General features: G+C 35.9%; 1 protein-coding gene across 1 annotated transcript; it reads left to right on the top strand.

Moving 5' to 3' along the window:
• The first annotated feature begins 28,712 nt into the window (after positions 1-28,712).
• LOC128128165 (uncharacterized) lies at positions 28,713-33,782 on the top strand. Its single transcript, XM_052767040.1, has 5 exons — positions 28,713-29,529; positions 30,480-33,034; positions 33,098-33,132; positions 33,454-33,646; positions 33,741-33,782. The coding sequence occupies exons 1-5, from the start codon at positions 28,713-28,715 to the stop codon at positions 33,780-33,782; spliced, it is 3,642 nt and encodes a 1,213-aa protein (XP_052623000.1).
• The last annotated feature ends 38,307 nt before the right edge of the window (positions 33,783-72,089 follow it).

The following is a 72,089-nucleotide window of genomic DNA, read 5'->3' as shown; positions in this document are numbered from 1 at the left end:
TAAACAAGGCTCATCAAACTTATACTAAATTACGAAGGCTACTTCTATTGTGCAACTCGAGAATTAAACAATGCTCATCAAAACATTCTTAAATTCCATAGACTTCTATTGTGGAACAAAAGAATGAAGCAATGCTCATCAAAGCTTTGATTAAATTGCACAGAATTTTATTATGGAACACAAGAATTAAACAACGGTCATCAAAGCTTTGCTAAATTGCGAAGACTACTTCTATTGTGGAACCCAAGAATTAAACTATGCTCATCAAAGCTTTGCTAAATTGCATAGACTTATAATGTGGAACTCAAGAATGAAACAATCCTCATCAAAGCTTTGTTTAAAGTGTATACATTTCTATTGTTGAGCTCAACAATTAAACAATGCTCATCAATGCTTTGTTAAATTGCATAGACCTCTAATGTGGAACCCAAGAATGAAACAATGCTCGTCAAAGCTTTGCTAAATTGCAAAGACTTCTATTGTGGAACTCAAGAATCAAACACTGTTCATCAAAGACTTGCTTAAATTGCATAGACTTCTATTGTGGAACTCAAGAATTAAACGATGCTTATCAAAGCTTTGGTAAATTGCATAGACTTCTATTATGGAACTCAAGTATTAAACAATGATCATCAAAGCTTTGCTAAGTTACATATACTTCTATTGTGGAACTCAAGATTGAAACAATCCTCATCAATGATTTGCTTAAATTGCATAGAATTCTATTGTGGAACACAAGATCTAAACAATGCTCATCAAAGCGTTGCTAAATTGCGTAGACTTCTATTGTGGAACTCGAAAATTAAACAATGCACACAAAGCTTTGCTTAAATTGCATAGACTTCTATTGTGGAACTCAAGAGATAAACAATACTCATCAAAGCTTTGCTATATTGCATAGACTTCTATTGTAGCAAGAATGAAACAACGCTCATCAAAGCTTTGCTTAAAGTGCATACACTTCTATTGTGGAACTAAAGAATTAAACAATGCTCATCAAATCTTTACTAAATTGCAAAGGTTACTTCTATTGTGGAATTCATTAAACAATGCTCATCAATGCTTTGCTAAATTGCATAGACTTCCAATGTGGAACTCAAGAATGAAATAATGCTCATCAAAGCTTTGCTAAATTGCATAGACTTCGTGGAACTAATAAATCAAACAATGCTCATCAAAGCTTTTCTTATATTGCGTAGACTTCTAATGTGGAACTCAAGAATTAAACGATGCTCATTATAGCTTTGCTACATTGGATACACTTCTATTGTGGAACTCAAGTATTAAGCAATGCGCATCAAAGCATTGCAAGTTACATAGACTTCTATTATGGAACTCATGAATTAAACAATCCTCGTCAAAGTTTTGCTTAAATTGCATCGAATTCAATTGTGGAACTCAAGAATTAAACAATGCTCATCAAAGCTTTGCTTAAATTGCATAGAACTCTATTGTGGAACTCAATAATGAAACAATGCTCATCAAAGCCTTGTTTAAATTGCATAGACTTCTATTGTGGAACTCAAGAACAAAACAATGCTCATCAAAACTATGCTAAATTACGAAGGCTACTTCTATTGTGAAACTCTAGAATTAAACAGTGCTCATCAAAGCATTGCTAGATTGCATAGACTTCTAATGTGGAACTCAAGAATGAAACAATGCTCATCAAAACTATGGTAAATTAAGAAGCCTTGTTTAAATTGCATAGACTTCTATTGTGGAACTCAAGAATATGGCAATGCTCATCAAAACTATGCTAAATTACAAAGGCTACTTCTATTGTGCAACTCTTGAATTAACCAATGCTCATCAAAACTATGCTAAATTACGAAGGCTACTTCTATTGTGCAACTCTAGAATTAAACAATGCTCATCAAAGCATTTCTAAATTGCATAGACTTATAATGTGGAACTCAAGAATGAAACAATGCTCATCAAAGCTTTTCTATAATTGCACTGACTTTTATTATGGAACTCAAGAATTAAACAAGGCTCATCAAACTTATACTAAATTACGAAGGCTAATTCTATTGTGCAACTCTAGAATTAAACAATGCTCATCAAAACATTCTTAAATTCCATAGACTTCTATTGTGGAACAAAAGAATGAAGCAATGCTCATCAAAGCTTTGATTAAATTGCACAGACTTTTATTATGGAACACAAGAATTAAACAACGGTCATCAAAGCTTTGCTAAATTGCGAAGACTACTTCTATTGTGGAACCCAAGAATTAAACTATGCTCATCAAAGCTTTGCTAAATTGCATAGACTTATAATGTGGAACTCAAGAATGAAACAATCCTCATCAAAGCTTTGTTTAAAGTGTATACATTTCTATTGTTGAGCTCAACAATTAAACAATGCTCATCAATGCTTTGTTAAATTGCATAGACCTCTAATGTGGAACCCAAGAATGAAACAATGCTCGTCAAAGCTTTGCTAAATTGCAAAGACTTCTATTGTGGAACTCAAGAATCAAACACTGTTCATCAAAGACTTGCTTAAATTGCATAGACTTCTATTGTGGAACTCAAGAATTAAACGATGCTTATCAAAGCTTTGGTAAATTGCATAGACTTCTATTATGGAACTCAAGTATTAAACAATGATCATCAAAGCTTTGCTAAGTTACATATACTTCTATTGTGGAACTCAAGATTGAAACAATCCTCATCAATGATTTGCTTAAATTGCATAGAATTCTATTGTGGAACACAAGATCTAAACAATGCTCATCAAAGCGTTGCTAAATTGCGTAGACTTCTATTGTGGAACTCGAAAATTAAACAATGCACACAAAGCTTTGCTTAAATTGCATAGACTTCTATTGTGGAACTCAAGAGATAAACAATACTCATCAAAGCTTTGCTATATTGCATAGACTTCTATTGTAGCAAGAATGAAACAACGCTCATCAAAGCTTTGCTTAAAGTGCATACACTTCTATTGTGGAACTAAAGAATTAAACAATGCTCATCAAATCTTTACTAAATTGCAAAGGTTACTTCTATTGTGGAATTCATTAAACAATGCTCATCAATGCTTTGCTAAATTGCATAGACTTCCAATGTGGAACTCAAGAATGAAATAATGCTCATCAAAGCTTTGCTAAATTGCATAGACTTCGTGGAACTAATAAATCAAACAATGCTCATCAAAGCTTTTCTTATATTGCGTAGACTTCTAATGTGGAACTCAAGAATTAAACGATGCTCATTATAGCTTTGCTACATTGGATACACTTCTATTGTGGAACTCAAGTATTAAGCAATGCGCATCAAAGCATTGCAAGTTACATAGACTTCTATTATGGAACTCATGAATTAAACAATCCTCGTCAAAGTTTTGCTTAAATTGCATCGAATTCAATTGTGGAACTCAAGAATTAAACAATGCTCATCAAAGCTTTGCTTAAATTGCATAGAACTCTATTGTGGAACTCAAGAATGAAACAATGCTCATCAAAGCCTTGTTTAAATTGCATAGACTTCTATTGTGGAACTCAAGAACAAAACAATGCTCATCAAAACTATGCTAAATTACGAAGGCTACTTCTATTGTGAAACTCTAGAATTAAACAGTGCTCATCAAAGCATTGCTAGATTGCATAGACTTCTAATGTGGAACTCAAGAATGAAACAATGCTCATCAAAACTATGGTAAATTAAGAAGCCTTGTTTAAATTGCATAGACTTGTATTGTGGAACTCAAGAATATGGCAATGCTCATCAAAACTATGCTAAATTACAAAGGCTACTTCTATTGTGCAACTCTTGAATTAACCAATGCTCATCAAAACTATGCTAAATTACGAAGGCTACTTCTATTGTGCAACTCTAGAATTAAACAATGCTCATCAAAGCATTTCTAAATTGCATAGACTTATAATGTGGAACTCAAGAATGAAACAATGCTCATCAAAGCTTTTCTATAATTGCACTGACTTTTATTATGGAACTCAAGAATTAAACAAGGCTCATCAAACTTATACTAAATTACGAAGGCTAATTCTATTGTGCAACTCTAGAATTAAACAATGCTCATCAAAACATTCTTAAATTCCATAGACTTCTATTGTGGAACAAAAGAATGAAGCAATGCTCATCAAAGCTTTGATTAAATTGCACAGACTTTTATTATGGAGCACAAGAATTAAACAACGGTCATCAAAGCTTTGCTAAATTGCGAAGACTACTTCTATTGTGGAACCCAAGAGTTAAACTATGCTCATCAAAGCTTTGCTAAATTGCATAGACTTATAATGTAGAACTCAAGAATGAAACAATCCTCATCAAAGCTTTGTTTAAAGTGTATACATTTCTATTGTTGAGCTCAACAATTAAACAATGCTCATCAATGCTTTGTTAAATTGCATAGACCTCTAATGTGGAACCCAAGAATGAAACAATGCTCGTCAAAGCTTTGCTAAATTGCAAAGACTTCTATTGTGGAACTCAAGAATCAAACACTGTTCATCAAAGACTTGCTTAAATTGCATAGACTTCTATTGTGGAACTCAAGAATTAAACGATGCTTATCAAAGCTTTGGTAAATTGCATAGACTTCTATTATGGAACTCAAGTATTAAACAATGATCATCAAAGCTTTGCTAAGTTACATATACTTCTATTGTGGAACTCAAGATTGAAACAATCCTCATCAATGATTTGCTTAAATTGCATAGAATTCTATTGTGGAACACAAGATCTAAACAATGCTCATCAAAGCGTTGCTAAATTGCGTAGACTTCTATTGTGGAACTCGAAAATTAAACAATGCACACAAAGCTTTGCTTAAATTGCATAGACTTCTATTGTGGAACTCAAGAGATAAACAATACTCATCAAAGCTTTGCTATATTGCATAGACTTCTATTGTAGCAAGAATGAAACAACGCTCATCAAAGCTTTGCTTAAAGTGCATACACTTCTATTGTGGAACTAAAGAATTAAACAATGCTCATCAAATCTTTACTAAATTGCAAAGGTTACTTCTATTGTGGAATTCATTAAACAATGCTCATCAATGCTTTGCTAAATTGCATAGACTTCCAATGTGGAACTCAAGAATGAAATAATGCTCATCAAAGCTTTGCTAAATTGCATAGACTTCGTGGAACTAATAAATCAAACAATGCTCATCAAAGCTTTTCTTATATTGCGTATACTTCTAATGTGGAACTCAAGAATTAAACGATGCTCATTATAGCTTTGCTACATTGGATACACTTCTATTGTGGAACTCAAGTATTAAGCAATGCGCATCAAAGCATTGCAAGTTACATAGACTTCTATTATGGAACTCATGAATTAAACAATCCTCGTCAAAGTTTTGCTTAAATTGCATCGAATTCAATTGTAGAACTCAAGAATTAAACAATGCTCATCAAAGCTTTGCTTAAATTGCATAGAACTCTATTGTGGAACTCAAGAATGAAACAATCTCATCAAAGCCTTGTTTAAATTGCTTAGACTTCTATTGTGGAACTCAAGAACAAGACAATGCTAATCAAAACTATGCTATATTACGAAGGCTACTTCTATTGTGCAACTCTAGAATTAAACAATGCTCATCAAAGCATTGCTAGATTGCATAGACTTCTAATGTGGAACTCAAGAATGAAACAATGCTCATCAAAACTATGGTAAATTAAGAAGCCTTGTTTAAATTGCATAGACTTCTATTGTGGAACTCAAGAATATAGCAATGCTCATCAAAACTATGCTAAATTACAAAGGCTACTTCTATTGTGCAACTCTTGAATTAACCAAAGCTCATCAAAACTATGCTAAATTACGAAGGCTACTTCTATTGTGCAACTCTAGAATTAAACAATGCTCATCAAAGCATTTCTAAATTGCATAGACTTATAATGTGGAACTCAAGAATGAAACAATGCTCATCAAAGCTTTTCTATAATTGCACTGACTTTTATTATGGAACTCAAGAATTAAACAAGGCTCATCAAACTTATACTAAATTACGAAGGCTACTTCTATTGTGCAACTCTAGAATTAAACAATGCTCATCAAAACATTCTTAAATTCTGTGACAATAGTCAAAATCGGGTCAAGTCTAAGCCGGTCAAGGTCAACGAGTCAAACCGGTCAACTCAATTAAAACCTTGTATGATAGGGTGTGTATTATGTAAATACTGTATAACTCACTATTTTAATGAGAAAACACCACTTGGAAAGCTCATGTGTTTAAATTTCCTTAGCATTGGTGCTAAACAATGAACAAAAACAATAATACAATGTTGCATACTCATAGGGAGTGCGTAAGATCCTAAATCATGGCACAACGGGGTCTAAAAACCTTGCATTGCGAAGCCGAACACTCTCATTCATCACACACGAAAACACTCTCAATCGTTTTCACTCTATCTCCAAGTATGTCAAATCTCTCCTAAATCTCTCCAAGTATGTCAAATCTCTCCCAAATCTCTCCAAGTATGTGAAATCTCTCTCACATATCCCTTTATATGCGAAATCTCTCCAAGTATGTCAAATCTCTCCCAAATCTCTCTAAGTATGTGAAATCTCTCTCACATATCCCTTTATATGCGAAATCTCTCCAAGTATGTCAAATCTCTCCCAAATCTCTCTAAGTATGTGAAATCTCTCTCACATATCCCTTTATATGCGAAATCTCTCCAAGTATGTCAAATCTCTCCCAAATCTCTCTAAGTATGTGAAATCTCTCTCACATATCCCTTTATATGCGAAATCTCTCCAAGTATGTCAAATCTCTCCCAAATCTCTCTAAGTATGTGAAATCTCTCTCACATATCCCTTTGTATGCGAAATCTCTCCAAGTATGTCAAATCTCTCCCAAATCTCTCTAAGTATGTGAAATCTCTCTCACATATCCCTTTATATGCGAAATCTCTCCAAGTATGTCAAATCTCTCCCAAATCTCTCTAAGTATGTGAAATCTCTCTCACATATCTCTTTGTATGCGAAATCTCTCCAAGTATGTCAAATCTCTCCCAAATCTCTCCAAGTATGTCAAATCTCTCCCAAATCTCTAAGTATGTGAAATCTCTCCCAAATCTCTCTAAGTATGTGAAATCTCTCCCAAATCTCTCCAAGTATGTCAAATCTCTCCCAAATCTCTCCAAGTATGTCAAATCTCTCCCAAATCTCTCTAAGTATGTGAAATCTCTCTCAAATCTCCCTCGAAATCTCTCCCAACTTTCTATAATCACTCGGGGCATCCCGACCCTCGAATTTGGCGAAAATAGCCCAAGAACGGAAGTCTACGCGAAAAAACGGACTTAAGGAAACGAACCCTCTGAACCGAAAGTACTATTCATGAACCGAACCGAAAGCACTATTCATGAGGGTCCGAACCGAAAGTACTGTTCATGAGCTGAACCGAAAGTACTGTTCATCCGAACCGAACCCGGCCATGAAGGAGATCCGAACCGAACCATGCTAAGAAGAAAGGTCCGAACCGAACCTCGTGTAGAAGGAAAATCCGAACCGAAAGTACTGTTCATTACTGTTCACAACAGTACCTTCGGTTCTAGCCTGACCTCGGACCGAACCCTTGCCTTCGCGTCGGACTGCTTCACATCGGACCGAGCTTCGCTTCGCGCCTTCGCTTCCGGATTCAGCCTCCGCGTCCGAACCGAGCCCAGCTGACCGAGCCTCGGCCGGGATCCGAAGAAACTCGCTGGAAATTGCATTTTTCGCCCCGGTTTTGCATATTTTTGCGTTTTAAACCCATTTTTAATTATTTTGACATGGGATTTTCACCCAAAACTTTATTTTTAATTATAGGACCCCTAAATTAATGATTTAATCACATTTTAAGGGTAAAATTTTATTTAAAAAGGAGTTGGTAAAGTACAAAAAGAAGAAGTGTTGACCTTACCCTAGTTATGACGCAAGCAACCCCCATGTCCACTCCATGACAACCCACACTCCTCCCCACCATACCTTGTACTTTTTACCTCCCTCACAAGCCACCTCCCATGCTTTGAGAGCTGCATATTCACCCTCTCTCCCCATTTTTCTCTCATTTGCTCTCACTTTCACAAGAAGATCAAACTCCTTCTCTCTCACTCTCTCTCTAGAAATCCAAGATTCAAGGGCTGATCTTGAGAGTTTCCTCCACCTTTGGTAAGCATAATCCATTTCCTTTCTGATTATCTTAGTTATTTCCACTCAAATCATAGATATCTTACACAAACTCCATTATATTTGTGTTAGAGCTTCGAATCTTCAAGCGATCCTTCTAGTGTTCTTGGATTGAACACTTCTTTTCTTCAACACTTATCTACTGAAATCACACAAGGTGAGTTCATACCCCTACATTTTCATGTTTTCTTAAGTTTTTAGGGGGGGAATACAAGTTAAAACACCAAGAACATAACTAAAACTTTCTAACAGCTTTCATCAGAAAAGTTGGACTCCATTCACGGACTGTTTTGGACACCTTAAACATTTTAGTTTTCAAGACTGTTTTAGGTGCATGTAGTTCCACTTCTTAGCTTTAAAATGACTACTTGCACATCTCCATACGATTTTTCTACAATTTATGGTGATTTTTACAAAACTGCCTATCATTTCAAACACCAATCCGGACCAGTCTGTGATTTTGGACTTTTTCACCTAAGTTGCAGGTCATTGAAAATCATGGTAAAAATTATGAGTAAACTAGACACATTTTGGGAACTCCCAGAATTTACGGATTTAGTTTTCGACTTCGTATGATTTTTCTATAAAGTTTCAAAAACAGTGTAGAAAGGCTGAAAATTTGTTAACAGCTTGTAATTTTTACTACACTTTGTATTGTGTTGAGCAAGGTGTATATTGTCAAGTTCTAAGTATTGAATGTGATATGTTGTAAATTTTATCATCTTAAATTGAAAATAAGTCACTCATGATAAGATTATTCATTCATATAGAACACGTATACATACATATAAACTATAATACGCATAGTTTATTGGATTTTATAATCCTAACACCTTTTCATAAAAGAATTCTTATATATTACAAACGTTTTGGATAAAACTATAATAAGTATAGTTTTCAATACATCACCTAACACACACGTACGAGAAGGGTACATTCATACAGAAAGGTTTTACACTCCCGCATACAACTAGTAAACTTGTTAACCTAAATTGTGAGACACTCTCTTTCCGTACGTCCGAGTGCGGAATATAAAATCCTGTATGTTATAATCAGAGTCTCCCGGAGGGAGAACGTGATAGTTATATATAGATCTATATTGGGTTTGACACCCCACACCTTGCTGCTAGCTACAGTTGGACCTGCAGGTCTACGGGTGATAATTGTCATTTCAGTTAATCGACGCCTGAGAAACGTCGTGGCAGGTTCATTAGTCTTAAGTATGATTATAGCGGCTCACATAAGGATATAACAATACATAAAGTTTACGGGATTTTTATAAAACTTAAACGAGTTTTATGACGATTTTGAAGTCACTTTTATCTCAATAAGTACGGGCATTACTGCACGTTTTCGGTTTCGGTATTTACGACTACACATCACGTGATACCACGTTTGTAATTTTAAGTATGGACAATACTTGTTACTTTCTTGGTCCTAAGATTTAGGACTACACGCACAGAAAATATTAACAAATTTAAGAAATTTCGAGAGTTTCACTAATATCATATGCGTTTAAATTGAAATAAACATGCATTATTTTCTGTAAATAAGGAAGATTACTCATACATTACAGTTTTCGGATACAAAACTACATTATTCACTTTAAGAAAAATATCGGATTTTTCTGGAACAACTAGGCCATTATTTGATGAGCTTTTTCATAAAGATATCCAAATACTTATGAACTCACCAACCATTGTGTTGACACTTTTCAAACTGCTTGTATTCTCAGGAAATCGCTAAACAGGTAACAAAATACTTTTGAGGATGGGACGTTAAGGCGTCAAACTTATCTTATTTTGTCAACATATTGTAATTGAATTTGAAACATGTAACACATACAATGATGTAACTTTTTCAATTATATATATGTTGGTTGTGTTTACTTTCATCACTATTACCATTGTTATTATGATACTACACATGAAGTCCTCCATCCCTGGACGTTTCCGCCATCCTTGGTTCAGGGGTGTGACAGATTGGTATCAGAGCACGGTTTATAGTGAATTAAGTATATCAAACAACATAGGATATACAAACTATAAACACATTTGGGACTAAGAGTCTCTGATTTTAAAACATTCTAACCGGTTATACTTTTCGAAAACGAATAAGTTCTGTTTAAAAGTATACCTACATGCATTGCATACGCGCGTAGTGTGATAACTAGAAGAACTTAAACTAAAAGAAGAGGAGTTGAACGCTACGAGTATGCCTTGGTATAAGTAATCAGTTTTGGGAAGGATATAGCCTGATCAACTATATTAGTCCGGAAAGTGACTTACTCATACCGGGGGATAGCCGTAGGAGGGCAACAAGTCTTATAACCTAACTTCACCCTACAAAGAGTGCTATAAGAACCAAATCTAAACATTTAAAATACTATAGGAGTAATTGTATGTTGCTATATCGCAATATTATTAATATCTACTACTATCCGCTTCTTACCCCTCTATTCTCGCGCAGACGTCATGGCAGGATTTCACCTACCAGGAGACCCATACTTTCCCAACCAGGGAAATGCTGGATGGATTGAGGAAGAGCCCGAAGAGCTGATTGAAGAGGATCCCGAAGAAGAGCCCGAGGAAGAAGAAGAGGAAGTAGATGAAGAAGAAGAAGAAGAGGAAGACGACGAGGTGGACATGGATGAGGAGGAAAGTGAAGAAGAGCCAGAGGAGGAAGTCTTCAACCCTCCTTACATTGCTAGGGTGCCTGCAAACCGCTGGGGGCACAATGGGCCTGAGCCCCGTTGGGCAACCATGATCGAGAGGTGGAGTCGGCAACAGCACCAGAGGTCACCCTATGGCGACCAACGAGGTTATTATGACCTCAGCCACGGGGGACCGGCTGACAGAGCTCTCCCCGTTATGACCCAGCACATCACGAACTTGGGAAACCAGAGTAGGGAAACGGCAGACCAGATTCGAAATCTCAGCGCTATTACGACAGCCACCGATGCACGCACCCGGGATTTGGAGAGGGACTTCTATCCATTGGACCGACTCATTGAGGACCTTACCGCCGCTCGAGCGGAGGTAAGGGAGTACCAGGTGAGACACGCAGCTCTCGAGGAGAGGGTAATCGCGGCTGAGCGCCGGATTGCGGAGCTTCAGGGAGCCTCGACCTCATCCCAGGGCCACCAGGGATCAGATGCTTCACGCCACGAGTAGTTTTCGCGCTACTTATATTTTGTTATAAATCTAGAATTTCGAGTATGCGTTGGTGCTACTCTTTGTTGCGAATAGGTTGACCTTGCGACTAAGTGATCCCACTAGTCAAAGGGACTTTTGTACTGCCAAAACTTTATCTTTTACTATGATGTAATGTAGACCCTTATGAGGTCAAATTCCTAAGAATATTATGTACTAGCAAATTATCAATGAATGTGGTTTGTATTTTATTTCTTTTGATGCTGACACAAACCAAGCACTTGACTCTGCTGGAGTCAACGCTAATTAATTCATAAGATTAATTGCATAAACTTGACAAATAATTGCCTTCTAAATTAATAAACTCGGACAAAATGCAATTGAAATGAAACAAGTAACGCTCGACTCGTTTCACCATTGAAGTCTTACCGTCAAGCCTTTATTTTTATTTTCTTATGTCAGAACCATGCCACCAAGGAAAAGACCAAGACCTTCCGGAAACTCAGCACCACCCACTCCGCCGCCACCCCCGGAGTTTGATCCGGTGATGTTTCAGGCTGCAGTAACAGCAGCCGTGGCGGCAGCAATGTCGCAAATGGGTACAAATGGTTCCGGCGGTTCCGGATCCGGGAATACTAACTCAAATCAGGGGGACAGCACAGGGCGCATCAAGGAGTGTTCATACAAAGACTTCACTAATGGCAAACCCGATCCTTTCGACGGGAGCGGGGGCGTCATAGCGCTGATGCAATGGTTCGAAAGGACCGAAGCAGTCTTCGAAATCTGTGCTTGCCCCGAGGCAAGCAAAGTCAAGTATGCGGCATTCACTTTCACAAGAAAAGCTCTTACTTGGTGGAATGGCCGAGTTAAGTCACTTACGCCTGCAGTGGCTAACTCCATCGGCTGGGAGAACTTAAAAGCGTTGATGCTAAAAGAGTATTGCCCGAGGGGAGAAATACAAAAGCTCGAGGAGGAACTATGGAATCTCAAGATGTCGGGGATGGATCTCGAAGCTTATACAGCCCGATTCAACGACTTAGCACTCCTTTGCCCTGCAATGGTTACTCCGGAGGAGAAGGTAGAGCGATACCTTTGGGGGCTGTCATCCCAGATTCATGACAGTGTTCTGGCCTCGAAACCTACTACCTTTGAAAGTGCCAAGGAACTAGCACAACAACTTATCGATCATAGGGCCAGCCGTGGCACCATGGTCGCCGCCACCAATCAAACAAAAGGAGGAAACAACAAGAGGAAGTTCTGGAACCTTAGAAAGAAACAACCGATGCGGGACCCCGCAAAGAAGCAACGGACAGTTGCTGTCCGTGCAGCCACTATTGCTCCTGCCCCAGCGCCGCCAAAACCATATGCTGGAATCCTCCCCAAGTGCAACAAGTGCAACTACCATCACAAGGGCGCTTGTCGGGAATTGCACTGCAAAAACTGCGACAAGAAAGGGCATACCGCTCGTTTCTGTAGAGCGCCAGCACGACCAAACAACCAAGTTGCCAATGCGGGGGCAAGCCAAACCTGCTATGAATGTGGTGAAGCAGGACACTTCAGGAGAAACTGCCCCAAGGCACAAACCCCTAATGGTGATGGTGTAGGGAGAGTCCTGACAATGGGACACGGAGAAGCGGTCAAGGATCCCTCGGTGGTTTCTGGTACGTTTCTCCTCAATAACACGTATGCATGCGTACTATTTGATAGTGGAGCAGAGAGGAGTTTTGTGAGCCATGAATTCAAAAAATTACTAAAACAAACCCCTCTTTCATTAAAAGATACATACGTAGTAGAAATGGCTAATGGGAAAGAAGAGCACACTAATGATATATACTCAGGGTGTACCCTCACTCTAGACAACCATTCGTTTAAAGTAGACCTGATGCCGGTCACAATAAAATGCTTTGACATAATCATCGGTATGGATTGGTTAAGTTCACATCGTGCCGACATTCTATGTTACGAAAGGGCCGTTCGCCTTAATCTGCCGAATGGCGAAACCCTCTTTATCTATGGCGACAAACCCAGTTCAAATTTGCAAGTCATCTCTTGCGTCAAAGCCCAAAAGTACCTCCGAAAGGAGTACCACGCATTTCTAGCCCACATAGTAGATACGAAACGAGAGGTGAAGGATATCAACGACATTCCCGAAGTGTGCAACTATCCCGATGTATTCCCCGAAGATCTTCCAGGTGTACCCTCCGCACGACAAGTCGAATTCCGGATCGACTTAATCCCGGGAGCTACCCCCGTCGCTAAGGCTCCATACCGTTTAGCACCGGCAGAAATGCAAGAACTTTCCAGCCAGTTAAATGAACTGTTAAGCAAAGGATTCATCAGGCCAAGCTTCTCACCCTGGGGAGCACCGGTCTTGTTTGTAAAGAAGAAGGACGGATCTTTTCGCATGTGCATAGACTACCGGGAACTAAACAAACTCACTATCAAGAACCGATATCCCTTACCCCGAATCGATGATCTCTTTGACCAACTCCAAGGAGCAAGCTACTTTTCAAAAATCGACTTGAGGTCGGGTTACCATCAACTGCGAGTACAAGAAGAGGATATCCCCAAGACTGCGTTCAGAACTCGTTACGGGCACTATGAGTTTGTGGTAATGCCCTTCGGATTAACGAACGCACCGGCAGTATTTATGGACCTGATGAATCGAGTGTGTCGACCCTACTTAGACAAATTCGTGATTGTGTTCATCGATGATATTTTAATCTACTCCAGAAGCGAGAAAGAGCACCGTCAACACCTCCGGCTGATCTTGGAAACACTGAGGGCCGAGAAGCTTTACGCCAAATTCTCTAAATGCGAATTCTGGATTAGAGAAGTGAATTTTCTTGGCCATGTGGTTAGCGGGAAGGGGATACATGTGGATCCCGCAAAAATCCAAGCTATTAAAAACTGGTCAGCACCTACAACGCCGACGGAGATTCGACAATTTTTAGGTCTCGCCGGCTACTACCGAAGATTCATACAAAACTTCTCGAAGATCGCCAAACCACTCACCACCCTGACTCAAAAAGGTGTGGTATTTAAGTGGGGAGATAAACAAGAAACCGCCTTTCAGACGTTAAAACAAGCCCTGTGCAGCGCACCAGTTTTGTCTCTTCCCGAAGGAACTGATGATTTCGTGGTATACTGCGATGCTTCAAACCAAGGCCTCGGATGCGTGCTCATGCAGAGAGGAAAAGTCATCGCCTACGCATCGAGACAGCTTAAAACACACGAAGTTAATTACACCACCCATGACCTTGAATTGGGAGCAGTAGTATTCGCTCTAAAGATTTGGAGGCACTATCTCTACGGCACGAAATGTACCATCTTCACCGACCACAAAAGTCTTCAGCATATCCTCAATCAGAAAGAGCTCAACATGCGACAACGGAGATGGGTTGAACTGCTAAATGACTACGAGTGCGAAATTCGCTACCACCCGGGCAAGGCCAATGTAGTGGCTGATGCCCTAAGCAGAAAGGAATATTCGGGCCGCCGAGTAAGATCCTTAACCACGACCATCCATTCCCACCTGGCCACACAAATTCGGGAAGCTCAATTAGAAGCCTTGAAACCAGAGAATGTGGCGGGTGAGGCATTAAGGGGAATGGATAAGAACTTAGAAGTCAAGGACGACGGAACCCGTTATCTCAGTAACCGGATCTGGACACCGAAGTTCGGTGGGATCCGAGACGTGGTCATGAACGAAGCACACAAGACTCGATACTCCATTCATCCAGGGTCAGATAAGATGTATCTAGACCTCAAAAAGTTATACTGGTGGCCAAATATGAAAGCCGAGATTGCTACATATATGGGCAAGTGCCTGACTTGCGCCAAGGTCAAGGTGGAATACCAGAAACCCTCAGGACTACTACAGCAGCCTGATATACCGGAATGGAAGTGGGAGCGGATAACCATGGACTTCATAACCAAGCTGCCTAAGACTTCGAGCGGATTTGACACTATATGGGTAATCGTAGACAGATTGACCAAGTCTGCGCACTTCCTACCAATAAAAGAAACTGACAAGATGGAGAAGTTAACCAGAATATACCTCAAGGAGGTTGTGCGACTGCATGGTGTACCAATATCTATCATCTCAGATCGAGATAGTAGGTTCACTTCGAGATTTTGGCAGTCCCTGCAGAAATCCTTGGGTACTAGGCTAGACATGAGTACGGCCTACCACCCACAAACTGACGGGCAGAGCGAGCGCACTATACAGACCTTAGAAGACATGTTGAGAGCATGTGTGATAGACTTCGGTAAAGCGTGGGATACCCATTTGCCGCTGATTGAATTCTCCTACAATAACAGTTATCACACCAGCATTAAAGTCGCTCCATTCGAAGCACTTTACGGTCGCAAGTGCAGATCACCCCTATGTTGGGCTGAAGTGGGGGATACTCAGTTAGCTAGGGGGCAATTTCCGAATAGCACCCTCACTGGTCCTGAAATCATAAGGGAGACCACAGAAAAGATTGTTCAAATTCGAGAAAGGCTGAAGGCCTCCCGAAATCGACAAAAGAGTTACGCGGATAAGCGACGCAAACCTTTGGAATTCCAGGTTGGTGATCGTGTGTTACTAAAAGTTTCCCCTTGGAAAGGAATGATACGCTTCGGCAAACGTGGGAAACTAAACCCGAGGTACATTGGACCGTTCAAAATCCTCGCCAGGATTGGTCCTGTGGCGTACAAACTTCGATTACCTCAAGAACTCGATAAGGTACATCCCACCTTTCACGTATCGAACCTGAAGAAATGTCTGTCCGACGAGACACTTGTAATACCTCTCGATGAGATCGAAGTTGATGAAAATCTCCACTTCGTGGAGGAGCCAGTAGAGATTATGGATCGGGAGGTCAAAAGAACGAAACAAAGTCGTATTCCCATCGTGAAGGTTCGATGGAACGCTAAACGAGGACCTGAGTTCACCTGGGAGCGCGAAGACCAAATGAAGCAAAAGTACCCGCACCTTTTCCTAAACCCTTAAAGCCCTGGCCAAAGCGTAAATTTCGGGACGAAATTCCCTCTAACGGGGGGATGATGTGACAATAGTCAAAATCGGGTCAAGTCTAAGCCGGTCAAGGTCAACGAGTCAAACCGGTCAACTCAATTAAAACCTTGTATGATAGGGTGTGTATTATGTAAATACTGTATAACTCACTATTTTAATGAGAAAACACCACTTGGAAAGCTCATGTGTTTAAATTTCCTTAGCATTGGTGCTAAACAATGAACAAAAACAATAATACAATGTTGCATACTCATAGGGAGTGCGTAAGATCCTAAATCATGGCACAACGGGGTCTAAAAACCTTGCATTGCGAAGCCGAACACTCTCATTCATCACACACGAAAACACTCTCAATCGTTTTCACTCTATCTCCAAGTATGTCAAATCTCTCCTAAATCTCTCCAAGTATGTCAAATCTCTCCCAAATCTCTCCAAGTATGTGAAATCTCTCTCACATATCCCTTTATATGCGAAATCTCTCCAAGTATGTCAAATCTCTCCCAAATCTCTCTAAGTATGTGAAATCTCTCTCACATATCCCTTTATATGCGAAATCTCTCCAAGTATGTCAAATCTCTCCCAAATCTCTCTAAGTATGTGAAATCTCTCTCACATATCCCTTTATATGCGAAATCTCTCCAAGTATGTCAAATCTCTCCCAAATCTCTCTAAGTATGTGAAATCTCTCTCACATATCCCTTTATATGCGAAATCTCTCCAAGTATGTCAAATCTCTCTAAGTATGTGAAATCTCTCTCACATATCCCTTTGTATGCGAAATCTCTCCAAGTATGTCAAATCTCTCCCAAATCTCTCTAAGTATGTGAAATCTCTCTCACATATCCCTTTATATGCGAAATCTCTCCAAGTATGTCAAATCTCTCCCAAATCTCTCTAAGTATGTGAAATCTCTCTCACATATCTCTTTGTATGCGAAATCTCTCCAAGTATGTCAAATCTCTCCCAAATCTCTCCAAGTATATCAAATCTCTCCCAAATCTCTAAGTATGTGAAATCTCTCCCAAATCTCTCTAAGTATGTGAAATCTCTCCCAAATCTCTCCAAGTATGTCAAATCTCTCCCAAATCTCTCCAAGTATGTCAAATCTCTCCCAAATCTCTCTAAGTATGTGAAATCTCTCTCAAATCTCCCTCGAAATCTCTCCCAACTTTCTATAATCACTCGGGGCATCCCGACCCTCGAATTTGGCGAAAATAGCCCAAGAACGGAAGTCTACGCGAAAAAACGGACTTAAGGAAACGAACCCTCTGAACCGAAAGTACTATTCATGAACCGAACCGAAAGCACTATTCATGAGGGTCCGAACCGAAAGTACTGTTCATGAGCTGAACCGAAAGTACTGTTCATGAGCTGAACCGAAAGTACTGTTCATCCGAACCGAACCCGGCCATGAAGGAGATCCGAACCGAACCATGCTAAGAAGAAAGGTCCGAACCGAACCTCGTGTAGAAGGAAAATCCGAACCGAAAGTACTGTTCATTACTGTTCACAACAGTACCTTCGGTTCTAGCCTGACCTCGGACCGAACCCTTGCCTTCGCGTCGGACTGCTTCACATCGGACCGAGCTTCGCTTCGCGCCTTCGCTTCCGGATTCAGCCTCCGCGTCCGAACCGAGCCCAGCTGACCGAGCCTCGGCCGGGATCCGAAGAAACTCGCTGGAAATTGCATTTTTCGCCCCGGTTTTGCATATTTTTGCGTTTTAAACCCATTTTTAATTATTTTGACATGGGATTTTCACCCAAAACTTTATTTTTAATTATAGGACCCCTAAATTAATGATTTAATCACATTTTAAGGGTAAAATTTTATTTAAAAAGGAGTTGGTAAAGTACAAAAAGAAGAAGTGTTGACCTTACCCTAGTTATGACGCAAGCAACCCCCATGTCCACTCCATGACAACCCACACTCCTCCCCACCATACCTTGTACTTTTTACCTCCCTCACAAGCCACCTCCCATGCTTTGAGAGCTGCATATTCACCCTCTCTCCCCATTTTTCTCTCATTTGCTCTCACTTTCACAAGAAGATCAAACTCCTTCTCTCTCACTCTCTCTCTAGAAATCCAAGATTCAAGGGCTGATCTTGAGAGTTTCCTCCACCTTTGGTAAGCATAATCCATTTCCTTTCTGATTATCTTAGTTATTTCCACTCAAATCATAGATATCTTACACAAACTCCATTATATTTGTGTTAGAGCTTCGAATCTTCAAGCGATCCTTCTAGTGTTCTTGGATTGAACACTTCTTTTCTTCAACACTTATCTACTGAAATCACACAAGGTGAGTTCATACCCCTACATTTTCATGTTTTCTTAAGTTTTTAGGGGGGGAATACAAGTTAAAACACCAAGAACATAACTAAAACTTTCTAACAGCTTTCATCAGAAAAGTTGGACTCCATTCACGGACTGTTTTGGACACCTTAAACATTTTAGTTTTCAAGACTGTTTTAGGTGCATGTAGTTCCACTTCTTAGCTTTAAAATGACTACTTGCACATCTCCATACGATTTTTCTACAATTTATGGTGATTTTTACAAAACTGCCTATCATTTCAAACACCAATCCGGACCAGTCTGTGATTTTGGACTTTTTCACCTAAGTTGCAGGTCATTGAAAATCATGGTAAAAATTATGAGTAAACTAGACACATTTTGGGAACTCCCAGAATTTACGGATTTAGTTTTCGACTTCGTATGATTTTTCTATAAAGTTTCAAAAACAGTGTAGAAAGGCTGAAAATTTGTTAACAGCTTGTAATTTTTACTACACTTTGTATTGTGTTGAGCAAGGTGTATATTGTCAAGTTCTAAGTATTGAATGTGATATGTTGTAAATTTTATCATCTTAAATTGAAAATAAGTCACTCATGATAAGATTATTCATTCATATAGAACACGTATACATACATATAAACTATAATACGCATAGTTTATTGGATTTTATAATCCTAACACCTTTTCATAAAAGAATTCTTATATATTACAAACGTTTTGGATAAAACTATAATAAGTATAGTTTTCAATACATCACCTAACACACACGTACGAGAAGGGTACATTCATACAGAAAGGTTTTACACTCCCGCATACAACTAGTAAACTTGTTAACCTAAATTGTGAGACACTCTCTTTCCGTACGTCCGAGTGCGGAATATAAAATCCTGTATGTTATAATCAGAGTCTCCCGGAGGGAGAACGTGATAGTTATATATAGATCTATATTGGGTTTGACACCCCACACCTTGCTGCTAGCTACAGTTGGACCTGCAGGTCTACGGGTGATAATTGTCATTTCAGTTAATCGACGCCTGAGAAACGTCGTGGCAGGTTCATTAGTCTTAAGTATGATTATAGCGGCTCACATAAGGATATAACAATACATAAAGTTTACGGGATTTTTATAAAACTTAAACGAGTTTTATGACGATTTTGAAGTCACTTTTATCTCAATAAGTACGGGCATTACTGCACGTTTTCGGTTTCGGTATTTACGACTACACATCACGTGATACCACGTTTGTAATTTTAAGTATGGACAATACTTGTTACTTTCTTGGTCCTAAGTTTTAGGACTACACGCACAGAAAATATTAACAAATTTAAGAAATTTCGAGAGTTTCACTAATATCATATGCGTTTAAATTGAAATAAACATGCATTATTTTCTGTAAATAAGGAAGATTACTCATACATTACAGTTTTCGGATACAAAACTACATTATTCACTTTAAGAAAAATATCGGATTTTTCTGGAACAACTAGGCCATTATTTGATGAGCTTTTTCATAAAGATATCCAAATACTTATGAACTCACCAACCATTGTGTTGACACTTTTCAAACTGCTTGTATTCTCAGGAAATCGCTAAACAGGTAACAAAATACTTTTGAGGATGGGACGTTAAGGCGTCAAACTTATCTTATTTTGTCAACATATTGTAATTGAATTTGAAACATGTAACACATACAATGATGTAACTTTTTCAATTATATATATGTTGGTTGTGTTTACTTTCATCACTATTACCATTGTTATTATGATACTACACATGAAGTCCTCCATCCCTGGACGTTTCCGCCATCCTTGGTTCAGGGGTGTGACAAATTCCATAGACTTCTAATGTGGAACTCAAGAATGAAGCAATGCTCATCAAAGCTTTGCTTAAATTGCACAGACTTTTATTGTGGAACACAAGAATTAAACAACGGTCATCAAAGCTTTGCTAAATTGCGAAGACTACTTCTATTGTGGAACCCAAGAATTAAACTATGCTCATCAAAGCTTTGCTAAATTGCATAGACTTATGATGTGGAACTCAAGAATGAAACAATCCTCATCAAAGCTTTGTTTAAAGTGTATACATTTCTATTGTTGAGCTCAACAATTAAACAATGCTCATCAATGCTTTGTTAAATTGCATAGACCTCTAATGTGGAACCCAAGAATGAAACAATGCTCGTCAAAGCTTTGCTAAATTGCAAAGACTTCTATTGTGGAACTCAAGAATCAAACACTGTTCATCAAAGACTTGCTTAAATTGCATAGACTTCTATTGTGGAACTCAAGAATTAAACGATGCTTATCAAAGCTTTGGTAAATTGCATAGACTTCTATTATGGAACTCAAGTATTAAACAATGATCATCAAAGCTTTGCTAAGTTACATATACTTCTATTGTGGAACTCAAGATTGAAACAATCCTCATCAATGATTTGCTTAAATTGCATAGAATTCTATTGTGGAACATAAGATCTAAACAATGCTCATCAAAGCGTTGCTAAATTGCGTAGACTTCTATTGTGGAACTCGAAAATTAAACAATGCACACAAAGCTTTGCTTAAATTGCATAGACTTCTATTGTGGAACTCAAGAGATAAACAATACTCATCAAAGCTTTGCTATATTGCATAGACTTCTATTGTAGCAAGAATGAAACAACGCTCATCAAAGCTTTGCTTAAAGTGCATACACTTCTATTATGGAACTAAAGAATTAAACAATGCTCATCAAATCTTTGCTAAATTGCAAAGGTTACTTCTATTGTGGAATTCATTAAACAATGCTCATCAATGCTTTGCTAAATTGCAAAGACTTCCAATGTGGAACTCAAGAATGAAATAATGCTCATCAAAGCTTTGCTAAATTGCATAGACTTCGTGGAACTAATAAATCAAACAATGCTCATCAAAGCTTTTCTTATATTGCGTAGACTTCTAATGTGGAACTCAAGAATTAAACGATGCTCATTATAGCTTTGCTACATTGGATACACTTCTATTGTGGAACTCAAGTATTAAGCAATGCGCATCAAAGCATTGCAAGTTACATAGACTTCTATTATGGAACTCATGAATTAAACAATCCTCGTCAAAGTTTTGCTTAAATTGCATCGAATTCAATTGTGGAACTCAAGAATTAAACAATGATCATCAAAGCTTTGCTTAAATTGCATAGAACTCTATTGTGGAACTCAAGAATGAAACAATGCTCATCAAAGCCTTGTTTAAATTGCATAGACTTCTATTGTGGAACTCAAGAACAAAACAATGCTCATCAAAACTATGCTAAATTACGAAGGCTACTTCTATTGTGAAACTCTAGAATTAAACAGTGCTCATCAAAGCATTGCTAGATTGCATAGACTTCTAATGTGGAACTCAAGAATGAAACAATGCTCATCAAAACTATGGTAAATTAAGAAGCCTTGTTTAAATTGCATAGACTTCTATTGTGGAACTCAAGAATATGGCAATGCTCATCAAAACTATGCTAAATTACAAAGGCTACTTCTATTGTGCAACTCTTGAATTAACCAATGCTCATCAAAACTATGCTAAATTACGAAGGCTACTTCTATTGTGCAACTCTAGAATTAAACAATGCTCATCAAAGCATTTCTAAATTGCATAGACTTATAATGTGGAACTCAAGAATGAAACAATGCTCATCAAAGCTTTTCTATAATTGCACTGACTTTTATTATGGAACTCAAGAATTAAACAAGGCTCATCAAACTTATACTAAATTACGAAGGCTACTTCTATTGTGCAACTCTAGAATTAAACAATGCTCATCAAAACATTCTTAAATTCCATAGACTTCTATTGTGGAACAAAAGAATGAAGCAATGCTCATCAAAGCTTTGATTAAATTGCACAGACTTTTATTATGGAACACAAGAATTAAACAACGGTTATCAAAGCTTTGCTAAATTGCGAAGACTACTTCTATTGTGGAACCCAAGAATTAAACTATGCTCATCAAAGCTTTGCTAAATTGCATAGACTTATAATGTGGAACTCAAGAATGAAACAATCCTCATCAAAGCATTGTTTAAAGTGTATACATTCGTATTGTTGAGCTCAACAATTAAACAATGCTCATCAATGCTTTGTTAAATTGCATAGACTTCCAATGTGGAACCCAAGAATATAACAATGCTCGTCAAAGCTTTGCTAAATTGCAAAGACTTCTATTGTGGAACTCAAGAATCAAACACTGTTCATCAAAGACTTGCTTAAATTGCATAGACTTCTATTGTGGAACTCAAGAATTAAACGATGCTTATCAAAGCTTTGGTAAATTGCATAGACTTCTATTATGGAACTCAAGTATTAAACAATGATCATCAAAGCTTTGCTAAGTTACATATACTTCTATTGTGGAACTCAAGATTGAAACAATCCTCATCAATGATTTGCTTAAATTGCATAGAATTCTATTGTGGAACACAAGATCTAAACAATGCTCATCAAAGCGTTGCTAAATTGCGTAGACTTCTATTGTGGAACTCGAAAATTAAACAATGCACACAAAGCTTTGCTTAAATTGCATAGACTTCTATTGTGGAACTCAAGAGATAAACAATACTCATCAAAGCTTTGCTATATTGCATAGACTTCTATTGTAGCAAGAATGAAACAACGCTCATCAAAGCTTTGCTTAAAGTGCATACACTTCTATTGTGGAACTAAAGAATTAAACAATGCTCATCAAATCTTTACTAAATTGCAAAGGTTACTTCTATTGTGGAATTCATTAAACAATGCTCATCAATGCTTTGCTAAATTGCATAGACTTCCAATGTGGAACTCAAGAATGAAATAATGCTCATCAAAGCTTTGCTAAATTGCATAGACTTCGTGGAACTAATAAATCAAACAATGCTCATCAAAGCTTTTCTTATATTGCGTATACTTCTAATGTGGAACTCAAGAATTAAACGATGCTCATTATAGCTTTGCTACATTGGATACACTTCTATTGTGGAACTCAAGTATTAAGCAATGCGCATCAAAGCATTGCAAGTTACATAGACTTCTATTATGGAACTCATGAATTAAACAATCCTCGTCAAAGTTTTGCTTAAATTGCATCGAATTCAATTGTAGAACTCAAGAATTAAACAATGCTCATCAAAGCTTTGCTTAAATTGCATAGAACTCTATTGTGGAACTCAAGAATGAAACAATCTCATCAAAGCCTTGTTTAAATTGCTTAGACTTCTATTGTGGAACTCAAGAACAAGACAATGCTAATCAAAACTATGCTAAATTACGAAGGCTACTTCTATTGTGCAACTCTAGAATTAAACAATGCTCATCAAAGCATTGCTAGATTGCATAGACTTCTAATGTGGAACTCAAGAATGAAACAATGCTCATCAAAACTATGGTAAATTAAGAAGCCTTGTTTAAATTGCATAGACTTCTATTGTGGAACTCAAGAATATAGCAATGCTCATCAAAACTATGCTAAATTACAAAGGCTACTTCTATTGTGCAACTCTTGAATTAACCAATGCTCATCAAAACTATGCTAAATTACGAAGGCTACTTCTATTGTGCAACTCTAGAATTAAACAATGCTCATCAAAGCATTTCTAAATTGCATAGACTTATAATGTGGAACTCAAGAATGAAACAATGCTCATCAAAGCTTTTCTATAATTGCACTGACTTTTATTATGGAATTCAAGAATTAAACAAGGCTCATCAAACTTATACTAAATTACGAAGGCTACTTCTATTGTGCAACTCTAGAATTAAACAATGCTCATCAAAACATTCTTAAATTGCATAGACTTCTAATGTGGAACTCAAGAATGAAACAATGATCATCAAAGATTTGCTTAAATTGCACAGACTTTTATTGTGGAACACAAGAATTAAACAACGGTCATCAAAGCTTTGCTAAATTGCGAAGACTACTTCTATTGTGGAACCCAAGAATTAAACTATGCTCATCAAAGCTTTGCTATATTGCATAGACTTATAATGTGGAACTCAAGAATGAAACAATCCTCATCAAAGCATTGTTTAAAGTGTATACATTCGTATTGTTGAGCTCAACAATTAAACAATGCTCATCAATGCTTTGTTAAATTGCATAGACTTCCAATGTGGAACCCAAGAATATAACAATGCTCGTCAAAGCTTTGCTAAATTGCAAAGACTTCTATTGTGGAACTCAAGAATCAAACACTGTTCATCAAAGACTTGCTTAAATTGCATAGACTTCTATTGTGGAACTCAAGAATTAAACGATGCTTATCAAAGCTTTGGTAAATTGCGTAGACTTCTATTGTGGAACTCAAGTATTAAACAATGATCATTAAAGCTTTGCTAAGTTACATATACTTCTATTGTGGAGCTCAAGATTTAAACAATCCTCATCAATGATTTGCTTAAATTGCATAGAATTCTACTGTGGAACATAAGATCTAAACAATGCTCATCAAAGCTTTGCTAAATTGCGTAGACTTCTATTGTGGAACTCGAAAATTAAACAATGCACACAAAAGCTTTGCTTAAATTGCATAGACTTCTATTGTGGAACTCAAGAGATAAACAATACTCATCAAAGCTTTGCTAAATTGCATAGACTTCTATTGTATCAAGAATGAAACAACGCTCATCAAAGCTTTGCTTAAAGTGCATAAACTTCTATTGTGAAACTAAAGAATTAAACAATGCTCATCAAATCTTTGCTAAATTGCAAAGGTTACTTCTATTGTGGAATTCATTAAACAATGCTCATCAATGCTTTGCTAAATTGCATAGACTTCCAATGTGGAACTCAAGAATGAAATAATGCTCATCAAAGCTTTGCTAAATTGCATAGACTTCGTGGAACTAATAAATCAAACAATGCTCATCAAAGCTTTTCTTATATTGCGTAGACTTCTAATGTGGAACTCAAGAATTAAACGATGCTCATTATAGCTTTGCTAAATTGGATACACTTCTATTGTGGAACTCAAGTATTAAGCAATGCGCATCAAAGCATTGCAAGTTACATAGACTTCTATTATGGAACTCATGAATGAAACAATCCTCGTCAAAGTTTTGCTTAAATTGCATCGAATTCAATTGTGAAACTCAAGAATTAAACAATGCTCATCATAGCTTTGCTTAAATTGCACAGACTTTTATTGTGGAACACAAGAATTATACAACGGTCATCAAAGCTTTGCTAAATTACGAAGACTACTTCTATTGTGGAACCCAAGAATTAAACTATGCTCATGAAAGCTTTGCTAAATTGCATAGACTTATAATGTGGAACTCAAGAATGAAACAATCCTAGGAACAAAACAATGCTAATGCTGGCTTTTTCGCTTTCTCTCTCTACTTTCTCTCTCTTATCCTGATTCTTTCTGACGGTGGTGCGATCTAGCTTAGATTCATCGGCGCTGCTTTTCCGACGTTTTTACTTTTAATTGGTGAAGCAATATCTTTCTTTATTCCGTTGATTTAATGGGAGCATCTTCCAAATCGGATAGATTGAAGGATGTGAAGGTTAAACCTCCGGATAAAAGTGCTGCAGTTCGTTATACAAAAACTGAAATGGAGGTGAATGATCTTGTTCCTCCTGGGGTAATTGAACAATCATCTGCCACGATCTATAAAGCTCGACGCAAACCAAGTGTGACTGGAGCTGTTGTATCTGGGATTAGCAAAGCTGGATGGAAAATGGAGGGGAAATCTTTTAGGATTAAGAACAGAGCTAGGAAGAAGGTGGATAAATTAGCTCCGATGGATACGGAAGAATTCTTCAATGATGATGGTTCAGAGGAGGAAACGGAAGAAGAATCGGAATCTGTCTCAGTTTGGGAGTCGGATTCTAACATTTCTATTCCTGGGTCTGAAGGAAAGGAGAAGGAATTGAAGAAAGGGTTGGCTGGTGATTCTAAAAAGGTAAGTTCTCATGTTGTTTCTATCCCAACTGGTAATACTGCTAATTTGATGAAAAATTGGGATGGGTTGATGATGAATAATGAAGCTTTGAGTCCAATCTCTGAATTGAAGAATGTTATTAGTGAAATGGTTAATGTGAACCCTACCATAACAGTGATGGATGATAAAATTCAGAATAAATCTAATAGGGAAGATAATGAAGTTGTGAAGATTATAACTGATGGGGAGAAAAGGGCTAATAATAATGAAGATTTCATTCCAGGAATTGGATTTCAATTTCTGAGTGAATTGAAGGAAGAAGGACAGGTGGGAAAGGGAGTTGTGAAGACTATGGGGAAAGATTTAGATAGTGAGAAGAATCAGAAAATGGATGTTGATATGTCAAATTTGGAAAAGAAAGACAAGGAGATAGAAGGTAATACTGATGATGATGAGAATACTGACGAGGAAGGGGATAATGATTCAAGTGAGGATGATACTAGTGGGGATGAGGAAATTGAAATAGAAAAAGAGGTTAATGCTAAGAGTAATATGGATACTAGCTGCAATGAGAAGTCAGGTACTGTTATTAATAGCATTAATTTACTTCCTTCTATTTTAGGAAATGCTATGATTAGCAATAAGGAGGAAGGAGAATTGCAGGGGAATGTGATGAACTCTTATGCTGGTGTGTTAAAGGGTAATAGACATAAGGGAAAGATTGATGTTAGATATATTCCAGGGGAGAAAGGGGAAGAGGATGGTCCTGTTATAATTCCAATAGAGAATCTGAAGAATGCAAGTATTCCTTTTTCTAATACTCTTTATGGTTATATGATTGACAAGAAGTTGGCGTTTCCTGTAATTCAGAAAGAAGTTAGAAGATTGTGGAAGAATGTGGGTTTGGAAGAGGTTTTCATGAACAGTAAAGGGTTTTTCTTCTTTAAATTCAATGATGAAAAGGGGATGTTATCTGTCTTGGAGGGTAGTCCTTGGTTAATGTTTAATAATATGCCTTTATTTCTTCAACGATGGAGGCCTGGTTTGACATTAACTAAGAACAAGCATGATAAAATTCCTGTTTGGATTAAAATATTTGATTTGCCCTTGGAAGTTTGGAGTGGTGAAAACTTATGTAGAATTGCTAGTAAGATAGGTATTCCTTTGGCTTTTGATTCCTTTACTGAGGAAATGTGTTTGGAACATAAAGGAAGGAATGCTTATGCTAGAATTCTTGTTGAAATGGAAGCTGGGAAGGAATGGAGAAAAAAGATTGATATAGCTACTTGGGATTTTGTATCTAATTCTGCTGTGATTCAAAGTTTTGATGTTGAGTATGCTTGGATTCCTTCTAGATGTAATCATTGTAAAGTCTATGGGCATGTGGATAAAGTTTGTGCTGCAGCTATGAATGTTGTGAAGGAGGATAATAATGGAGAAGTGAGAAATTTAAAGAATAATAAAGGGAAGGAAGTTGTTAATGGGGATGGTTTCACAGAAGTTAAATATAAAAAGGTTAAGGGTAACAATGATGGTGAAGGCACTAGCAAGTCTCAAGAGGGTTATAATCAATTGAATAATATGAAGAATAATGGGAAGAATGGGAATTGGAAAAGGGGTATTTTCTCTAAAGGCAATAATGGGAACAGAGGTGGAAATGGTAAAGGGCAAAATTGGAATTGGAGTAATAAAGGAGTAAGTCACTGGAATTTAGAAAAGAACAGAAATTTCGAGAAGTTTGTTAATGGGCAGGATGTTATAGGTAGTCGGGGGTTAAAGGAAAATAATAAGCAGGAGGCTATAGTTAAAAAGGATAATAAGGCAGAGATGGGCAATTTTAGTCTTGGTAGTGAGAATATAACAGGGAAGGGATTAAGTAATAAAAATAGTTTTGAAATCTTGGGAGAGATTGAAGAGGAAGTTTTGGATAAAATGGAAGAGGATGATAAGATTGTGAAGGCAGTTGCTAATCAAATTGTTGATAGTGGTGATGCTGGATTGGTTTCTAATGAAAACAAGAATAACAAATTGATTTCTTCAATCAAGGGAGAGGAGAAGAAGAAAGGAAATGAAAGTAATAAAGTGAATAAAGATAAATTGGAGTCGGATAATAATAGCAGTAAGATGGGGAGTTCTCAAGCATTTGAGGAGGTAAATGCCAAAAATTCTATTATTTCCCAATGATGTCGATTGGTGTTTGGAATATCAGAGGGCTGAATAAAGCTGTTAAGCAAAAAGAGGTTATTGATGTTATTAAGGATAATAATCTGGGGATATGTGCTGTGGTTGAAACCCATGTTAATTGTTTAAATTTAAAGAATGTGTGTTGCAGAACCTTTGGGAACTGGGATTGGATTTCAAATAGTAGTTCCTGTGAAATTGGTACGAGAATAATTGTTGGATGGGATCCAAAATTATTTGAAATTATGGTCATTTCTCAATCAAAACAAGTGATCCATTGTTGTGTTAAATTCATTGATTCTGGTTATAGTATGTTTCTTTCATTCATCTATGCTGCTTCTAAATATATTGAAAGAAGGGTATTATGGGAAGATTTGAAAAAATTTAGCATAACTGTGAAAAATGAAGCTTGGTGTTTATTGGGTGATTTTAATGTTGCTTTAAAAGAGTCTGATTATTCAGAAGGGTGTTCTAAAATGCTGAAGGGTGTTGATGAATTTTCTGAGTGTATCAATTTCATTGATGTCGAAGACTTGAATAGTACAGGGTTTCAATTCACTTGGAATAAATCTCCTGCTGGTAATAAAGGTATTCTGAAGAAATTGGATAGGGTCATGGCTAATTTGAAGTTCATGACTGATCAGCCTCTTGCGCATGCTGTTTTCAAACCTTACAGAATATCTGATCATTGTCCAGCTGTTTTAATAATGCCGAACTGTAAATTGAGAAGGAAATCTTCTTTCAGATTTGCCAATTTTATTTCGGATAAAGATGAATTTTTGCCTATGGTTAAGGATATTTGGTCTACAAATATTGAAGGTTTTTTTATGTTCAAAATCTCTCAAAAGCTGAAATTGTTGAAAAAAAGTTGTAGACAGATGTGTAACAAATTCAGAGGTTCGGGATTGAAAATTAAAGAATTGAGGAAGTGATGCGTGTATGGGCTTGATTTGGTGAGTAGGGTAGTGTTTAGGTAAATTAAAAGAGAATAGTAACCACAAATGATATATGAATGGAAAGAAATGGATAGATTAGTAACAACTCAAGACCTATTAAGTTGTATACCGGTGAAAACAATCCAAGACCTATTGGATTGAGTTCGTATCAAGTCAAGAACACGTCCTAACAAGATAATTTGTGAATTATAACAATAATTCAAAGTGAACAAAAGGGTTCTTTGATTAAAAATTCGTCTATTGCTTTTTCCATGCATAATTTGGCTTTATATGAAGCCTTTATTACAAATTTGGTGGTTACAAGCCAACCAACCAATTATTCATTAAAACTAGTAAATAGAAATTAAGGTAACTCTTGAAAGAACACAAAAAAAACGTCCATGAGACTTGTGAATGAAAAAAAAAACGGCTATGCTTCATTAAGGAGCCATAAGAAGCATTAAGGAGTCATCATAAGCATTAAAGTGTAACCCTAATCCACCAAAGAGTGTCAAAAACGGCTAGGAGGCTTTATGAAGCAAATAGTAACGTTTTTAGCACTTATGAAGCCTTAAAAATGTTGCCCTAGTCTTCATGCAACCCTAATTCAATTTGTGGGTTACCATGCACAACCCAACCATTGAGCCCAAACCACCTTCTAGCCCACTAGTAATCACTAATCCATCACATTTTGGGCTTTCATGATCCATGCATGGATCAGGAAGGAGTTGGGGAATATTCAAATGAAAATTGATCAAGAGCCTTATATTGCTAAATATAGGGAGGAGCATGCTAATATTCTTTTTGAATATAATGTTGCTTGTAATGATGAAGAAAAGCTGCTATCCCAAAGAGCTAAGATCAAATGGTTAGTTGAGGGGGATAATAATACGAAGTATTTTCACAATTGTTTGAAAAGCAGGAATAACAGGAATCGTATTTTGATGGTGCTTGATGAGGATGGAAGATGGGTTAGGGGGAACATGATGAAGGAAAAATTTGTTAATCATTTTAAGAATTTCTTGGGATGTGAAGAGGACACAGATTTAGCTATTCTTGATGAAGTTTCTTTTCATAATAAGTTGGATAGAAATGTGGCTATGAATATGATAAGGGTTGTTACTGATGAAGAAATTAAAGTGGCTATGTTCGATATTGCTGATAACCATGCCCCTGGACCTGATGAGTTTTCTTCTAAATTTTTTAAGAGTGCTTGGAATATTGTTGGAAATGATATATGCAAAGCAGTGAGGGAATTCTTCTGGACAGGGAAATTATTGAAGGGTATTAATGCCACTAGGATTGTGCTGGTCCCTAAAGTGGATTGTCCTAGAAAAGTGACTGATTTTAGACCTATTGCTTGTTGCAACACTTTTTATAAGTGTATCAGTAAGATAATTGTTAACAGAATAAGGAGCAATTTAGGTGATATTGTTAGCAAGAATCAATCTGCCTTTATTCAAGGGAGATCAATTCTTGATAATATTCTGCTTGCTCAAGAATTGATGGTGGGGTATAAAAATAAGAAAGGAAAGCCAAAATGCACTTTAAAGATTGATATACAAAAGGCGTATGACACTGTGGATTGGAAATTTCTTAAGAGGATACTGTTGGAATTTGGATTTCATCCGATTATGGTTAATTGGATCATGGCATGTACTTCTTCTCCTTGGTTCATGCTGAATTTTAATGGAGAAGATCATGGATATTTTGAAGGAAAAAGGGGGCTGAGACAAGGAGATCCTTTGTCTCCTTACCTGTTCACATTGGTTATGGAGGTTTTCAATTTATTATTGCTGAAGAAAATAGATGGTAGCAACAGTTTTAAATATCATTGCAAATGTGAAAATCAGAAAATTACTCATTTATGTTTTGCAGATGATTTACTTGTGTTTGCTTATGGTAATGGGAATTCTGCGAGAGTGTTAAAGTCTGCTCTTGATGACTTTAAAACTATTTCGGGGCTGAAAGCTAGTATGGAGAAGAGTCAGATTTTTTTTAGTTGTGTGAAGCCAAACATGAGAAGGATTATTTTGGGTATTTTACCTTTTGATATTGGTAAAATACCTTTTAAATATCTGGGAATACCAATGTGTGTGAATACTCTATTCAAAAAGGACTGTCAAGCTCTTGTCGATAAGATCAAATTGAAAGTTTATAATTGGAAAAATAAGATCCTTTCCTTTGCTGGAAGATTACAGCTCATAAATTCTGTTTTGGCTTCAACTCATATTTATTGGGCTTCTATTTTTAAAATTCCTATTGCTACTATTAAGGAGATTGAATCGATTTGTAGAAGTTTTCTGTGGGCTAAAGGAGAACTGGTCAAAGGGAAAGCCAAGATCAAATGGAGTGATGTTTGTAAACCAAAGATAAATGGAGGGCTTGGAATTAAGAACTTGAGATTCTGGAATGATGCTTTGTTATCCAAGCATGTTTGGAATTTGATCAATAACAAAAACTCTCTGTGGGTTCAATGGATGAGAGAAAATTATATTGGTAAAAGGAATTTTTGGGATATATGGCAAAAGAAAAGTATGAATTGGACTTGGAAGAGATTTTTGGAATTGAGGAAAATTATGAGACCTCATGTTGCTTCATGTATTGGAGATGGTAGGAATACTTCATTGTGGCATGATTGGTGGCACCCAATTGGTATTTTAAGTACAATTATTGCTAGGAGGGATTGGATTAGAAATGGCTTTAATGATGAATCTTTAGTCAGTGATGTTATGACAAATGATTCTTACACCTGGCCTGCTGATTGGGTAAATAAATTTCCTGGATTGATTGATGGGCCCATGTTTTGCAATATTGGAAATAATAGGGATATGATTGTTTGGAGGGATATGAAAGGCATGAGTAAAAAATTTTCTTGTAAGCAAGTTTGGAGAGATATTAATAACTTTGGAGACAATGTTAGCTGGGCGAACTGTGTTTGGTATAGGAATTGTATTCCCAGGAATACCTTTATCTTGTGGCTTGCTGTGCTGAATAGATTAAAGACTCAAGATCGAGTTAAAATTTGGGAGAAGTCAGGTTCTTTGCTATGTCCTTTCTGTTTTACCATTTCTGATTCGCATGACCATCTTTTCTTTCAATGTGAGTTCTCAAATGCTATTTGGAATCATTGTTGTTCCAAGTCTGGGATTGATGTTTATTATTCCAATTGGAATGATTTAGTTCTTAAAATTAGTTCTGGATTAAAGTCTAGAACTATTGAGAATTTGATCAAAAAATGGGTGTTGGCTAGTTGTGTTTATCATATTTGGAAAGAAAGAAATTTAAGAATTTTTTGTAAGCTGAGAAATTCGGATAAAGGAGTGATTTTTTGTATTGAGAATGAAATTAAATTGAAGTTGATAGGGTTGAGGAAAATGAATATCATGGTCAGTGAGAAAGTGTTACAGACCTGGGGTATATTTGGAAGTAATTTTTTGTAAAATATGAAGGACTATTTCTGGGCTTTCGGTGATGATTCTTTCAGGTTAGACATTTGGGTTAATATGGGATTGAGGGTTAGTTTGGCTGCCTTTATGAGAGATTTGTATTGGGGGTATTTTCGGAAAGGAAGAATTAAAGGAATTGATGATTTCCAAGGAATTGACGGATTATTTCACTGGATTAAGAGCTTGCTCTTGATTTATGTGATTTGTACCTTTGGGATTTTGTATTTGGATATGATCTTTTTTGAGATTATTCAAATGGAAAATCCTAGACATGTGATTGATGCCATGTCGAGTCTGCAACTGGTTCTAATTCTTTGGTGGATTTGGTGCTCCTTTTATTTCTTGTTTTGTGAATGCAGGATGTTCTATCTGCTGTTGATTGTCAATATTGCTGAAGTTGGGTTTACTCATAGCAGGAGTTTCAATTTGAGGAGTTATATTGTGAGGATAAAGGATATTAGATGGAGTAACAGAGAGTGGATACAAGAGCTGATTGGTAGGAGAAAATGCTGGACTAATATCGTGAAGGTGTTGCAGTGGAATTTGGTTAATGTAAAGGACAAGGATTGCGACAGGAGATTTGGGACTAATTGTCGTGAGGGGCTTTCCTGTTTTCTCTTTGATGTTATGTTTATTTGTGGTTTAGTTTATTGGGATTTCCTTGTTTTTTGTAGTTTGTGGGTTTTGAACTTGAGGGTTTTTTTCTTAAAGGTTAGCTTATGGATTGAGGGTTTTTTTAAGGGCCTTAACCCTTGCTTTGGTTTCCTTATATTTTGGAGATTTGGTTGGAGCAAGGGGGTGAAGTTACCTTTTTTCCCTCTTTCAATAAGGTTTTGGGCTACCTTTAAGGAATTTAGGGTGTTTTGGGGTTGTGAGTGGTTTTTTCTTCTTATTAGGAAATGGTTTGGTAGTTGGTTATGGATAGGATGGTTATATTTGTATTTTGGTTGATTTGTTCCTTGTATTCTTTTATTCTTTTTAATAAAGTTTGCTGAGCTTTGGCTCTTTTCAAAAAAAAAAAAGAATGAAGCAATGCTCATCAAAGCTTTGCTTAAATTGCACAGACTTTTATTGTGGAACACAAGAATTAAACAACGGTCATCAAAGCTTTGCTAAATTGCGAAGACTACTTCTATTGTGGAACCCAAGAATTAAACTATGCTCATCAAAGCTTTGCTAAATTGCATAGACTTATAATGTGGAACTCAAGAATGAAACAATCCTCATCAAAGCTTTGTTTAAAGTGTATACATTTCTATTGTTGAGCTCAACAATTAAACAATGCTCATCAATGCTTTGTTAAATTGCATAGACCTCTAATGTGGAACCCAAGAATGAAACAATGCTCGTCAAAGCTTTGCTAAATTGCAAAGACTTCTATTGTGGAACTCAAGAATCAAACACTGTTCATCAAAGACTTGCTTAAATTGCATAGACTTCTATTGTGGAACTCAAGAATTAAACGATGCTTATCAAAGCTTTGGTAAATTGCATAGACTTCTATTATGGAACTCAAGTATTAAACAATGATCATCAAAGCTTTGCTAAGTTACATATACTTCTATTGTGGAACTCAAGATTGAAACAATCCTCATCAATGATTTGCTTAAATTGCATAGAATTCTATTGTGGAACACAAGATCTAAACAATGCTCATCAAAGCGTTGCTAAATTGCGTAGACTTCTATTGTGGAACTCGAAAATTAAACAATGCACACAAAGCTTTGCTTAAATTGCATAGACTTCTATTGTGGAACTCAAGAGATAAACAATACTCATCAAAGCTTTGCTATATTGCATAGACTTCTATTGTAGCAAGAATGAAACAACGCTCATCAAAGCTTTGCTTAAAGTGCATACACTTCTATTATGGAACTAAAGAATTAAACAATGCTCATCAAATCTTTGCTAAATTGCAAAGGTTACTTCTATTGTGGAATTCATTAAACAATGCTCATCAATGCTTTGCTAAATTGCAAAGACTTCCAATGTGGAACTCAAGAATGAAATAATGCTCATCAAAGCTTTGCTAAATTGCATAGACTTCGTGGAACTAATAAATCAAACAATGCTTATCAAAGCTTTTCTTATATTGTGTAGACTTCTAATGTGGAACTCAAGAATTAAACGATGCTCATTATAGCTTTGCTACATTGGATACACTTCTATTGTGGAACTCAAGTATTAAGCAATGCGCATCAAAGCATTGCAAGTTACATAGACTTCTATTATGGAACTCATGAATTAAACAATCCTCGTCAAAGTTTTGCTTAAATTGCATCGAATTCAATTGTGGAACTCAAGAATTAAACAATGCTCATCAAAGCTTTGCTTAAATTGCATAGAACTCTATTGTGGAACTCAAGAATGAAACAATGCTCATCAAAGCCTTGTTTAAATTGCATAGACTTCTATTGTGGAACTCAAGAACAAAACAATGCTCATCAAAACTATGCTAAATTACGAAGGCTACTTCTATTGTGAAACTCTAGAATTAAACAGTGCTCATCAAAGCATTGCTAGATTGCATAGACTTCTAATGTGGAACTCAAGAATGAAACAATGCTCATCAAAACTATGGTAAATTAAGAAGCCTTATTTAAATTGCATAGACTTCTATTATGGAACTCAAGAATATGGCAATGCTCATCAAAACTATGCTAAATTACAAAGGCTACTTCTATTGTGCAACTCTTGAATTAACCAATGCTCATCAAAACTATGCTAAATTACGAAGGCTACTTCTATTGTGCAACTCTAGAATTAAACAATGCTCATCAAAGCATTTCTAAATTGCATAGACTTATAATGTGGAACTCAAGAATGAAACAATGCTCATCAAAGCTTTTCTATAATTGCACTGACTTTTATTATGGAACTCAAGAATTAAACAAGGCTCATCAAACTTATACTAAATTACGAAGGCTACTTCTATTGTGCAACTCTAGAATTAAACAATGCTCATCAAAACATTCTTAAATTCCATAGACTTCTATTGTGGAACAAAAGAATGAAGCAATGCTCATCAAAGCTTTGATTAAATTGCACAGACTTTTATTATGGAACACAAGAATTAAACAACGGTCATCAAAGCTTTGCTAAATTGCGAAGACTACTTCTATTGTGGAACCCAAGAATTAAACTATGCTCATCAAAGCTTTGCTAAATTGCATAGACTTATAATGTGGAACTCAAGAATGAAACAATCCTCATCAAAGCTTTGTTTAAAGTGTATACATTTCTATTGTTGAGCTCAACAATTAAACAATGCTCATCAATGCTTTGTTAAATTGCATAGACCTCTAATGTGGAACCCAAGAATGAAACAATGCTCGTCAAAGCTTTGCTAAATTGCAAAGACTTCTATTGTGGAACTCAAGAATCAAACACTGTTCATCAAAGACTTGCTTAAATTGCATAGACTTCTATTGTGGAACTCAAGAATTAAACGATGCTTATCAAAGCTTTGGTAAATTGCATAGACTTCTATTATGGAACTCAAGTATTAAACAATGATCATCAAAGCTTTGCTAAGTTACATATACTTCTATTGTGGAACTCAAGATTGAAACAATCCTCATCAATGATTTGCTTAAATTGCATAGAATTCTATTGTGGAACACAAGATCTAAACAATGCTCATCAAAGCGTTGCTAAATTGCGTAGACTTCTATTGTGGAACTCGAAAATTAAACAATGCACACAAAGCTTTGCTTAAATTGCATAGACTTCTATTGTGGAACTCAAGAGATAAACAATACTCATCAAAGCTTTGCTATATTGCATAGACTTCTATTGTAGCAAGAATGAAACAACGCTCATCAAAGCTTTGCTTAAAGTGCATACACTTCTATTGTGGAACTAAAGAATTAAACAATGCTCATCAAATCTTTACTAAATTGCAAAGGTTACTTCTATTGTGGAATTCATTAAACAATGCTCATCAATGCTTTGCTAAATTGCATAGACTTCCAATGTGGAACTCAAGAATGAAATAATGCTCATCAAAGCTTTGCTAAATTGCATAGACTTCGTGGAACTAATAAATCAAACAATGCTCATCAAAGCTTTTCTTATATTGCGTATACTTCTAATGTGGAACTCAAGAATTAAACGATGCTCATTATAGCTTTGCTACATTGGATACACTTCTATTGTGGAACTCAAGTATTAAGCAATGCACATCAAAGCATTGCAAGTTACATAGACTTCTATCATGGAACTCATGAATTAAACAATCCTCGTCAAAGTTTTGCTTAAATTGCATCGAATTCAATTGTAGAACTCAAGAATTAAACAATGCTCATCAAAGCTTTGCTTAAATTGCATAGAACTCTATTGTGGAACTCAAGAATGAAACAATCTCATCAAAGCCTTGTTTAAATTGCTTAGACTTCTACTGTGGAACTCAAGAACAAGACAATGCTAATCAAAACTATCCTAAATTACGAAGGCTACTTCTATTGTGCAACTCTAGAATTAAACAATAATGCTCATCAAAGCTTTGCTAAATTGCATAGACTTCGTGGAACTAATAAATCAAACAATGCTCATCAAAGCTTTTCTTATATTGCGTATACTTCTAATGTGGAACTCAAGAATTAAACGATGCTCATTATAGCTTTGCTACGTTGGATACACTTCTATTGTGGAACTCAAGTATTAAGCAATGCGCATCAAAGCATTACAAGTTACATAGACTTCTATTATGGAACTCATGAATTAAACAATCCTCGTCAAAGTTTTGCTTAAATTGCATCGAATTCAATTGTGGAACTCAAGAATTAAACAATGCTCATCAAAGCTTTGCTTAAATTGCATAGAACTCTATTGTGGAACTCAAGAATGAAACAATGCTCATCAAAGCCTTGTTTAAATTGCATAGACTTCTATTGTGGAACTCAAGAACAAAACAATGCTAGTCAAAACTATGCTAAATTACGAAGGCTACTTCTATTGTGCAACTCTAGAATTAAACAATGCTCATCAAAGCATTGCTAGATTGCATAGACTTCTAATGTGGAACTCAAGAATGAAACAATGCTCATCAAAACTATGGTAAATTAAGAAGCCTTGTTTAAATTGCATAGACTTCTATTGTGTAACTCAAGAATATAGCTATGCTCATCAAAACTATGCTAAATTACAAAGGCTACTTCTATTGTGCAACTCTTGAATTAACCAATGCTCATCAAAACTATGCTAAATTACAAAGGCTACTTCTATTGTGCAACTCTAGAATTAAACAATGCTCATCAAAGCATTTCTAAATTGCATAGACTTATAATGTGGAACTCAAGAATGAAACAATGCTCATCAAAGCTTTTCTATAATTGCACTGACTTTTATTATGGAACTCAAGAATTAAACTAGGCTCATCAAACTTGTACTAAATTACGAAGGCTACTTCTATTGTGCAACTCTAGAATTAAACAATGCTCATCAAAACATTCTTAATTTCCATAGACTTCTAATGTGGAACTCAAGAATGAAGCAATGCTCATCAAAGCTTTGCTTAAATTGCACAGACTTTTATTGTGGAACACAAGAATTAAACAACGGTCATCAAAGCTTTGCTAAATTGCGAAGACTACTTCTATTGTGGAACCCAAGAATTAAACTATGCTCATCAAAGCTTTGCTAAATTGCATAGACTTATAATGTGGAACTCATGAATGAAACAATCCTCATCAAAGCTTTGTTTAAAGTGTATACATTTCTATTGTTGAGCTCAACAATTAAACAATGCTCATCAATGCTTTGTTAAATTGCATAGACCTCTAATGTGGAACCCAAGAATGAAACAATGCTCGTCAAAGCTTTGCTAAATTGCAAAGACTTCTATTGTGGAACTCAAGAATCAAACACTGTTCATCAAAGACTTGCTTAAGTTGCATAGACTTCTATTGTGGAACTCAAGAATTAAACGATGCTTATCAAAGCTTTGGTAAATTGCATAGACTTCTATTATGGAACTCAAGTATTAAACAATGATCATCAAAGCTTTGCTAAGTTACATATACTTCTATTGTGGAACTCAAGATTTAAACAATCCTCATCAATGATTTGCTTAAATTGCATAGAATTCTATTGTGGAACACAAGATCTAAACAATGCTCATCAAAACGTTGCTAAATTGCGTAGACTTCTATTGTGGAACTCGAAAATTAAACAATGCACACAAAGCTTTGCTTAAATTGCATAGACTTCTATTGCGGAACTCAAGAGATAAACAATACTCATCAAAGCTTTGCTATATTGCATAGACTTCTATTGTAGCAAGAATGAAACAACGCTCATCAAAGCTTTGCTTAAAGTGCATACACTTCTATTGTGGAACTAAAGAATTAAACAATGCTCATCAAATCTTTATTAAATTGCAAAGGTTACTTCTATTGTGGAATTCATTAAACAATGCTCATCAATGCTTTGCTAAATTGCATAGACTTCCAATGTGGAACTCAAGAATGAAATAATGCTCATCAAAGCTTTGCTAAATTGCATAGACTTCGTGGAACTAATAAATCAAACAATGCTCATCAAAGCTTTTCTTATATTGCGTATACTTCTAATGTGGAACTCAAGAATTAAACGATGCTCATTATAGCTTTGCTACGTTGGATACACTTCTATTGTGGAACTCAAGTATTAAGCAATGCGCATCAAAGCATTACAAGTTACATAGACTTCTATTATGGAACTCATGAATTAAACAATCCTCGTCAAAGTTTTGCTTAAATTGCATCGAATTCAATTGTGGAACTCAAGAATTAAACAATGCTCATCAAAGCTTTGCTTAAATTGCATAGAAATCTATTGTGGAACTCAAGAATGAAACAATGCTCATCAAAGCCTTGTTTAAATTGCATAGACTTCTATTGTGGAACTCAAGAACAAAACAATGCTCATCAAAACTATGCTAAATTACGAAGGCTACTTCTATTGTGTAACTCTAGAATTAAACAGTGCTCATCAAAGCATTGCTAGATTGCATAGACTTCTAATGTGGAACTCAAGAATGAAACAATGCTCATCAAAACTATGGTAAATTAAGAAGCCTTGTTTAAATTGCATAGACTTCTATTGTGGAACTCAAGAATATAGCTATGCTCATCAAAACTATGCTAAATTACAAAGGCTACTTCTATTGTGCAACTCTTGAATTAACCAATGCTCATCAAAACTATGCTAAATTACAAAGGCTACTTCTATTGTGCAACTCTAGAATTAAACAATGCTCATCAAAGCATTTCTAAATTGCATAGACTTATAATGTGGAACTCAAGAATGAAACAATGCTCATCAAAGCTTTTCTATAATTGCACTGACTTTTATTATGGAACTCAAGAATTAAACTAGGCTCATCAAACTTATACTAAATTACGAAGGCTACTTCTATTGTGCAACTCTAGAATTAAACAATGCTCATCAAAACATTCTTAAATTCCATAGACTTCTAATGTGGAACTCAAGAATGAAGCAATGCTCATCAAAGCTTTGCTTAAATTGCACAGACTTTTATTGTGGAACACAAGAATTAAACAACGGTCATCAAAGCTTTGCTAAATTGCGAAGACTACTTCTATTGTGGAACACAAGAATTAAACTATGCTCATCAAAGCTTTGCTAAATTGCATAGACTTATAATGTGGAACTCAAGAATGAAACAATCCTCATCAAAGCTTTGTTTAAAGTGTATACATTTCTATTGTTGAGCTCAACAATTAAACAATGCTCATCAATGCTTTGTTAAATTGCATAGACCTCTAATGTGGAACCCAAGAATGAAACAATGCTCGTCAAAGCTTTGCTAAATTGCAAAGACTTCTATTGTGGAACTCAAGAATCAAACACTGTTCATCAAAGACTTGCTTAAATTGCATAGACTTCTATTGTGGAACTCAAGAATTAAACGATGCTTATCAAAGCTTTGGTAAATTGCATAGACTTCTATTATGGAACTCAAGTATTAAACAATGATCATCAAAGCTTTGCTAAGTTACATATACTTCTATTGTGGAACTCAAGATTTAAACAATCCTCATCAATGATTTGCTTAAATTGCATAGAATTCTATTGTGGAACACAAGATCTAAACAATGCTCATCAAAACGTTGCTAAATTGCGTAGACTTCTATTGTGGAACTCGAAAATTAAACAATGCACACAAAGCTTTGCTTAAATTGCATAGACTTCTATTGTGGAACTCAAGAGATAAACAATACTCATCAAAGCTTTGCTATATTGCATAGACTTCTATTGTAGCAAGAATGAAACAACGCTCATCAAAGCATTGCTTAAAGTGCATACACTTCTATTGTGGAACTAAAGAATTAAACAATGCTCATCAAATCTTTGCTAAATTGCAAAGGTTACTTCTATTGTGGAATTCATTAAACAATGCTCATCAATGCTTTGCTAAATTGCATAGACTTCCAATGTGGAACTCAAGAATGAAATAATGCTCATCAAAGCTTTGCTAAATTGCATAGACTTCGTGGAACTAATAAATCAAACAATGCTCATCAAAGCTTTTCTTATATTGCGTATACTTCTAATGCGGAACTCAAGAATTAAACGATGCTTATTATAGCTTTGCTACGTTGGATACACTTCTATTGTGGAACTCAAGTATTAAGCAATGCGCATCAAAGCATTACAAGTTACATAGACTTCTATTATGGAACTCATGAATTAAACAATCCTCGTCAAAGTTTTGCTTAAATTGCATCGAATTCAATTGTGGAACTCAAGAATTAAACAATGCTCATCAAAGCTTTGCTTAAATTGCATAGAACTCTATTGTGGAACTCAAGAATGAAACAATGCTCATCAAAGCCTTGTTTAAATTGCATAGACTTCTATTGTGGAACTCAAGAACAAAACGATGCTAGTCAAAACTATGCTAAATTACGAAGGCTACTTCTATTGTGCAACTCTAGAATTAAACAGTGCTCATCAAAGCATTGCTAGATTGCATAGACTTCTAATGTGGAACTCAAGAATGAAACAATGCTCATCAAAACTATGGTAAATTAAGAAGCCTTGTTTAAATTGCATAGACTTCTATTGTGGAACTCAAGAATATAGCTATGCTCATCAAAACTATGCTAAATTACAAAGGCTACTTCTATTGTGCAACTCTTGAATTAACCAATGCTCATCAAAACTATGCTAAATTACAAAGGCTACTTCTATTGTGCAACTCTAGAATTAAACAATGCTCATCAAAGCATTTCTAAATTGCATAGACTTATAATGTGGAACTCAAGAATGAAACAATGCTCATCAAAGCTTTTCTATAATTGCACTGACTTTTATTATGGAACTCAAGAATTAAACTAGGCTCATCAAACTTATACTAAATTACGAAGGCTACTTCTATTGTGCAACTCTAGAATTAAACAATGCTCATCAAAACATTCTTAAATTCCATAGACTTCTAATGTGGAACTCAAGAATGAAGCAATGCTCATCAAAGCTTTGCTTAAATTGCACAGACTTTTATTGTGGAACACAAGAATTAAACAACGGTCATCAAAGCTTTGCTAAATTGTGAAGACTACTTCTATTGTGGAACCCAAGAATTAAACTATGCTCATCAAAGCTTTGCTAAATTGCATAGACTTATAATGTGGAACTCAAGAATGAAACAATCCTCATCAAAGCTTTGTTTAAAGTGTATACATTTCTATTGTTGAGCTCAACAATTAAACAATGCTCATCAATGCTTTGTTAAATTGCATAGACCTCTAATGTGGAACCCAAGAATGAAACAATGCTCGTCAAAGCTTTGCTAAATTGCAAAGACTTCTATTGTGGAACTCAAGAATCAAACACGTTTCATCAAAGACTTGCTTAAATTGCATAGACTTCTATTGTGGAACTCAAGAATTAAACGATGCTTATCAAAGCTTTGGTAAATTGCATAGACTTCTATTATGGAACTCAAGTATTAAACAATGATCATCAAAGCTTTGCTAAGTTACATATACTTCTATTGTGGAACTCAAGATTTAAACAATCCTCATCAATGATTTGCTTAAATTGCATAGAATTCTATTGTGGAACACAAGATCTAAACAATGCTCATCAAAGCGTTGCTAAATTGCGTAGACTTCTATTGTGGAACTCGAAAATTAAACAATGCACACAAAGCTTTGCTTAAATTGCATAGACTTCTATTGTGGAACTCAAGAGATAAACAATACTCATCAAAGCTTTGCTATATTGCATAGACTTCTATTGTAGCAAGAATGAAACAACGCTCATCAAAGCATTGCTTAAAGTGCATACACTTCTATTGTGGAACTAAAGAATTAAACAATGCTCATCAAATCTTTGCTAAATTGCAAAGGTTACTTCTATTGTGGAATTCATTAAACAATGCTCATCAATGCTTTGCTAAATTGCATAGACTTCCAATGTGGAACTCAAGAATGAAATAATGCTCATCAAAGCTTTGCTAAATTGCATAGACTTCGTGGAACTAATAAATCAAACAATGCTCATCAAAGCTTTTCTTATATTGCGTATACTTCTAATGTGGAACTCAAGAATTAAACGATGCTCATTATAGCTTTGCTACGTTAGATACACTTCTATTGTGGAACTCAAGTATTAAGCAATGCGCATCAAAGCATTACAAGTTACATAGACTTCTATTATGGAACTCATGAATTAAACAATCCTCGTCAAAGTTTTGCTTAAATTGCATCGAATTCAATTGTGGAACTCAAGAATTAAACAATGCTCATCAAAGCTTTGCTTAAATTGCATAGAACTCTATTGTGGAACTCAAGAATGAAACAATGCTCATCAAAGCCTTGTTTAAATTGCATAGACTTCTATTGTGGAACTCAAGAACAAAACGATGCTAGTCAAAACTATGCTAAATTACGAAGGCTACTTCTATTGTGCAACTCTAGAATTAAACAATGCTCATCAAAGCATTGCTAGATTGCATAGACTTCTAATGTGGAACTCAAGAATGAAACAATGCTCATCAAAACTATGGTAAATTAAGAAGCCTTGTTTAAATTGCATAGACTTCTATTGTGGAACTCAAGAATATAGCTATGCTCATCAAAACTATGCTAAATTACAAAGGCTACTTCTATTGTGCAACTCTTGAATTAACCAATGCTCATCAAAACTATGCTAAATTACAAAGGCTACTTCTATTGTGCAACTCTAGAATTAAACAATGCTCATCAAAGCATTTCTAAATTGCATAGACTTATAATGTGGAACTCAAGAATGAAACAATGCTCATCAAAGCTTTTCTATAATTGCACTGACTTTTATTATGGAACTCAAGAATTAAACTAGGCTCATCAAACTTATACTAAATTACGAAGGCTACTTCTATTGTGCAACTCTAGAATTAAACAATGCTCATCAAAACATTCTTAAATTCCATAGACTTCTAATGTGGAACTCAAGAATGAAGCAATGCTCATCAAAGCTTTGCTTAAATTGCACAGACTTTTATTGTGGAACACAAGAATTAAACAACGGTCATCAAAGCTTTGCTAAATTGCGAAGACTACTTCTATTGTGGAACCCAAGAATTAAACTATGCTCATCAAAGCTTTGCTAAATTGCATAGACTTATAATGTGGAACTCAAGAATGAAACAATCCTCATCAAAGCTTTGTTTAAAGTGTATACATTTCTATTGTTGAGCTCAACAATTAAACAATGCTCATCAATGCTTTGTTAAATTGCATAGACCTCTAATGTGGAACCCAAGAATGAAACAATGCTCGTCAAAGCTTTGCTAAATTGCAAAGACTTCTATTGTGGAACTCAAGAATCAAACACTGTTCATCAAAGACTTGCTTAAATTGCATAGACTTCTATTGTGGAACTCAAGAATTAAACGATGCTTATCAAAGCTTTGGTAAATTGCATAGACTTCTATTATGGAACTCAAGTATTAAACAATGATCATCAAAGCTTTGCTAAGTTACATATACTTCTATTGTGGAACTCAAGATTTAAACAATCCTCATCAATGATTTGCTTAAATTGCATAGAATTCTATTGTGGAACACAAGATCTAAACAATGCTCATCAAAACGTTGCTAAATTGCGTAGACTTCTATTGTGGAACTCGAAAATTAAACAATGCACACAAAGCTTTGCTTAAATTGCATAGACTTCTATTGTGGAACTCAAGAGATAAACAATACTCATCAAAGCTTTGCTATATTGCATAGACTTCTATTGTAGCAAGAATGAAACAACGCTCATCAAAGCATTGCTTAAAGTGCATACACTTCTATTGTGGAACTAAAGAATTAAACAATGCTCATCAAATCTTTGCTAAATTGCAAAGGTTACTTCTATTGTGGAATTCATTAAACAATGCTCATCAATGCTTTGCTAAATTGCATAGACTTCCAATGTGGAACTCAAGAATGAAATAATGCTCATCAAAGCTTTGCTAAATTGCATAGACTTCGTGGAACTAATAAATCAAACAATGCTCATCAAAGCTTTTCTTATATTGCGTATACTTCTAATGTGGAACTCAAGAATTAAACGATGCTCATTATAGCTTTGCTACGTTGGATACACTTCTATTGTGGAACTCAAGTATTAAGCAATGCGCATCAAAGCATTACAAGTTACATAGAATTCTATTATGGAACTCATGAATTAAACAATCCTCGTCAAAGTTTTGCTTAAATTTCATCGAATTCAATTGTGGAACTCAAGAATTAAACAATGCTCATCAAAGCTTTGCTTAAATTGCATAGAACTCTATTGTGGAACTCAAGAATGAAACAATGCTCATCAAAGCCTTGTTTAAATTGCATAGACTTCTATTGTGGAACTCAAGAACAAAACAATGCTCATCAAAACTATGCTAAATTACGAATATCCCGAAAAACAATACGTCACTGCAGGAAAGCATGGGGTTTTTCTGGGTAACACTTACTTAATTAGAAGAGTAACAAACTGGATAATATTACATCTTTTACAATTTGTAATACAATAAGGAAAGTATGGGACTTTCCTGGTAAAACATGATAAACAAACAGAAAATTTGATCAGTCAGATAACCAATTATACATTTTCACATGAATAAACATGTTTTCAGTATACAAACTTACCATACCTTTCAAATTGTGAATCAAAAATTAACTATTAAGAAAATATGGGATTTTCTTGGTGCATACAACATTTCAGAAATCAGAAAGGAAACTCGAATCATATTCACAAACAAAAACCGCTTATGAACTCACCAGCTTTATGCTGATTTTCAAATCGCTTGTGTTCTCAGGTCAGCGTTAGAACAGGTACCCGAAGTTTTCTTTTGATCAGAAGATGGAGTACATGAAGACCCGTTTCATTTTGTCTATATATACTATGTATTACAACTGTATAAACTTTACTTTTGAAACAACTGTAAAACTTTATAATGTAATGTAATGGTTGTTTTACTTTACTTACTATGTGCATTGGATTTGATACTCAACGTGGAGTCAACCCCGGAAATGTTTCCGCCTTCGGTTTTCGGGGTGTGACAGATTGGTATCAGAGCCTTTGTTTATAGTGAATGAAGTATACCAAACCTTACATGGTATAAAACTATAAACACTAAAAGGGCCTAAGTGCTCTGAATTAAAAGTATCTTCAAACTACAAGTATTTTCAAAAAGTATACAAGTATACCGAATCGTCGCTATCCATAACTACAAGTAGAACCAAACATAAATAATTGGGTGTTGTGTATTATGGTTAAACCTGGGCAGTTATGTAGTCGTGTCTAGGGTCAATATAGCCTGGCCAACTATATTCATTCGAGACACGGCCAACATGTGCTTGGGAGTGACTGTAATATGCGGCATGCCTAAAACTTACCCAATATCCCGAACAACAAATCGTCACTGCAGTAAACCATGAAATACTATGGGAGTATTTCTTGAGTCGTTCCTTTGTAGAAATTCTTGTATACGCGTTAATCCTAGATTATTACTCTTGCGATAAAATGTTCTATATATATAGCTCCTTTCTGCTCATTCGCTTAGTATGATGTTATAATTGCCTTGATGAGATATCTCCTGTCCCATATCTCTTGATTCAATTCAGAAGACTTATGATCCTCTCTTTCCTGATCTTTTTAGATCAAGATGCCTCCAAGAAAAAGACCCAGCTCAAAGAACAACGATAATCCCTCTTCACCGCCACCCCCTCCCCAGTTTGACCTAGCAACACTCCAGACGATGATGACAGCTGCAATGGTAGCAGCTATGTCGCAAATGAACTCTAATAATTCAGGAGGTGGTTCTCAATCTCAAAACCCTGAAAGTAGTCAGGGGCATCAAAGAGGAAATTCTTATAAGGATTTCATGAACGCGAAACCAACTTCCTTTAATGGCACTGGAGGTGTCATATCCTTATCCAGATGGTTCGAGAAAATCGAATCCATCTTCGAAATCTGTGCTTGTGCAGAGTCTGATAAAGTTAAATTTGCGGCTTGTACCTTCGAGGATAAAGCTTTGACTTGGTGGAATGGCCGAGTCAAATCTCTGACCTTACCTGTAGCCAATGCCATGGGCTGGGAGGCCATGAAAGAACTTCTCATTGCTGAGTACTGCCCCCGTGGCGAAATGCAAAAATTAGAACACGAGCTTTGGAACTTGAAGATGAAAGGTTCTGACATTGCTGTGTATACTTCCCGATTTGATGACCTCGCACTTCTCTGCCCGGGATTAGTCACCCCTGAAAACAAAAAGATCGAAAGGTTCATTTGGGGGTTATCTCAACCGACAAAGAGTCATGTTTTGGCTGCTCGTCCGAATACTTATGATAGTGCCAAGACTTTGGCTCAAATTCTGATTGATCACAGCGACGACGTTAAGGAAATCACTACCACTTCTGAACCGACTCAAAGGAGTGGTGAAAAGAGGAAATTCTAGAAAAAGAAGAAGGGTCAATCTTCTCAAGGATCTTCCAAGAAACATCAGACGGTAGCAGTCCATGCTGCTACTGTTACTCCTGTCACTGCAGTTTTTGTTATGGGATCCACAGCTTCAACTCCTACCAGTAAATATGCTGGTAACCTTCCCCTGTGTGACAAGTGTAAATACCATCATCATCCTGGTCCTTGCTGAGAATTGTCTTGCACCAGCTGTGGTAAGAAAGGGCACACGGTTCGGTTCTGCAGAACTCCTACTCAATCAGCCAATCAATCATGGGAGCAGGTGTTAGTCAAGCCTGCTACAACTGTGGAGAAGTTGGGCATTTCAAAAGGAACTGTCCCAAGAAATCAACTGCTGATAACACTAGAAGGATTCTAACCATGGGACGAGAGGAAGCGGTAGCTGATCCCACTGTTGTTTTGGGTACGTTCCTTCTCGACAACTCATATGCTAGTATACTTTTCGATTCGGGTGCTGAAAGGAGTTTTGTTAGTCATGCATTCAAACATAATTTAAAACCAAATCCTCAACCATTAACTGAAACGTTTACCGTCGAGATGGCTAACGGTGAGAAAGAACGCGCTAACGATATATTCATAGGTTGTACGCTTACCTTAAACGATCACTCATTTCCTATAGATCTCATGCCCGTCTCCATTAAGAGCTTTGATGTTATCATTGGCATGGATTGGTTGAGTCCCAATCATGCTGACATTCTTTGTTACGAAAAAGCTATCCGTCTCCATTTTCCTTCAGATCAAACTCTGGTAATCTATGGCGATAAACCCAGTTCCAATCTTCATATCATCTCTTGCATCAAAGCTCGAAAGCTTCTCCAAAAGGAGTGCGTTGCATTCTTAGCTCATGTGATCAACAAGAATCAAGAAGTTAAAAACCTCGCGAGCATTCCCGAGGTCTGCAATTTTCCCGATGTGTTCCCTGAAGAGCTTCCAGGAATTCCTCCCGAACGTCAGGTCGAGTTCCGTATCGACCTAATTCCTAGAGCTACTCCCGTAGCAAAATCTCCGTATCGTCTAGCTCCAGCAGAAATGCAGGAGTTATCTAGTCAACTCAATGAGTTGCTAAGTAAAGGATTCATTAGGCCAAGTTCCTCACCCTGGGGAGCTCCGGTTCTGTTTGTCAAGAAGAAAGATGGATCCTTTCGGATGTGCATCGACTATCGTGAACTGAACAAATTGACCATTAAGAATCGATATCCTCTTCCACGTATAGATGACCTCTTCGATCAACTTCAGGGAGCCAGCTACTTTTCTAAGATAGACCTTCGGTCAGGGTACCATCAGTTGCGAGTTCATGAAAGTGATGTGCCCAAAACAGCTTTTAGGACTCGGTATGGACACTACGAGTTCGTAGTGATGCCCTTCGGTCTAACCAATGCACCGGCTGTGTTCATGGACCTTATGAACCGGGTGTGCCGTCCCTTCTTAGACAAATTCGTCATCGTGTTCATTGACGACATCCTCGTTTACTCCCGAAGCGAAGAAGACCACAAACAACACTTGAGGCTAGTGTTGGAGACCCTTAGATCCGAAAAACTATACGCAAAATTTTCTAAATGTGAATTCTGGATACGGAAGGTAACTTTCCTCGGTCACGTGGTAAGTGAGGAAGGTATTCATGTAGATCCTTCCAAAATCAAAGCAATAGAGAATTGGTCGGCACCAAAAACACCCACAGAGATTCGTCAATTCTTGGGTCTCGCTGGCTACTATCGACGATTCATTCAGAATTTTTCCAAAATCGCCAAACCTTTAACCACTCTAACACAGAAAGGTATACCCTTTTGTTGGAGTGATAAGCAAGAAACTGCATTCCAAACATTGAAGAAAGCCTTATGTAGCGCGCCTGTTCTGTCTCTGCCTGAAGGGACAGAGGATTTCGTCGTCTACTGCGATGCGTCTAATCAAGGTTTAGGTTGTGTGCTTATGCAAAGAGGAAAGGTGATTGCTTACGCCTCTAGGCAGTTGAAAGCACACGAGGTCAACTATACTACACACGACTTGGAACTAGGAGCCGTAGTCTTTGCATTAAAGATTTGGAGACATTATCTCTACGGAACCAAGTGCACAATCTTCACTGATCACAAGAGCCTACAACACATCTTTAATCAAAAAGACTTAAATATGAGGCAACGGCGATGGGTTGAATTACTCAGTGATTATGAGTGTGAAATCCGTTACCACCCCGGCAAAGCCAACGTGGTAGCAGATGGCCTTAGCCGAAAGGATAGTGCAGACCACAAAGTGAAGAACCAGACGATGACCATCCATTCCAACCTACCCATGCAAATCCGAGAAGCTCAGTTAGATGCCCTGAAACCTGAGAACGTGCCAGCGGAAGCTTTGAGAGGAATGGAAAAGAAACTTGAGATCAGAGGTGACGGAGTTCACTGTTTCATGAATCGAATCTGGATTCCCGAATCCGGAGGATTCAGAGAAATAGTCATGGAAGAAGCGCACAAAACTAAATACTCTGTTCACCCAGGTTCTGACAAGATGTACTTGGATCTCAAGAAACAATATTGGTGGCCAAACATAAAAGCTCAAATAGCTACATTCGTGGGCAAGTGCTTGACTTGCGCCAAAGTCAAAGTCGAACATCAGAAACCTTCAGGTTTGCTTCAACAACCCGAAATCCCCGAGTGGAAATGGGAGATGATTACCATGGACTTCATTACCAAACTACCCAAGTGTTCTAGTGGGTACGATACCATTTGGGTAATTGTCGATCGTTTGACAAAATCCGCTCACTTCATTCCAATTAAAGAATCATTCAAGATGGAAAGACTTGCGCGAATCTACATCCAGGAAGTAGTACGTCTACACGGTGTACCTGTATCCATTATCTCTGATCGAGATAGCAAGTTTACCTCCAGATTCTGGCAATCCCTTCAGAAAGCCCTTGGAACCAAACTAGATATGAGCACGGCATATCATCCTCAAACCGATGGACAAAGTGAAAGAACAATTCAAACCCTGGAAGACATGCTTAGGGCATGTGTCATCGACTTTGGAAAATCGTGGGATACACATCTATCCTTGATCGAATTCTCGTACAACAACAGTTACCACACCAGTATTAGGGCTGCTCCATTTGAAGCCCTATACGGTCGTAAGTGCAGATCCCCTCTGTGCTGGGCCGAGGTGGGGGATACACAGTTAGCCAGGAATCGAGTTCCCGACAGTGCTCTCACGGGTCCTGAAATCATCCGCGAAACCACCGAAAAGATCATTCAAATCCGTAACCGACTGAAAGCCTCACGTGATCGTCAAAAGAGTTACGCTGATAATCATCGGAAACCCCTTGAATTCCAGGTTGGAGATCGGGTTCTGTTAAAAGTCTCGCCCTGGAAAGGCACTGTACGTTTTGGTAAACGTGGGAAACTTAATCCAAGGTACATTGGACCCTTTGAGATCCTCTCTAGGATCGGTCCAGTTGCTTACAAACTTCAGTTACCTCACGAACTCAGTAACATTCATCCTGTCTTCCATGTTTCAAATCTCAAAAAGTGCCTATCCGATGAAACCCTAGCGATTCCATTAGACGAGATCGAAATCAATGAAAACCTTAACTTTGTGGAGGAACCAATAGAAATCATGGATCGAGAAATCAAACGTACGAAACAGAGTCGCATCCCATTGGTGAAAGTTCGCTGGAATGCCAAGCGAGGACCGGAGTTCACTTGGGAGCGAGAAGATTCGATTAAACAAAAATATCCACAACTCTTTTCTAATCCATAATTTGTATCTTGTCTTTTGTTTTTAAACTTTGAATTTCGGGACGAAATTCCCTCTAACGAGGGGATAATGTAACAACCCGAAATTTCATGTCAATTCCTGTACCACAACTTGTAATTCGATCCGATCAACCAAACGTCTTTCTCAATTTAGTTTCCAATATTCGCCATTTTATTAAGTCATTAATTTATATTGAATTAAAATGACTTAATGGGTGTCTTAATACATATAGAAATCATTTTATCACCCAACTTTAGTGATTGGAATATTTCTAGAAATTTTCCATATCGGGTTACGGTAACTCAATCGGGTACGACCAAAATCCTCATTTAACGTCGGTATCGGGTAGAATTCGATCGTGTCCAATTCCCGAACACTATATAAACATGATTTAGACTCCATTTGAAGCCTTTGGCCAAATTCACACTAAACTCTTACAACCTCTCTCCTCCAAGCTAGAATTAAGGTCCAAATTTCAAGTTTAAGGCTTCAAATCTTTAAGGTAACCTCTCTAGCATGTTATTCAACATCTTTAGCCTTCAAATTGATGAATTAATTGAGTTTTAGGGTCAAGAACATGAGTTTATGGCCAAGGAGCAAGCTTGGGCCGTAAACTCCATTTTATGGGGTTTTAAGCTCTTAAACTCCTTCCAAAACTCAATTGGACTTTAGATATGGCTAAGGGACTTCAAGTTATGGACTTAGAACATGTAAATCTTTGATTTTGTGGACTTTGAAGGAGTTTACGGCCAAGGCATAAGCTTGGGCCGTAAACTCATGAAAATGGTGTTTTTCATGCCTTTAAACCCTTCCAAATCACCCCTACAGCTTAGATATGAATTATAGGACTTTGATTCTTGCATTTGGACACTTGAAACATTAATTTTGAGGGACTTAGATGAGTTTACGGACAAGGAGAGTTCTTGGGCCGTAAACTCCACAAAACTTGGCATAAATCTCATTCTAAGGTGTTAGAAAGCCATCCAACACCACCAAAAGCCTTGGAATAAATCAAGGGACCAACCAAAAATACTTTGAGGGCCTAAAACACAACATTTATGGGGTTTCTAAGAGTTTACGGCCAAGACCTGTTCTTGGGCCGTAAACTCCAAAATTTTTGGTGTTAGAATGCAAACTACACACCCCTAAGGCCCTTAGATGAATTTTAGAAGTCTTTTCATGCATGTTCTAGACCTTGAAACACCTTGGAACACCACACACAAGAGTTTACGGCCATGAAGGGGGTTTCATGGGCCGTAAACTCCATAAATCCCCCAAAAATCCTCTACAAACTCATGTTAGGCCTTGGATTAATTTTACCAATCACATGTGATTTGTTCTAGCACCATTTAGCATCATTTTCATAAGGATTAAGGAGTTTACGGCCAGGAGCCTATGCTAGGCCGTAAACTCCCATAAATTAATCATTTTGGTGATTTTAATCCATTCCATGCATTTAGATCAAAGCCTAGAATCATTTCCCATGTCCGTGTAAGCCTTTTAAGCCATTTAAACACCCAAAACCACACCCACATGAGTTTACGGCCGTAAACTCATGTATGTGTGTGTTTTGTGGTTGTCAACTCATCAAATGTTTACTTATGGAGAGTAAACTCAAGTCCCAAGTCCCTAGTGCCTTTACAAGTCCTTAAACGCCACCCGGGTCAATCCAAACGCTCATTTTAAAGTGTTTAACCTCATTGGAGTGTAATGTTCCATATGATTAGTGAATGTATCCCTAATTGTATATATATGGACATTATTTCATTTTACATAGGGTCATCGCGAGTAATCAAACCCCGAACCAACGACTAGCATTCAAAACCGACACGTTTCCGAGTCCGGTGAGTTCATACCCCTACCCTTTTTCACTGTTTTTACTGTTTTTAGGGGGAACACAAGCAAAGTACAAGGGAATTCTTGTACTCAAAACATGTTTTCAGATGTGTGTTTATTAATTCATATGCTTTTGTTACTGATTGCCACAATTGACAACCATTCGAACATGCATATCACGTAACATATATTTGTGAATTAGGTCTTTAAACTGTTATGTTTTACATATATTTCACAAATGATTTTTCCATAATTTATCAGTTAAAAGCATTACATACGACATTTGAATATAATACCTGTATACTGTTTTGTCCTCGGTAACACTCCACATATATATACGCGAGTGGAGGACTATTCTATTATTACTAGTAAATTTGTTAATCCTGTATAATTGGAGACACGTCCTTGGAGAACACTCCACCAAGGTACGCGAGTGGAGGACTACACCCATAACCAGAATCTCTGGTATTTAGAGAGCGTGACTTGAGTGTATAGATCTATACGGGGCTGACTACCCCACACCTGGCTGCTAGCTACAGCCGAACCGAAATGGTTCAAGGGTGACGAAAGTCATAAGTATGTGGACGACTTATTGCCACATGTGGACTACTTATTGCCACAGGTTTTAGTCTATTGTATGGTTATGGAACTCGCAATTGGGATGACAGAGATTTACTTATAGTAATAATGAATCACTTTATACATCTTTTACATCCTTCACATCTTTCGTAACACTATAACCAATATTCAGGAAAGTACGGGACTTTCCTGGGGAAAACATGGAAACCAATCACAATTGCATCTTTTACATCTTTGCATCGTTTACAATTGTAACCAAAAATGCAGGAAAGCATGGGGTTTTTCTGGGTAACACTTACTGAATTAGAAGAGTAACAAACTGGATAATATTACATCTTTTACAATTTGTAATACAATAAGGAAAGTATGGGACTTTCCTGGTAAAACATGATAAACAAACAGAAAATTTGATCAGTCAGATAACCAACTATACATTTTCACATGAATAAACATGTTTTCAGTATACAAACTTACCATACCTTTCAAATTGTGAATCAAAAATTAACTATTAAGAAAATATGGGATTTTCTTGGTGCATACAACATTTCAGAAATCAGAAAGGAAACTCGAATCATATTCACAAACAAAAACCGCTTATGAACTCACCAGCTTTATGCTGATTTTCAAATCGCTTGTGTTCTCAGGTCAGCGTTAGAACAGGTACCCGAAGTTTTCTTTTGATCAGAAGATGGAGTACATGAAGACCCGTTTCATTTTGTCTATATATACTATGTATTGCAACTGTATAAACTTTACTTTTGAAACAACTGTAAAACTTTATAATGTAATGTAATGGTTGTTTTACTTTACTTACTATGTGCATTGGATTTGATACTCAACGTGGAGTCAACCCCGGAAATGTTTCCGCCTTCGGTTTTCGGGGTGTGACAACTTCTATTGTGGAACTCAAGAATTAAACGATGCTTATCAAAGCTTTGGTAAATTGCATAGACTTCTATTATGGAACTCAAGTATTAAACAATGATCATCAAAGCTTTGCTAAGTTACATATACTTCTATTGTGGAACTCAAGATTTAAACAATCCTCATCAATGATTTGCTTAAATTGCATAGAATTCTATTGTGGAACACAAGATCTAAACAATGCTCATCAAATCGTTGCTAAATTGCGTAGACTTTTATTGTAGCAGGAATGAAACAACGCTCATCAAAGCTTTGCTTAAAGTGCATACACTTCTATTGTGGAACTAAAGAATTAAACAATGCTCATCAAATCTTTGCTAAATTGCAAAGGTTACTTCTATTGTGGAATTCATTAAACAATGCTCATCAATGCTTTGCTAAATTGCATAGACTTCCAATGTGGAACTCAAGAATGAAATAATGCTCATCAAAGCTTTGCTAAATTGCATAGACTTCGTGGAACTAATAAATCAAACAATGCTCATCAAAGCTTTTCTTATATTGCGTAGACTTCTAATGTGGAACTCAAGAATTAAACAAGGCTCATCAAACTTATACTAAATTACGAAGGCTACTTCTATTGTGCAACTCTAGAATTAAACAATGCTCATCAAAACATTCTTAAATTCCATAGACTTCTAATGTGGAACTCAAGAATGAAGCAATGCTCATCAAAGCTTTGCTTAAATTGCACAGACTTTTATTGTGGAACACAAGAATTAAACAACGGTCATTAAAGCTTTGCTAAATTGCGAAGACTACTTCTATTGTGGAACCCAAGAATTAAACTATGCTCATCAAAGCTTTGCTAAATTGCATAGACTTATAATGTGGAACTCAAGAATGAAATAATCCTCATCAAAGCTTTGTTTAAAGTGTATACATTTCTATTGTTGAGCTCAACAATTAAACAATGCTCATCAATGCTTTGTTAAATTGCATAGACCTCTAATGTGGAACCCAAGAATGAAACAATGTTCGTCAAAGCTTTGCTAAATTGCAAAGACTTCTATTGTGGAACTCAAGAATCAAACACTGTTCATCAAAGACTCGCTTAAATTGCATAGACTTCTATTGTGGAACTCAAGAATTAAACGATGCTTATCAAAGCTTTGGTAAATTGCATAGACTTCTATTATGGAACTCAAGTATTAAACAATGATCATCAAAGCTTTGCTAAGTTACATATACTTCTATTGTGGAACTCAAGATTTAAACAATCCTCATCAATGATTTGCTTAAATTGCATAGAATTCTATTGTGGAACACAAGATCTAAACAATGCTCATCAAAGCGTTGCTAAATTGCGTACACTTCTATTGTGGAACTCGAAAATTAAACAATGCACACAAAGCTTTGCTTAAATTGCATAGACTTCTATTGTGGAACTCAAGAGATAAACAATACTCATCAAAGCTTTGCTATATTGCATAGACTTCTATTGTAGCAAGAATGAAACAACGCTCATCAAAGCTTTGCTTAAAGTGCATACACTTCTATTGTGAAACTAAAGAATTAAACAATGCTCATCAAATCTTTGCTAAATTGCAAAGGTTACTTCTATTGTGGAATTCATTAAACAATGCTCATCAATGCTTTGCTAAATTGCATAGACTTCCAATGTGGAATTCAAGAATGTAATAATGCTCATCAAAGCTTTGCTAAATTGCATAGACTTCGTGGAACTAATAAATCAAACAATGCTCATCAAAGCTTTTCTTATATTGCGTAGACTTCTAATGTGGAACTCAAGAATTAAACGATGCTCATTATAGCTTTGCTACATTGGATACACTTCTATTGTGGAACTCAAGTATTAAGCAATGCGCATCAAAGCATTGCAAGTTACATAGACTTCTATTATGGAACTCATGAATGAAACAATCCTCGTCAAAGTTTTGCTTAAATTGCATCGAATTCAATTGTGGAACTCAAGAATTAAACAATGCTCATCAAAGCTTTGCTTAAATTGCATAGAACTCTATTGTGGAACTCAAGAATGAAACAATGCTCATCAAATCCTTGTTTAAATTGCATAGACTTCTATTGTGGAACTCAAGAACAAAACAACGCTCATCAAAACAATGCTAAATTACGAAGGCTACTTCTATTGTGCAACTCTAGAATTAAACAATGGTCATCAAAGCATTGTTAAATTGCATAGACTTCTAATGTGGAACTCAAGAATGAAACAATGCTCATCAAAACTATGGTAAATTACGAAGCCTTGTTTAAATTGCATAGACTTCTATTGTGGAACTCAAGAATATAACAATGCTCATCAAAACTATGCTAAATTACAAAGGCTACTTCTATTGTGCAACTCTTGAATTAAACAATGCTCATCAAAACTATGCTAAATTACGAAGGCTACTTCTATTGTGCAACTCTAGAATTAAACAATGCTCATCAAAGCATTTCTAAATTGCATAGACTTATAATGTGGAACTCAAGAATGAAACAATGCTCATCAAAGCTTTTCTATAATTGCACTGGCTTTTATTATGGAACTCAAGAATTAAACAAGGCTCATCAAACTTATACTAAATTACAAAGGCTACTTCTATTGTGCAACTCTAAAATTAAACAATGCTCATCAAAACATTCTTAAATTGCATAGACTTCTAATGTGGAACTCAAGAATGAAACAATGCTCATCAAAGATTTGCTTAAATTGCACAGACTTTTATTGTGGAACACAAGAATTAAACAACGGTCATCAAAGCTTTGCTAAATTGCGAAGACTACTTCTATTGTGGAACCCAAGAATTAAACTATGCTCATCAAAGCTTTGCTATATTGCATAGACTTATAATGTGGAACTCAAGAATGAAACAATCCTCATCAAAGCATTGTTTAAAGTGTATACATTCGTATTGTTGAACTCAACAATTAAACAATGCTCATCAATGCTTTGTTAAATTGCATAAACTTCCATTGTGGAACCCAAGAATGAAAAAATGCTCGTCAAAGCTTTGCTAAATTGCAAAGACTTCTATTGTGGAACTCAAGAATCAAACACTTTTCATCAAAGACTTGCTTAAATTGCATAGACTTCTATTGTGGAACTCAAGAATTAAACGATGCTTATCAAAGCTTTGGTAAATTGCATAGACTTCTATTGTGGAACTCAAGTATTAAACACTGATCATTAAAGCTTTGCTAAGTTACATATACTTCTATTGTGGAGCTCAAGATTTAAACAATCCTCATCAATGATTTGCTTAAATTGCATAGAATTCTATTGTGGAACATAAGATCTAAACAATGCTCATCAAAGCTTTGCTAAATTGCGTAGACTTCTATTGTGGAACTCGAAAATTAAACAATGCACACAAAAGCTTTGCTTAAATTGCATAGACTTCTATTGTGGAACTCAAGAGATAAACAATACTCATCAAAGCTTTGCTAAATTGCATAGACTTCTATTGTATCAAGAATGAAACAACGCTCATCAAAGCTTTGCTTAAAGTGCATAAACTTCTATTGTGAAACTAAAGAATTAAACAATGCTCATCAAATCTTTGCTAAATTGCAAAGGTTACTTCTATTGTGGAATTCATTAAACAATGCTCATCAATGCTTTGCTAAATTGCATAGACTTCCAATGTGGAACTCAAGAATGAAATAATGCTCATCAAAGCTTTGGTAAATTGCATAGACTTCGTGGAACTAATAAATCAAACAATGCTTATCAAAGCTTTTCTTATATTGCGTAGACTTCTAATGTGGAACTCAAGAATTAAACGATGCTCATTATAGCTTTGCTAAATTGGATACACTTCTATTTTGGAACTCAAGTATTAAGCAATGCGCATCAAAGCATTGCAAGTTACATAGACTTCTATTATGGAACTCATGAATGAAACAATCCTCGTCAAAGTTTTGCTTAAATTGCATCGAATTCAATTGTGGAACTCAAGAATTAAACAATGCTCATCAAAGCTTTGCTTAAATTGCACAGACTTTTATTGTGGAACACAAGAATTAAACAACGGTCATCAAAGCTTTGCTAAATTGCGAAGACTACTTCTATTGTGGAACCCAAGAATTAAACTATGCTCATGAAAGCTTTGCTAAATTGCATAGACTTATAATGTGGAACTCAAGAATGAAACAATCCTCATCAAAGCTTTGTTTAAAGTGTATACATTTCTATTGTTGAGCTCAACAATTAAACAATGCTCATCAATGCTTTGTTAAATTGCATAGACCTCTAATGTGGAACCCAAGAATGAAACAATGCTCGTCAAAGCTTTGCTAAATTGCAAAGACTTCTATTGTAGAACTCAAGAATCAAACACTGTTCATCAAAGACTTGCTTAAATTGCATAGACTTCTATTGTGGAACTCAAGAATTAAACGATGCTTATCAAAGCTTTGGTAAATTACATAGACTTCTATTATGGAACTCAAGTATTAAACAATGATCATCAAAGCTTTGCTAAGTTTCATATACTTCTATTGTGGAACTCAAGATTTAAACAATCCTCATCAATGATTTGCTTAAATTGCATAGAATTCTATTGTGGAACACAAGATCTAAACAATGCTCATCAAAGCGTTGCTAAATTGCGTAGACTTCTATTGTGGAACTCGAAAATTAAACAATGCACACAAAGCTTTGCTTAAATTGCATAGACTTCTATTGTGGAACTCAAGATATAAACAATACTCATCAAAGCTTTGCTATATTGCATAGACTTCTATTGTAGCAAGAATGAAACAACGCTCATCAAAGCTTTGCTTAAAGTGCATACACTTCTATTGTGAAACTAAAGAATTAAACAATGCTCATCAAATCTTTGCTAAATTGCAAAGGTTACTTCTATTGTGGAATTCATTAAACAATGCTCATCAATGCTTTGCTAAATTGCATAGACTTCCAATGTGGAACTCAAGAATGAAATAATGCTCATCAAAGCTTTGCTAAATTGCATAGACTTCGTGGAACTAATAAATCAAACAATGCTCATCAAAGCTTTTCTTATATTGCGTAGACTTCTAATGTGGAACTCAAGAATTAAACAAGGCTCATCAAACTTATACTAAATTACGAAGGCTACTTCTATTGTGCAACTCTAGAATTAAACAATGCTCATCAAAACATTCTTAAATTGCATAGACTTCTAATGTGGAACTCAAGAATGAAGCAATGCTCATCAAAGCTTTGCTTAAATTGCACAGACTTTTATTGTGGAACACAAGAATTAGACAACGGTCATTAAAGCTTTGCTAAATTGCGAAGACTACTTCTATTGTGGAACCCAAGCATTAAACTATGCTCATCAAAGCTTTGCTAAATTGCATAGACTTATAATGTGGAACTCAAGAATGAAATAATCCTCATCAAAGCTTTGTTTAAAGTGTATACATTTCTATTGTTGAGCTCAACAATTAAACAATGCTCATCAATGCTTTGTTAAATTGCATAGACCTCTAATGTGGAACCCAAGAATGAAACAATGTTCGTCAAAGCTTTGCTAAATTGCAAAGACTTCTATTGTGGAACTCAAGAATCAAACACTGTTCATCAAAGACTCGCTTAAATTGCATAGACTTCTATTGTGGAACTCAAGAATTAAACGATGCTTATCAAAGCTTTGGTAAATTGCATAGACTTCTATTATGGAACTCAAGTATTAAACAATGATCATCAAAGCTTTGCTAAGTTACATATACTTCTATTGTGGAACTCAAGATTTAAACAATCCTCATCAATGATTTGCTTAAATTGCATAGAATTCTATTGTGGAACACAAGATCTAAACAATGCTCATCAAAGCGTTGCTAAATTGCGTAGACTTCTATTGTGGAACTCGAAAATTAAACAATGCACACAAAGCTTTGCTTAAATTGCATAGACTTCTATTGTGGAACTCAAGAGATAAACAATACTCATCAAAGCTTTGCTATATTGCATAGACTTCTATTGTAGCAAGAATGAAACAATGCTCATCAAATCTTTGCTAAATTGCAAAGGTTACTTCTATTGTGGAATTCATTAAACAATGCTCATCAATGCTTTGCTAAATTGCATAGACTTCCAATGTGGAATTCAAGAATGTAATAATGCTCATCAAAGCTTTGCTAAATTGCATAGACTTCGTGGAACTAATAAATCAAACAATGCTCATCAAAGCTTTTCTTATATTGCGTAGACTTCTAATGTGGAACTCAAGAATTAAACGATGCTCATTATAGCTTTGCTACATTGGATACACTTCTATTGTGGAACTCAAGTATTAAGCAATGCGCATCAAAGCATTGCAAGTTACATAGACTTATATTATGGAACTCATGAATGAAACAATCCTCGTCAAAGTTTTGCTTAAATTGCATCGAATTCAATTGTGGAACTCAAGAATTAAACAATGCTCATCAAAGCTTTGCTTAAATTGCATAGAACTCTATTGTGGAACTCAAGAATGAAACAATGCTCATCAAATCCTTGTTTAAATTGCATAGACTTCTATTGTGGAACTCAAGAACAAAACAACGCTCATCAAAACAATGCTAAATTACGAAGGCTACTTCTATTGTGCAACTCTAGAATTAAACAATGGTCATCAAAGCATTGTTAAATTGCATAGACTTCTAATGTGGAACTCAAGAATGAAACAATGCTCATCAAAACTATGGTAAATTACGAAGCCTTGTTTAAATTGCATAGACTTCTATTGTGGAACTCAAGAATATAACAATGCTCATCAAAACTATGCTAAATTACAAAGGCTACTTCTATTGTGCAACTCTTGAATTAAACAATGCTCATCAAAACTATGCTAAATTACGAAGGCTACTTCTATTGTGCAACTCTAGAATTAAACAATGCTCATCAAAGCATTTCTAAATTGCATAGACTTATAATGTGGAACTCAAGAATGAAACAATGCTCATCAAAGCTTTTCTATAATTGCACTGGCTTTTATTATGGAACTCAAGAATTAAACAAGGCTCATCAAACTTATACTAAATTACAAAGGCTACTTCTATTGTGCAACTCTAAAATTAAACAATGCTCATCAAAACATTCTTAAATTGCATAGACTTCTAATGTGGAACTCAAGAATGAAACAATGCTCATCAAAGATTTGCTTAAATTGCACAGACTTTTATTGTGGAACACAAGAATTAAACAACGGTCATCAAAGCTTTGCTAAATTGCGAAGACTACTTCTATTGTGGAACCCAAGAATTAAACTATGCTCATCAAAGCTTTGCTATATTGCATAGACTTATAATGTGGAACTCAAGAATGAAACAATCCTCATCAAAGCATTGTTTAAAGTGTATACATTCGTATTGTTGAACTCAACAATTAAACAATGCTCATCAATGCTTTGTTAAATTGCATAAACTTCCATTGTGGAACCCAAGAATGAAAAAATGCTCGTCAAAGCTTTGCTAAATTGCAAAGACTTCTATTGTGGAACTCAAGAATCAAACACTTTTCATCAAAGACTTGCTTAAATTGCATAGACTTCTATTGTGGAACTCAAGAATTAAACGATGCTTATCAAAGCTTTGGTAAATTGCATAGACTTCTATTGTGGAACTCAAGTATTAAACAATGATCATTAAAGCTTTGCTAAGTTACATATACTTCTATTGTGGAGCTCAAGATTTAAACAATCCTCATCAATGATTTGCTTAAATTGCATAGAATTCTATTGTGGAACATAAGATCTAAACAATGCTCATCAAAGCTTTGCTAAATTGCGTAGACTTCTATTGTGGAACTCGAAAATTAAACAATGCACACAAAAGCTTTGCTTAAATTGCATAGACTTCTATTGTGGAACTCAAGAGATAAACAATACTCATCAAAGCTTTGCTAAATTGCATATACTTCTATTGTATCAAGAATGAAACAACGCTCATCAAAGCTTTGCTTAAAGTGCATAAACTTCTATTGTGAAACTAAAGAATTAAACAATGCTCATCAAATCTTTGCTAAATTGCAAAGGTTACTTCTATTGTGGAATTCATTAAACAATGCTCATCAATGCTTTGCTAAATTGCATAGACTTCCAATGTGGAACTCAAGAATGAAATAATGCTCATCAAAGCTTTGGTAAATTGCATAGACTTCGTGGAACTAATAAATCAAACAATGCTCATCAAAGCTTTTCTTATATTGCGTAGACTTCTAATGTGGAACTCAAGAATTAAACGATGCTCATTATAGCTTTGCTAAATTGGATACACTTCTATTTTGGAACTCAAGTATTAAGCAATGCGCATCAAAGCATTGCAAGTTACATAGACTTCTATTATGGAACTCATGAATGAAACAATCCTCGTCAAAGTTTTGCTTAAATTGCATCGAATTCAATTGTGGAACTCAAGAATTAAACAATGCTCATCAAAGCTTTGCTTAAATTGCACAGACTTTTATTGTGGAACACAAGAATTAAACAACGGTCATCAAAGCTTTGCTAAATTGCGAAGACTACTTCTATTGTGGAACCCAAGAATTAAACTATGCTCATGAAAGCTTTGCTAAATTGCATAGACTTATAATGTGGAACTCAAGAATGAAACAATCCTCATCAAAGCTTTGTTTAAAGTGTATACATTTCTATTGTTGAGCTCAACAATTAAACAATGCTCATCAATGCTTTGTTAAATTGCATAGACCTCTAATGTGGAACCCAAGAATGAAACAATGCTCGTCAAAGCTTTGCTAAATTGCAAAGACTTCTATTGTAGAACTCAAGAATCAAACACTGTTCATCAAAGACTTGCTTAAATTGCATAGACTTCTATTGTGGAACTCAAGAATTAAACGATGCTTATCAAAGCTTTGGTAAATTACATAGACTTCTATTATGGAACTCAAGTATTAAACAATGATCATCAAAGCTTTGCTAAGTTTCATATACTTCTATTGTGGAACTCAAGATTTAAACAATCCTCATCAATGATTTGCTTAAATTGCATAGAATTCTATTGTGGAACACAAGATCTAAACAATGCTCATCAAAGCGTTGCTAAATTGCGTAGACTTCTATTGTGGAACTCGAAAATTAAACAATGCACACAAAGCTTTGCTTAAATTGCATAGACTTCTATTGTGGAACTCAAGATATAAACAATACTCATCAAAGCTTTGCTATATTGCATAGACTTCTATTGTAGCAAGAATGAAACAACGCTCATCAAAGCTTTGCTTAAAGTGCATACACTTCTATTGTGAAACTAAAGAATTAAACAATGCTCATCAAATCTTTGCTAAATTGCAAAGGTTACTTCTATTGTGGAATTCATTAAACAATGCTCATCAATGCTTTGCTAAATTGCATAGACTTCCAATGTGGAACTCAAGAATGTAATAATGCTCATCAAAGCTTTGCTAAATTGCATAGACTTCGTGGAACTAATAAATCAAACAATGCTCATCAAAGCTTTTCTTATATTGCGTAGACTTCTAATGTGGAACTCAAGAATTAAACGATGCTCATTATAGCTTTGCTACATTGGATACACTTCTATTCTGGAACTCAAGTATTAAGCAATGCGCATCAAATCATTGCAAGTTACATAGACTTCTATTATGGAACTCATGAATGAAACAATCCTCGTCAAAGTTTTGCTTAAATTGCATCGAATTCAATTGTAGAACTCAAGAATTAAACAATGTTCATTAAAGCTTTGCTTAAATTGCATAGAACTCTATTGTGGAACTTAAGAATGAAACAATGCTCATCAAATCCTTGTTTAAATTGCATAGACTTCTATTGTGGAACTCAAGAACAAAACAACGCTCATCAAAACAATGCTAAATTACGAAGGCTACTTCTATTGTTCAACTCTAGAATTAAACAATGCTCATCAAAGCATTGTTAAATTGCATAGACTTCTAATGTGGAACTCAAGAATGAAACAATGCTCATCAAAACTATGGTAAATTACGAAGCCTTGTTTAAATTGCATAGACTTCTATTGTGGAACTCAAGAATATAACAATGCTCATCAAAACTATGCTAAATTGCAAAGGCTACTTCTATTGTGCAACTCTTGAATTAAACAATGCTCATCAAAACTATGCTAAATTACGAAGGCTACTTCTATTGTGCAACTCTAGAATTAAACAATGCTCATCAAAGCATTTCTAAATTGCATTGACTTATAATGTGGAACTCAAGAATGAAACAATGCTCATCAAAGCTTTTCTATAATTGCACTGGCTTTTATTATGGAACTCAAGAATTAAACAAGGCTCATCAAACTTATACTAAATTACAAAGGCTACTTCTATTGTGCAACTCTAAAATTAAACAATGCTCATCAAAACATTCTTAAATTGCATAGACTTCTAATGTGGAACTCAAGAATGAAACAATGTTCATCAAAGATTTGCTTAAATTGCACAGACTTTTATTGTGGAACACAAGAATTAAACTATGCTCATCAAAGCTTTGCTATATTGCATAGACTTATAATGTGGAACTCAAGAATGAAACAATCCTCATCAAAGCATTGTTTAAAGTGTATACATTCGTATTGTTGAGCTCAACAATTAAACAATGCTCATCAATGCTTTGTTAAATTGCATAGACTTCCAATGTGGAACCCAAGAATAAAACAATGCTCGTCAAAGCTTTGCTAAATTGCAAAGACTTCTATTGTGGAACTCAAGAATCAAACACTGTTCATCAAAGACTTGCTTAAATTGCATAGACTTCTATTGTGGAACTCAAGAATTAAACGATGCTTATCAAAGCTTTGGTAAATTGCATAGACTTCTATTGTGGAACTCAAGTATTAAACAATGATCATTAGAGCTTTGCTAAGTTACATATACTTCTATTGTGGAGCTCAAGATTTAAACAATCCTCATCAATGATTTGCTTAAATTGCATAGAATTCTATTGTGGAACATAAGATCTAAACAATGCTCATCAAAGCTTTGCTAAATTGCGTAGACTTCTATTGTGGAACTCGAAAATTAAACAATGCACACAAAAGCTTTGCTTAAATTGCATAGACTTCTATTGTGGAACTCAAGAGATAAACAATACTCATCAAAGCTTTGCTAAATTGCATAGACTTCTATTGTATCAAGAATGAAACAACGCTCATCAAAGCTTTGCTTAAAGTGCATAAACTTCTATTGTGAAACTAAAGAATTAAACAATGCTCATCAAATCTTTGCTAAATTGCAAAGGTTACTTCTATTGTGGAATTCATTAAACAATGCTCATCAATGCTTTGCTAAATTGCATAGACTTCCAATGTGGAACTCAAGAATGAAATAATGCTCATCAAAGCTTTGCTAAATTGCATAGACTTCGTGGAACTAATAAATCAAACAATGCTCATGAAAGCTTTTCTTATATTGCATAGACTTCTAATGTGGAACTCAAGAATTAAACGATGCTCATTATAGCTTTGCTAAATTGGATACACTTCTATTGTGGAACTCAAGTATTAAGCAATGCGCATCAAAGCATTGCAAGTTACATAGACTTCTATTATGCAACTCATGAATGAAACAATCCTCGTCAAAGTTTTGCTTAAATTGCATCGAATTCAATCCAACTCAAGAATTAAACAATGCTCATCAAAGCTTTGCTTAAATTGCACAGACTTTTATTGTGGAACACAAGAATTAAACAACGGTCATCAAAGCTTTGCTAAATTGCGAAGACTACTTCTATTGTGGAACCCAAGAATTAAACTATGCTCATGAAAGCTTTGCTAAATTGCATAGACTTAGAATGTGGAACTCAAGAATGAAACAATCCTCATCAAAGCTTTGTTTAAAGTGTATACATTTCTATTGTTGAGCTCAACAATTAAACAATGCTCATCAATGCTTTGTTAAATTGCATAGACCTCTAATGTGGAACCCAAGAATGAAACAATGCTCGTCAAAGCTTTGCTAAATTGCAAAGACTTCTATTGTGGAACTCAAGAATCAAACACTGTTCATCAAAGACTTGCTTAAATTGCATAGACTTCTATTGTGGAACTCAAGAATTAAACGATGCTTATCAAAGCTTTGGTAAATTGCATAGACTTCTATTGTGGAACTCAAGTATTAAACAATGATCATTAAAGCTTTGCTAAGTTACATATACTTCTATTGTGGAGCTCAAGATTTAAACAATCCTCATCAATGATTTGCTTAAATTGCATAGAATTCTATTGTGGAACACAAGATCTAAACAATGCTCACCAAAGCGTTGCTAAATTGTGTAGACTTCTGTTGTGGAACTCGAAAATTAAGCAATGCACACAAAGCTTTGCTTAAATTGCATAGACTTCTATTGTGGAACTCAAGATATAAACAATACTCATCAAAGCTTTGCTATATTGCATAGACTTCTATTGTAGCAAGAATGAAACAACGCTCATCAAAGCTTTGCTTAAAGTGCATACACTTCTATTGTGAAACTAAAGAATTAAACAATGCTCATCAAATCTTTGCTAAATTGCAAAGGTTACTTCTATTGTGGAATTCATTAAACAATGCTCATCAATGCTTTGCTAAATTGCATAGACTTCCAATGTGGAACTCAAGAATGAAATAATGCTCATCAAAGCTTTGCTAAATTGCATAGACTTCGTGGAACTAATAAATCAAACAATGCTCATCAAAGCTTTTCTTATATTGCGTAGACTTCTAATGTGGAACTCAAGAATTAAACAAGGCTCATCAAACTTATACTAAATTACGAAGGCTACTTCTATTGTGCAACTCTAGAATTAAACAATGCTCATCAAAACATTCTTAAATTGCATAGACTTCTAATGTGGAACTCAAGAATGAAGCAATGCTCATCAAAGCTTTGCTTAAATTGCACAGACTTTTATTGTGGAACACAAGAATTAGACAACGGTCATTAAAGCTTTGCTAAATTGCGAAGACTACTTCTATTGTGGAACCCAAGCATTAAACTATGCTCATCAAAGCTTTGCTAAATTGCATAGACTTATAATGTGGAACTCAAGAATGAAATAATCCTCATCAAAGCTTTGTTTAAAGTGTATACATTTCTATTGTTGAGCTCAACAATTAAACAATGCTCATCAATGCTTTGTTAAATTGCATAGACCTCTAATGTGGAACCCAAGAATGAAACAATGCTCGTCAAAGCTTTGCTAAATTGCAAAGACTTCTATTGTGGAACTCAAGAATCAAACACTGTTCATCAAAGACTCGCTTAAATTGCATAGACTTCTATTGTGGAACTCAAGAATTAAACGATGCTTATCAAAGCTTTGGTAAATTGCATAGACTTCTATTATGGAACTCAAGTATTAAACAATGATCATCAAAGCTTTGCTAAGTTACATATACTTCTATTGTGGAACTCAAGATTTAAACAATCCTCATCAATGATTTGCTTAAATTGCATAGAATTCTATTGTGGAACACAAGATCTAAACAATGCTCATCAAAGCGTTGCTAAATTGCATAGACTTCTATTGTGGAACTCGAAAATTAAACAATGCACACAAAGCTTTGCTTAAATTGCATAGACTTCTATTGTGGAACTCAAGATATAAACAATACTCATCAAAGCTTTGCTATATTGCATAGACTTCTATTGTAGCAAGAATGAAACAACGCTCATCAAAGCTTTGCTTAAAGTGCATACACTTCTATTGTGAAACTAAAGAATTAAACAATGCTCATCAAATCTTTGCTAAATTGCAAAGGTTACTTCTATTGTGGAATTCATTAAACAATGCTCATCAATGCTTTGCTAAATTGCATAGACTTCCAATGTGGAACTCAAGAATGAAATAATGCTCATCAAAGCTTTGCTAAATTGCATAGACTTCGTGGAACTAATAAATCAAACAATGCTCATCAAAGCTTTTCTTATATTGCGTAGACTTCTAATGTGGAACTCAAGAATTAAACAAGGCTCATCAAACTTATACTAAATTACGAAGGCTACTTCTATTGTGCAACTCTAGAATTAAACAATGCTCATCAAAACATTCTTAAATTGCATAGACTTCTAATGTGGAACTCAAGAATGAAGCAATGCTCATCAAAGCTTTGCTTAAATTGCACAGACTTTTATTGTGGAACACAAGAATTAAACAACGGTCATTAAAGCTTTGCTAAATTGCGAAGACTACTTCTATTGTGGAACCCAAGAATTAAACTATGCTCATCAAAGCTTTGCTAAATTGCATAGACTTATAATGTGGAACGCAAGAATGAAATAATCCTCATCAAAGCTTTGTTTAAAGTGTATACATTTCTATTGTTGAGCTCAACAATTAAACAATGCTCATCAATGCTTTGTTAAATTGCATAGACCTCTAATGTGGAACCCAAGAATGAAACAATGCTCGTCAAAGCTTTGCTAAATTGCAAAGACTTCTATTGTGGAACTCAAGAATCAAACACTGTTCATCAAAGACTCGCTTAAATTGCATAGACTTCTATTGTGGAACTCAAGAATTAAACGATGCTTATCAAAGCTTTGGTAAATTGCATAGACTTCTATTATAGAACTCAAGTATTAAACAATGATCATCAAAGCTTTGCTAAGTTACATATACTTCTATTGTGGAACTCAAGATTTAAACAATCCTCATCAATGATTTGCTTAAATTGCATAGAATTCTATTGTGGAACACAAGATCTAAACAATGCTCATCAAAGCGTTGCTAAATTGCGTAGACTTCTATTGTGGAACTCGAAAATTAAACAATGCACACAAAGCTTTGCTTAAATTGCATAGACTTCTATTGTGGAACTCAAGAGATAAACAATACTCATCAAAGCTTTGCTATATTGCATAGACTTCTATTGTAGCAAGAATGAAACAACGCTCATCAAAGCTTTGCTTAAAGTGCATACACTTCTATTGTGAAACTAAAGAATTAAACAATGCTCATCAAATCTTTGCTAAATTGCAAAGGTTACTTCTATTGTGGAATTCATTAAACAATGCTCATCAATGCTTTGCTAAATTGCATAGACTTCCAATGTGGAATTCAAGAATGTAATAATGCTAATGCTAATGCTAACTTTTTCGCTTTCTCTCTCTACTTTCTCTCTCTTCCCTTGATTCTTTCTGACGGTGGTGCGATCTAGTTTCGATTCATCGGTGCTGCTTTTCCGACGTATTTCATTTAATTTGGTGAAGCAATTTCTCTTCTATTTCCATTGTCTTAATGGGAGCATCATCCAAATCGGATCGATTGAAGGAAGTGAAGGTAAAACCTCCGGATAAAAGTGCTGCTGTCCGGTACACTAAGACTGAAGTGGATGTGAAGGATCTAGTTCCGCCTGGAATTATTGAGCAATCTTCAGCTACGATCTATAAAGCTCGTCGTAAGCCTAGTGTCTCTGGAGCTGTTGCGTCAGGAATTGGTAAAGCTGAGTGGAAAATGGAGGGGAAAGCTTTCAGAGTCAAGAATAGAGGTCGTAAGTTGGTGGATGGGTTAACTTCGATGGATACTGCGGATAATGACTATGAAGAAGGATTTGAAGAAGTATCAGGAGATGATTTGGAATCAGTATCAGCTTGGGATTCAGATTCTATCATTTCTTTTCCTAGATCTGAGAGCAATATGATGGAATTGAAGTATGGAATTACTGGAGAGGTAAAAAATGATGGAGATCAAGTTGTTTCTATTCCTTCAGGTAACACTGCTAATTTGTTGAAAAATTGGGATGGATCGAAATTGAGTAATGTTGTTCAGGATCCTAATGTGGAATTGAAGAATGTTACGAATGAAATGATTAGGGTGAATCCTAACATTGAGGTGATTGATGTCAATATACATGATAGTTCCAAGTTGGATGATAATAAAGGTGTGAAGTCTAGAGCTGATGGGGATAAGATTGTTATCAGTAATGAAGAATTTATTCCGGGGGTTGGCTTTCAATTTCTTAATGATCTGAAGGTGGAGAAGACTATGGGGAAGGATTTAGACAGTGAGAAGAATCAGAAAATGGATGTTGATAAGTCAAATTTGGGAAAGAAAGACAAGGAGATAGAAGGTAATACTGATGATGATGATTCTTCTGATGAGGAAGGGGATAATGATTCAAGTGAGGATGATACTAGTGGGGATGAGGAAACTAAGATAGAAGAAGAGGTTAATGCTAAGAGTAATATGGGTACTAGCTGCAATGAGAAATCAGGTACTGTTATTAATAGCATTAATTTACTTCCTTCTATTTTGGGAAATGCTAAGAATAGTAATAAGGAGGAAGGAGAAATGCAGGGGAATGTGATGAACTCTTATGCAGGTGTATTAAAGGGTAATAGACATAAGGGTAAGATTGATGTTAGATTCATTCCAGGGGAGAAAGGGGAAGAGGATGGTCCTGTAATAATTCCATTTCAGGATCCTAATGTGGAATTGAAGAATGTTACGAATGAAATGATTAGGGTGAATCCTAACATTGAGGTGATTGATGTCAATATACATGATAGTTCCAAGTTGGATGATAATAAAGGTGTGAAGTCTAGAGCTGATGGGGATAAGATTGTTATCAGTAATGAAGAATTTATTCCGGGGGTTGGCTTTCAATTTCTTAATGATCTGAAGGTGGAGAAGACTATGGGGAAGGATTTAGACAGTGAGAAGAATCAGAAAATGGATGTTGATAAGTCAAATTTGGGAAAGAAAGACAAGGAGATAGAAGGTAATACTGATGATGATGATTCTTCTGATGAGGAAGGGGATAATGATTCAAGTGAGGATGATACTAGTGGGGATGAGGAAACTGAGATAGAAGAAGAGGTTAATGCTAAGAGTAATATGGGTACTAGCTGCAATGAGAAATCAGGTACTGTTATTAATAGCATTAATTTACTTCCTTCTATTTTGGGAAATGCTAAGAATAGTAATAAGGAGGAAGGAGAAATGCAGGGGAATGTGATGAACTCTTATGCAGGTGTATTAAAGGGTAATAGACATAAGGGTAAGATTGATGTTAGATTCATTCCAGGGGAGAAAGGGGAAGAGGATG

Source organism: Lactuca sativa, chromosome 1, assembly GCF_002870075.4.
Source record: "Lactuca sativa cultivar Salinas chromosome 1, Lsat_Salinas_v11, whole genome shotgun sequence".
Lineage (NCBI taxonomy): Eukaryota > Viridiplantae > Streptophyta > Magnoliopsida > Asterales > Asteraceae > Lactuca > Lactuca sativa.
The sequence above is the reverse complement of the archived record's forward strand: the minus strand, read 5'-3'. Positions and strand labels throughout refer to the sequence as shown.

Bases quoted from the DNA above. Each gene is read 5' to 3' on its own strand.
- LOC128128165 (XM_052767040.1), top strand. From the start codon at position 28,713: ATGTCGATTGGTGTTTGGAATATCAGAGGGCTGAATAAAGCTGTTAAG. The intron at 33,035-33,097 runs GTCAGTGAGAAA...TAAAATATGAAG, and splicing joins TGAGGAAAATGAATATCATG to GACTATTTCTGGGCTTTCGG. The intron at 33,133-33,453 runs GTTAGACATTTG...TTGTGAATGCAG, and splicing joins TTCGGTGATGATTCTTTCAG to GATGTTCTATCTGCTGTTGA.